Source organism: Rhinichthys klamathensis, unplaced genomic scaffold (genome assembly GCF_029890125.1).
Source record: "Rhinichthys klamathensis goyatoka isolate OS25496 unplaced genomic scaffold, OSU_Roscu_1.1 h1tg000722l_1, whole genome shotgun sequence".
Classification (NCBI taxonomy): Eukaryota; Metazoa; Chordata; class Actinopteri; order Cypriniformes; family Leuciscidae; genus Rhinichthys; species Rhinichthys klamathensis.
The window spans coordinates 697,086-769,174 of record NW_026607137.1 but is presented as its reverse complement, the minus strand read 5'-3'; the positions used below and the strand labels follow the sequence as shown (position 1 = coordinate 769,174).

Below are 72,089 nucleotides of genomic sequence, written 5' to 3'. Positions count from 1 at the left end.
TAACCGCACGCTAGCAACCGAGCGGCGAGTTTTGCCACTGCAAGCACCACTTCACATTTTCTTCTGGAAATGTACATTCTAGTATTGTGATTACTATTCACCAAGACAAAACTTCGGCACGCTACTCCTCCCGCATTTTTTGTCGTAGACCCATGAATGAGGTGTCAAATCGACCGGCTCATTGAGGAGAGGTGTGCTATGACTTTTCTAAGTGATCGGTTGTACGATGTTCGTTCAGCAGCCGATAAATCGGACGAAAAAATTCCCATAGACTTAACATTGGGACAACATTTGTGAGATCATATCTTTTGACTAGAAGGTCACAGAGACTTGGGGTTGGGCTCTTTTGACTCGGCCTATCAAGCAGCCAATAAGTAGTGACATAATAACTTCATATTCCCGCCCTAGCAACCACTTATGCCACCCTAGCAACTATAAAACAACATATTCAAGCCATATCTCAGCTCCAGAAAATAGAGGAAACATGGAGTTTGCCTTTTTTGACTCAGACAGTCAACTAGTCTTTAAATATCATCTCATAAACTGTATAAGCACACCATAGCAACCATTTAGGGTACCCTAGTAACCATACAAACACATGAATAAGCCATATCTCAGCACAAGAACATCGTACAGACGTGTTTGTTGTCTCGTATGCAATAATGTACCACACTCTAGCAACCGAGCGGCGAGTTTTGCCACTGCAAGCACCACTTCACATTTTCTTCTGGAAATGTACATTCTAGTTATTCTTATTCTTCTTATTCTTATTCTTCTGGCCACTTTTTGACGCGCTACTCCTCCCGCAGTTTTTGTCACAGACCCATGAATGAGGTGTCAAAACGTGCGGCCTGTTCGGGAATGGTGTGCTATGACTTTTCTAAGAGATCGGGGGTACGATGTTCGCCCCAGGGGCGAAAAACGGCCCAAAAAAATCCCATAGACTTAACATTGCGAAAAACTTTGACGAGTCGTAGCTCGGAACGAGGATGTCGCAGAAACGTGAAATTTGCCACATTTGAAGAGGCTGACAGACTCTGTAAGAACATACCACACAATGGGGTAAAAGTTGCACCCCTGGGGGGCAGGAGCTGCCCAAAGTTGCCCCATTGACTTACTATGGTGTAGGACGGCCCATGAAATGCATGCGTTTCTCCTACTATGGTAAATTACATAGGGATTTTGTATTGAACATAGCTGTGGGTCACAGTGTCATAGAGACAAGGGGGCGGACTCATTTTACTCAGACAACCAATCAGTCTCTCAGGATCATTGTGAAGCTATCAAGCCACGCCCTAGCAACCATTTAGAGCACCTTAGCAACAACTCCCATAGACTTCCATTGAAAGAGATCGAAGGGATATCTCTGGACTGAATTGTCATAGAAACATGAGGGTGGTCTCGTTTGACTCGGGCCAGCAAACAGCCAATCATGAATCACCTCAACACTTGCTAGCCACGCCCTAGCAACCATTGTCGAGCACCTTAGCAACCAAAATCCAAAAAGGAATATCGTCCATTCTGAATGTCACAGAGGCATGGGAGTTGGTTTATATCATTCATACTGACAAGCAGCCTTTGGAGTTTCATGATTGGCAGCTGCCAAGCCACTCCCTAGCAACCAAACGGAGTACCCTAGCAACCATTTTGCAAGACCTATATCTCTGCATCAGAACATCGTATAGAGATGGGGGTTGGTTTATACATTCACATTGACTTTGGAGCTTCATGATTGGCAGCTGCCAAGCCACTCCCTAGCAACCAAACAGAGTACCCTAGCAACCGTTTTGCAAGACCAATATCTCTGCATCAGAACATCGTATAGAGATGGGGGTTGGCTCTTTTGACTCATGCTAGCAAACAGGACTTGCTACATGCTAAACATGCTAGCTGTGAATAGCTACATGCTAATATTGATTAGCTAAGTGCTAAATCATGCCATGAACATTATAAAAACTCTATAGTAACCAAATGTAAACACTACCAACCACCTAGTAACACCATAGCAACCATCCAGAATACCATAGCAACCACCTAAAACACCCTAGCAACTGCCTAGCAACACCATAGCAACCACCCAGAATACCCTAGCAACCGCCTAGCAACAACCTAGCAACCACCCAGAATACCCTAGCAACCACCTAGCAACCACTCAGAACACCCTAGCAACCGCCTAGCAACACCCTAGCAACCACCCAGAACACCCTAGCAACCACCTAGCAACACCCTAGCAACCACTCACAACACCCTAGCAACCGCCTAGCAACACCCTAGCAACCACCCAAAACACCCTAGCAACCCCCTAGCAACACCCTAGCAACCACCCAGAACACCCTAGCAACCGCCTAGCAACCACCCAGAACACCCTAACAACCGCCTAGCAACACCCTAGCAACACCCTAGCAACCACTCAGAACACCCTAGCAACCGCCTAGCAACACCCTAGCAACCACCCAGAACACCCTAGCAACCGCCTAGCAACACCCTAGCAACCACCCAGAATACCCTAGCAACCACCTAGCAACACCCTAGCAACCACTCAGAACACCCTAGCAACCGCCTAGCAACACCCTAGCAACCACCCAGAACACCCTAGCAACCGCTTAGCAACACCCTAGCAACCACCCAGAATACCATAGCAACCACCTAGCAACACCCTAGCAACCACTCAGAATACCATAGCAACCACCTAGCAACACCCTAGCAACCACTCAGAACAACCTAGCAACCGCCTAACAACACCCTAGCAACCACCCAGAACACCCTAGCAACCGCCTAGCAACGCCCTAGCAACCACCCATAATACCCTAGCAACCCCCTAGTAACACCTTAGCAACCATGCTAGCATCATGCTAGCATCATGCTAATCATGCTAGCATGATGCTAGCAATATGCTAATCATGATAGCATCTACCTAAAACATGTTTGCAACATGCTTATTTTTGCTAGCATCATGCTAACAACATGCTAATCATGCTAGCATGTTGGTAGCATGATGCTAACAACATGCTAATCATGCTAGCATGATGCTAGCATGATGCTAACAACATGCTAATCATGCTAGCATGATGCTAGCAACATGCTAATCATGCTAGCAACATGCTAATCATGCTAGCATCATGCTAGCAACATGCTAATCATGCTAGCATCATGCTAGCAACATGCTAATCATGCTAGCATCATGCTATCAACATGCTAGCAAAATGCTAATCATGCTAACATCATGCTAGCAACATGCTAATCATGCTAGCAACATGCTAATCATGCTAGCAACATGCTAATCACGCTAGCATAATGCTAACAACATGTTAATCATTCTAGCATGATGCTAGCAACATGCTAATCATGCTAGCATCTTGGTAAAAACTAGCTAACCGCACGCTAGCAACCGAGCGGCGAGTTTTGCCACTGCAAGCACCACTTCACATTTTCTTCTGGAAATGTACATTCTAGTTAGTGGTGCTTGCCTATGGCGAAGCAACACTATTGTTATCTCACATACTTATTATTCTTCTTATTATTATTCTTCTGGCCACTTTTTGACGCGCTACTCCTCCCGCAGTTTTTGTCACAGACCCATGAATGAGGTGTCAAAACGTGCGGCCTGTTCGGGAATGGTGTGCTATGACTTTTCTAAGAGATCGGGGGTACGATGGTCGCCCCAGGGGCGAAAAACGGCCCCAAAAAATCCCATAGACTTAACATTGCGAAAAACTTTGACGAGTCGTAGCTCGGAACGAGGATGTCGCAGAAACGTGAAATTTGCCACATTTGAAGAGGCTGACAGGCTCTGTAAGAACATACCACACAATGGGGTAAAAGTTGCACCCCTGAGGGGCAGGAGGGGCCCAAAGTTGCCCCATTGACTTACTATGGTGTAGGACGGCCCATGAAATGCATGTGTTTTTCCTACTATGGTAAATTGCATAGGGATTTTGTATTGAACATAACTCTGGATCACAGTGTCATAGAGACAAAGGGGCGGGCTCATTTTACTCAGACAGCCAATCAGTCTCTCAGGATCATTGTGAAGCTATCAAGCCACGCCCTAGCAACCATTTAGAGCTCCTTAGCAACAAGTTCCATAGACTTCCATTGAAACAGATCAAAGGGATATCTCAGGATATAAGTGTCATAGAAACATGAGGGTGGGCTCGTTTCACTCGGGGCAGCAAACAGCCAATCCTGAATCACCTCAACACTTACTGGCCACGCCCTAGCAACCATTGTCGAGCACCTTAGCAACCAAAATCCAAACAGGGATATCTTCCATTCTGAATGTCACAGAGGCATGGGAGTTGGTTTATATCATTTATACTGACAAGCAGCCTTTGGAGCTTCATGATTGGCAGCTGCCAAGCCACTCCCTAGCAACCAAACAGAGTACCCTAGCAACCATTTTGCAAGACCTATATGTCTGCTTTAAAACATCGTATAGAGATGGGGGTTGGTTTATACATTCACATTCACTTTGGAGCTTCATGATTGGCAGCTGCCAAGCCACTCCCTACCAACCAAACAGAGTACCCTAGCAACCGTTTTGCAAGACCTATATCTCTGTATCAGAACATCGTATAGAGATGGGGGTTGGCTCTTTTGACTCATGCTAGCAAACAGGACTTGCTACATCCTACACATGCTAGCAGTGAATAGCTACATGCTAATATTGATTAGCTAAGTGCTAAATCATGCCAATAAAATGCTACAAACTCAACAGTAACCATCTTTGACAACTACCAACCACCTAGTAACACCATAGCAACCACCCAGATTACCCTAGCAACACCCTAGCAACCAGCAGAACACCCTAGCAACTGCCTAGCAACACCCTAGCAACCACCCTGAACACCCTAGCAACTGCCTAAAAAAGCTAATCATGCTAGCATCTAGCCAAAAACATGCTAGCAACATGCTAATCATGCTAGCATGATGCTAGCAACATGCTAATCATGCTAGCATGATGTTAGCAACATGCTAATCATGCTAGCATGATGCTAGCAATATGCTAATTATGCTAGCAAAATGCTAATCATGCTAGCATGATGCTAGCAACATGCTAATCATGCTAACATGATGTTAGCAACATGCTCATTATGCTAGCATGATGCTAGTAACATGCTAATCATGCTAGCATCATGCTAGCAACATGCTAATCATGCTAGCAACATGCTAATCATGCTACGTTGATGCTAGCAACATGCTAATCATGCTAGCATCTAGCTAAAAACATGTTAGCAACAAGCTAATCATGCTAGCATCTAGCTAAAAAAATGCTAGTAATATGCTAATCATGCTAGCATCTAGCTAAAAAAATGCTAGTAATATGCTAATCATGCTAGCATCTAGCTAAAAAAATGCTAGTAATATGCTAATCATGCTAGCATCTAGCTAAAAAAATGCTAGTAATATGCTAATCATGCTAGCATCTTGGTAAAAACTAGCTAACCGCACGCTAGCAACCGAGCGGCGAGTTTTGCCACTGCAAGCACCACTTCACATTTTCTTCTGGAAATGTACATTCTAGTTAGTGGTGCTTGCCTATGGCGAAGCAACACTATTGTTATCTCACATACTTATTATTCTTCTTCTTCTTCTTATTATTATTATTCTTCTGGCCACTTTTTGACGCGCTACTCCTCCCGCAGTTTTTGTCACAGACCCATGAATGAGGTGTCAAAACGTGCGGCCTGTTCGGGAATGGTGTGCTATGACTTTTCTAAGAGATCGGGGGTACGATGGTCGCCCCAGGGGCGAAAAACGGCCCAAAAAAATCCCATAGACTTAACATTGCGAAAAACTTTGACGAGTCGTAGCTCGGAACGAGGATGTCGCAGAAACGTGAAATTTGCCACATTTGAAGAGGCTGACAGGCTCTGTAAGAACATACCACACAATGGGGTAAAAGTTGCACCCCTGAGGGGCAGGAGGGGCCCAAAGTTGCCCCATTGACTTACTATGGTGTAGGACGGCCCATGAAATGGGCCGTCCTACACCATAGAAACCGCTTTTGTATTGAACATAACTCTGGATCACAGTGTCATAGAGACAAGAGGGCGGGCTCATTTTACTCAGACAACCAATCAGTCTCTCAGGATCATTGTGAAGCTATCAAGCCACGCCCTAGCAACCATTTAGAGCACCTTAGCAACAACTCCCATAGACTTCCATTGAAAGAGATCGAAGGGATATCTCTGGACTGAATTGTCATAGAAACATGAGGGTGGGCTCGTTTGACTCGGGGCAGCAAACAGCCAATCCTGAATCACCTCAACACTTACTGGCCACGCCCTAGCAACCATTGTCGAGCACCTTAGCAACAAAAATCCAAAGAGGAATATCGTCCATTCTGAATGTCACAGAGGCATGGGAGTTGGTTTATATCTTTCATAGTGACAAGAAGCCTTTGGGGTTTCATGATTGGCAGCTGCCAAGCCACTCCCTAGCAACCAAACAGAGTACCCTAGCAACCATTTTGCAAGACCTACATCTCTATATCAGAACATCGTATAGAGATGGGGGGTGGTTTATATCATTCATACTGACAAGCAGCCTTTGGAGTTTCATCATTGGCAGCTGCCAAGCCACTCCCTAGCAACCAAACAGAGTACCCTAGCAACCATTTTGCAAGACCTACATCTCTGCATCAGAACATCGTATAGAGATGGGGGTTGGTTTATATCATTCATACTGACAAGCAGCCTTAGGAGTTTCATCATTGGCAGCTGCCAAGCCACTCCCTAGCAACCAAACAGAGTACCCTAGCAACCAATTTGCAAGACCTACATCTCTGCATCAGAACATCGTATAGAGATGGGGGTTGGGTCTTTTGACTCATGCTAGCACACAGGACTTTCAACATGCTAAACATGCTAGCTGTGAATAGCTACATGCTAATATTGATTAGCTAAGTGCTAAATCATGCCATGAACATTATAAAAACTCTATAGTAACCAAATTTGAACACTACCAACCACCTAGTAACACCATAGCAACCATCCAGAATACCATAGCAACCACCTAAAACACCCTAGCAACCACCCAAAACACCCTAGCAACCGCCTAGCAACACCATAGCAACCACCCAGAATACCCTAGCAACCACCTAACAACACCCTAGCAACCACCCAGAATACCCTAGCAACACCATAGCAACCACTCAGAACACCCTAGCAACCGCCTAGCAACACCCTAGCAACCACCCAGAACACCCTAGCAACTGCCTAGCAACACCCTAGCAACCACCCAGAATACCCTAGCAACACCATAGCAACCACTCAGAACACCCTAGCAAACGCCTAGCAACACCCTAGCAACCACTCAGAACACCCTAGCAACCGCCTAGCAACACCCTAGCAACCACCCAGAACACCCTAGCAACCGCCTAGCAACACCATAGCAACCAGCCAAAAACCCTAGCAACCGCCTAGCAACGCCCTAGCAACCACCCATAATACCCTAGCAACCACCTAGTAACACCTTAGCAACCATGCTAGCATCATGCTAGCAACATGCTAAACATGCTAGCATCATGCTAGCAATATGCTAATCATGCTAGCATCTACCTAAAACATGTTTGCAACATGCTTATTTTTGCAAGCATCATGCTAGCAACATGCTAATCATGCTAGCATGTTGGTAGCATGATGCTAACAACATGCTAATCATGCTAGCATGATGCTAACAACATGCTAATCATGCTAGCATCATTCTAGCAACATGCTAATCATGCTAGCAACATGCTAGCAACATGCTAATCATGCTAGCATCATGCTAGCAACATGCTAATCATGCTAGCAACATGCTATAAACATGCTAATCATGCTAGCATCATGCTAGCAACATGCTAATCATGCTAGCAACATGCTATAAACATGCTAATCATGTTAGCATCATGCTAGCAACATGCTAGCAAAATGCTAATCATGCTAACATCATGCTAGTAAACATGCTAATCATGCTAGTATGTTGGTAGCATGATGCTAACAACATGCTAATCATGCTAGCATGATGCTAACAACATGCTAATCATGCTAGCATCATGCTAGCAACATGCTAATCATCATGCTAGCAACATGCTAATCATCATGCTAGCAACATGCTAATCATGCTAGCAACATGCTATAAACATGCTAATCATGCTAGCATCATGCTAGCAACATGCTAATCATGCTAGCAACATGCTATAAACATGCTAATCATGTTAGCATCATGCTAGCAACATGCTAGCAAAATGCTAATCATGCTAACATCATGCTAGTAAACATGCTAATCATGCTAGTATGTTGGTAGCATGATGCTAACAACATGCTAATCATGCTAGCATGATGCTAACAACATGCTAATCATGCTAGCATCATGCTAGCAACATGCTAATCATCATGCTAGCAACATGCTAATCATCATGCTAGCAACATGCTAATCATGCTAGCATCATGCTAGCAACATGCTAATCATGCTAGCAACATGCTAGCAAAATGCTAATCATGCTAGCATCATGCTAGCAACATGCTAATCATCATGCTAGCAACATGCTAATCATGCTAGCAACATGCTAGCAACATGCTAGAAACATGCTAATCATGCTAGCATTATGCTAGCAACATGCTAATCATGCTAACATTATGCTAGCAACATGCTAGCAAAATGCTAATCATGCTAACATCATGCTAGCAACATGCTAATCATGCTAGCAACATGCTAATAATGCTAGCATAATGCTAACAACATGCTAATCATGCTAGCATGATAATAGCAACATGCTAATCATGCTAGCATCTTGGTAAAAACTAGCTAACCGCACGCTAGCAACCGAGCGGCGAGTTTTGCCACTGCAAGCACCACTTCACATTTTCTTCTGGAAATGTACATTCTAGTTATTCTTATTCTTCTTATTCTTCTTATTCTTCTGGCCACTTTTTGACGCGCTACTCCTCCCGCAGTTTTTGTCACAGACCCATGAATGAGGTGTCAAAACGTGCGGCCTGTTCGGGAATGGTGTGCTATGACTTTTCTAAGGGATCGGGGGTACGATGTTCGCCCCAGGGGCGAAAAACCGGCCGAAAAATCCCATAGACTTAACATTGCGTCAAACTTTGACGAGTCGTAGCTCGGAACGAGGATGTCGCAGAAACGTGTAATTTACCATATTTGAAGAGGCTGACAGGCTCTGTAAGAATATACCACACAATGGGGTAAAAGTTGCACCCCTGTGGGGCAGGAGCTGCCCAAAGTTGCCCCATTGACTTACTATGGTGTAGGACGGCCCATGAAATGGGCCGTCCTACACCATAGAAACTGCTTTTATATTGAACATAACTCTGGATCACAGTGTCGTAGAGACAAGGGGGCGGGCTCATTTTACTCAGACGGCCAATCAGTCTCTCAGGATCATTGTGAAGCTATCTAGCCACGCCCTAGCAACCATTTAGAGCTCCTTAGCAACAAGTTCCATAGACTTCCATTGAAAGAGATCGAAGGGATATCTCTGGACTGAATTGTCATAGAAACATGAGGGTGGTCTCGTTTGACTCGGGGCAGCAAACAGCCAATCATGAATCACCTCAACACTTCCTAGCCACGCCCTAGCAACCATTGTCGAGCACCTTAGCAACCAAAATCCAAAGAGGAATATCGTCCATTCTGAATGTCAAAGAGGCATGGGAGTTGGTTTATATCATTCATACTGACAAGCAGCCTTTGGAGTTTCATGATTGGCAGCTGCCAAGCCACTCCCTAGCAACCAAACAGAGTACCCTAGCAACCATTTTGCAAGACCTACATCTCTCTATCAGAACATCGTAGAGAGATGGGGGTTGATTTATATCATTCATACTGACAAGCAGCCTTTGGAGTTTCATCATTGGCAGCTGCCAAGCCACTCCCTAGCAACCAAACAGAGTACCCTAGCAACCATTTTGCAAGACCTACATCTCTGCATCAGAACATCGTATAGAGATGGGGGTTGGGTCTTTTGACTCATGCTGGCACACAGGACTTTCAACATGCTAAACATGCTAGCTGTGAATAGCTACATGCTAATATTGATTAGCTAAGTGCTAAATCATGCCATGAACATTATAAAAACTCTATAGTAACCAAATGTGAACACTACCAACCACCTAATAACACCATATCAACCATTCAGAATACCATAGCAACCACCTAAAACACCCTAGCAACCACCCAAAAAACCCTAGCAACCGCCTAGCAACACCCTAGCAACCACCCAGAACACCCTAGCAACCGCCTAGCAACACCCTAGCAACCACCCAGAACACCCTAGCAACCGCCTAGCAACCACCCAAAACACCTTAGCAACCACCCAGAATACCCTAGCAACCGCATAGCAACCACCCAGAACACCCTAGCAACCGCCTAGCAACACCCTAGCAACCACCCAGAACACCCTAGCAACCGCCTAGCAACCACCCAGAACACCCTAGCAACCGCCTAGCAACCACCCAAAACACCTTAGCAACCACCCAGAATACCCTAGCAACCGCATAGCAACCACCCAGAACACCCTAGCAACCGCCTAGCAACACCCTAGCAACCACCCAGAACACCCTAGCAACCGCCTAGCAACACCCTAGCAACCAACCAGAACACCCTAGCAACCACCCAGAACACCCTAGCAACCGCCTAGCAACCACCCAAAACACCTTAGCAACCACCCAGAATACCCTAGCAACCGCATAGCAACAACATAGCAACCACCCAGAACCGCCTAGCAACCGCCTAGCAACACCCTAGCAACCACCCAGAACACCCTAGCAACCAACCAGAACACCCTAGCAACCCCCTAGCAACACCCTAGCAACCGCCTAGCAACCACCCAGAATACCCTAGCAACCGCATAGCAACACCATAGCAACCACCCAGAACACCCTAGCAACCGCCTAGCAACGCCCTAGCAACCACCCATAATACCCTAGCAACCACCTAGTAACACCTTAGCAACCATGCTAGCAACATGCTAGCAACATGCTAAACATGCTAGCATGATGCTAGCAATATGCTAATCATGCTAGCATCTAGCTAAAACATGTTTGCAACATGCTTATTTTTGCTAGCATCATGCTAGCAACATGCTAATCATGCTAGCATCATGCTAGCAACATGCTAATCATGCTAGCATGTTGGTAGCATGATGCTAACAACATGCTAATCATGCTAGCATGATGCTAGCATGATGCTAACAACATGCTAATCATGCTAGCATTATGCTAGCAACATGCTAATCATGCTAGCATCATGCTAGCAACATGCTAGCAACATGCTAATCATGCTAGCATCATGCTAATCATGCTAGCATCATGCTAGCATCATGCTAGCAACATGCTAATCATGTTAGCAAAATGCTAATAATGCTAGCATAATGCTAACAACATGTTAATCATGCTAGCATGATACTAGCAACATGCTAATCATGCTAGCATCTTGGTAAAAACTAGCTAACCGCACCCTAGCAACCGAGCGGCGAGTTTTGCCACTGCAAGCACCACTTCACATTTTCTTCTGGAAATGTACATTCTAGTTAGTGGTGCTTGCCAAAGGCAAAGCAACACTAGTGTTATTGTGCATACTTATTATTCTTATTCTAATTTTTATTATTATTATTCTGGACAAAGTTTGACGCGCTACTCCTCCCGCAGTTTTTGTCACAGACCCATGAATGAGGTGTCAAAACGTGCGGCCTGTTCGGGAATGGTGTGCTATGACTTTTCTAAGAGATCGGGTGTACGATGTTCGCACAGCGGACGAAAAAGCGGCCAAAAAAGTCCCATTGACTTAACATTGCGGAATTTTCAGAAATTTAAATCTCAACTGTCATTTTCACACAGACACAAAAGGGCCTGACAGCCCTGCTGTCAGGCAGACCTCTCTCTCTCCCTAGGAGGATTTATTTTATCAAGCAGCCAATAAGTAATGGCCCTAAATCTTCAAAGCCACACCATAGCAACCAGTTACAGCACCCTAGCAACCGTGGGTGATAGGCACGAGGCCGCAGGCCTCGTGCCATACTAAATAACTCTATAAAACTCTATAAAAACTCCAAATAAAAACTCCACAGTAATTATCTGTTAAAAAATACACGCCGACATCACACACCCCTGATTGAGGCGTCAAATTGTGCGGATTATTGAGGAGAGGTGTGGTATGATTTTTCTTAGCGATCAGGGGTACGGTGTTCGCCCCAGGGGCAAATCATTGGGTAAAAAAGTCCCATAGACTTAACATTGGCACAAAATTTTTGAGATCATATCTTTTGACTAGAAGGTCACAGAGACTTGGGGTTGGGCTCTTTTGACTCGGCTTATGAAGCAGCCAATAAGTAGGGACATAACAACTTCATGGCCACGCCCTAGCAACCACTTATGCCACCCTAGCAACCATAAAACTACATTTCTAAGTCATTTTTCAGCTCCAGAAAATGGTAGAAACATGGAGTTTGGCTTTTTTGACTCAGACTGTCAACTAGTCTTTAAATATCATCTCATAAACTGTATAAGCACACCATAGCAACCATATAGGGTACCCTAGTAACCATACAAACACATAAAAAAGCCATATCTCAGCACCAGAACATCGTACAGACGTGTTTGTTGTCTCGTATGCAATAATGTACCACACTCTAGCAACCGAGCGGCGAGTTTTGCCACTGCAAGCACCACTTCACATTTTCTTCTGGAAATGTACATTCTAGTATTGTGATTACTATTCACCTAGACAAAACTTCGGCACGCTACTCCTCCCGCATTTTTTGTCGTAGACCCATGAATGAGGTGTCAAATCGACCGGCTCATTGAGGAGAGGTGTGCTATGACTTTTCTAAGTGATCGGTTGTACGATGTTCGTTCAGCGGGCGATAAATTGGACGAAAAAATTCCCATAGACTTAACATTGGCACAACATTTGTGAGATCATATCTTTTGACTAGAAGGTCATAGAGACTTGGGGTTGGGCTCTTTTGACTCGGCCAATCGAGCAGCCAATAAGTAGGGGCATAACAACTTCATGGCCACGCCCTAGCAACCACTTATGTCACCATAGCAACCATAAAACTACATTTCCAAGCCATATTTCAGCTCCAGAAAATAATAGAAACATGGAGTTTGGATTTTTTTACTTAGACTGTCAACTAGTCTTTAAATATCATCTCATAAACTGTATAAGCACACCATAGCAACCATATAGAGTACCCTAGTAACCACCTGAACACATGAATAAGCCATATCTCTGCACCAGAAAATCGTACAGACATGGTTGTTGGCTTGTATGCAATCATGTACAACACTCTAGCAACCGAGCGGCGAGTTTTGCCACTGCAAGCACCACTTCACATTTTCTTCTGGAAATGTACATTCTAGTTAGTGGTGCTTGCCTATGGCAAAGCAACACTAGTGTTATTGTGCATACTTATTATTCTTCTTCTTATTATTCTTATTCTTCCGGCCACTTTTTGACGCGCTACTCCTCCCGCAGTTTTTGTCACAGACCCACGAATGAGGCGTCAAAACGTGCGGCCTGTTCGGGAATGGTGTGCTATGACTTTTATAAGGGATCGGGGGTACGATGTTCGCCCCAGGGGCGAAAAACCGGCCGAAAAATCCCATAGACTTAACATTGCGTCAAACTTTGACGAGTCGTAGCTCGGAACGAGGATTTCGCAGAAACGTGAAATTTACCACATTTGAAGAGGCTGACAGGCTCTGTAAGAACATACCACACAATGGGGTAAAAGTTGCACCCCTGAGGGGCAGGAGGGGCCCAAAGTTGCCCCATTGACTTACTATGGTGTAGGACGGCCCATGAAATGGGCCGTCCTACACCATAGAAACCGCTTTTATATTGAACATAACTCTGGATCACAGTGTCGTAGAGACAAAGGGGCGGGCTCATTTTACTCAGACGGCCAATCAGTCTCTCAGGATCATTGTGAAGCTATCTAGCCACGCCCTAGCAACCATTTAGAGCTCCTTAGCAACAAGTTCCATAGACTTCCATTGAAACAGATCAAAGGGATATCTCAGGATATAAGTGTCATAGAAACATGAGGGTGGGCTCGTTTCACTCGGGCCATCAAACAGCCAATCCTGAATCACCTCAACACTTACTGGCCACGCCTTAGCAACCATTGTCGAGCACCTTAGCAACCAAAATCCAAACAGGGATATCTTCCATTCTGAATGTCACAGAGGCATGGGAGTTGGTTTATATCATTTATACTGACAAGCAGCCTTTGGAGTTTCATGATTGGCAGCTGCCAAGCCACTCCCTAGCAACCAAACAGAGTACCCTAGCAACCATTTTGCAAGACCTATATCTCTGCATCAAAACATCGTATAGAGATGGGGGTTGGTTTATACATTCACATTCACTTTGGAGCTTCATGATTGGCAGCTGCCAAGCCACTCCCTAGCAACCAAACAGAGTACCCTAGCAACCGTTTTGCAAGACCTATATCTCTGCATCAGAACATCGTATAGAGATGGGGGTTGGCTCTTTTGACTCATGCTAGCAAACAGGACTTGCTACATGCTACACATGCTAGCAGTGAATAGCTACATGCTAATATTGATTAGCTAAGTGCTAAATCATGCCAATAAAATGCTACAAAGTCAACAGTAACCATCTTTGACAACTACCAACCACCTAGTAACACCATAGCAACCACCCAGATTACCCTAGCAACACCCTAGCAACTGCCTAGCAAAGCCCTAGCAACCACCCAGAACACCCTAGCAACCGCCTAGCAACCACCCATGACACCCTAACAACCGCCTAGCAACACCGTAGCAACCACCCAGAATACCCTAGCAACCGCCTAGCAACACCCTAGCAACCACCCAGAATACCCTAGCAACCACCTAGCAACACCCTAGCAACCACTCAGAACACCCTAGCAACCGCCTAGCAACACCCTAGCAACCACCCAGAACACCCTAGCAACCGCCTAGCAACACCCTAGCAACCACTCAGAACACCCTAGCAACCGCCTAGCAACACCCTAGCAACCACCTAGTAACACCTTAGCAACCATGCTAGCATCATGCTAGCAACATGCTAAACATCCTAGCATGATGCTAGCAATATGCCAATCATGCTAGCATCTACCTAAAACATGTTTGCAACATGCTTATTTTTGCTAGCATCATGCTAGCAACATGCTAATCATGCTAGCATGTTGGTAGCATGATGCTAACAACATGCTAATCATTCTAGCATCATGCTAGCAACATGCTAATCATGCTAGCAACATGCTAGCAACATGCTAATCATGCTAGCATCATGCTAGCAACATGCTAGCAAAATGCTAATCATGCTAACAACATGCTAATCATGCTAGCAACATGCTAATAATGCTAGCATAATGCTAACAACATGCTAATCATGCTAGCATGATACTAGCATCATGCTAGCAACATGCTAATCATGCTAGCATCATGCTAGCAACATGCTAATCATGCTAGCATCATGCTAGCAACATGCTAATCATGCTAGCATCATGCTAATCATGCTAGCATGATGCTAGCAACATGCTAATCATGCTAGCAACATGCTAATAATGCTAACATAATGCTAACAACATGCTAATCATGCTAGCATGATACTAGCAACATGCTAATCATGTTAGCATCTTGGTAAAAACTAGCTAACCGCACCCTAGCAACCGAGCGGCGAGTTTTGCCACTGCAAGCACCACTTCACATTTTCTTCTGGAAATGTACATTCTAGTTAGTGGTGCTTGCCAAAGGCAAAGCAACACTAGTGTTATTGTGCATACTTATTATTCTTATTCTAATTTTTATTATTATTATTCTGGACAAAGTTTGACGCGCTACTCCTCCCGCAGTTTTTGTCACAGACCCATGAATGAGGTGTCAAAACGTGCGGCCTGTTCGGGAATGGTGTGCTATGACTTTTCTAAGAGATCGGGTGTACGATGTTCGCACAGCGGACGAAAAAGCGGCCAAAAAAGTCCCATTGACTTAACATTGCGGAATTTTCAGAAATTTAATTCTCAACTGTCATTTTCACACAGACACAAAAGGGCCTGACAGCCCTGCTGTCAGGCAGACCTCTCTCTCTCCCTAGGAGGATTTATTTTATCAAGCAGCCAATAAGTAATGGCCCTAAATCTTCAAAGCCACACCATAGCAACCAGTTACAGCACCCTAGCAACCGTGGGTGATAGGCACGAGGCCGCAGGCCTCGTGCCATACTAAATAACTCTATAAAACTCTATAAAAACTCCAAATAAAAACTCCACAGTAATTATCTGTTAAAAAATACACGCCGACATCACACACCCCTGATTGAGGCGTCAAATTGTGCGGATTATTGAGGAGAGGTGTGGTATGATTTTTCTTAGCGATCAGGGGTACGGTGTTCGCCCCAGGGGCAAATCATTGGGTAAAAAAGTCCCATAGACTTAACATTGGCACAAAATTTTTGAGATCATATCTTTTGACTAGAAGGTCACAGAGACTTGGGGTTGGGCTCTTTTGACTCGGCTTATGAAGCAGCCAATAAGTAGGGACATAACAACTTCATGGCCACGCCCTAGCAACCACTTATGCCACCCTAGCAACCATAAAACTACATTTCTAAGTCATTTTTCAGCTCCAGAAAATGGTAGAAACATGGAGTTTGGCTTTTTTGACTCAGACTGTCAACTAGTCTTTAAATATCATCTCATAAACTGTATAAGCACACCATAGCAACCATATAGGGTACCCTAGTAACCATACAAACACATAAAAAAGCCATATCTCAGCACCAGAACATCGTACAGACGTGTTTGTTGTCTCGTATGCAATAATGTACCACACTCTAGCAACCGAGCGGCGAGTTTTGCCACTGCAAGCACCACTTCACATTTTCTTCTGGAAATGTACATTCTAGTATTGTGATTACTATTCACCTAGACAAAACTTCGGCACGCTACTCCTCCCGCATTTTTTGTCGTAGACCCATGAATGAGGTGTCAAATCGACCGGCTCATTGAGGAGAGGTGTGCTATGACTTTTCTAAGTGATCGGTTGTACGATGTTCGTTCAGCGGGCGATAAATTGGACGAAAAAATTCCCATAGACTTAACATTGGCACAACATTTGTGAGATCATATCTTTTGACTAGAAGGTCATAGAGACTTGGGGTTGGGCTCTTTTGACTCGGCCAATCGAGCAGCCAATAAGTAGGGGCATAACAACTTCATGGCCACGCCCTAGCAACCACTTATGTCACCATAGCAACCATAAAACTACATTTCCAAGCCATATTTCAGCTCCAGAAAATAATAGAAACATGGAGTTTGGATTTTTTTACTTAGACTGTCAACTAGTCTTTAAATATCATCTCATAAACTGTATAAGCACACCATAGCAACCATATAGAGTACCCTAGTAACCACCTGAACACATGAATAAGCCATATCTCTGCACCAGAAAATCGTACAGACATGGTTGTTGGCTTGTATGCAATCATGTACAACACTCTAGCAACCGAGCGGCGAGTTTTGCCACTGCAAGCACCACTTCACATTTTCTTCTGGAAATGTACATTCTAGTGTTGTGATTACTATTCACCTAGACAAAACTTCGGCACGCTACTCCTCCCGCACCTTTTGTCGTAGACCCATGAATGAGGTGTCAAATCGACCGGTTCATTGAGGAGAGGTGTGCTATGTCTTTTCTAAGCGATCGGTTGTACGATGATCGTCCGGCGGGCGATAAATTGGACGAAAAAAGTCCCATAGACTTAACATTGGCACAAAATTTGTTATATCATATCTTTTGACCAGAAGGTCATAGAGACTTGGGGTTGGGCTCTTTTGACTCGGCCTATCAAGAAGCCAATAAGTAGTAATATAATAACTTCATAGCCGTGCCCTAGCAACCACTTAGGGCACCCTAGCAACCATAAAACTACATTTCCAAGCCATATTTCAGCTCCAGAAAATAGTAGAAACATGGAGTTTGGCTTTTTTGACTTAGACTGTCAACTAGTCTTTAAATATCATCTCATAAACTGTATAAGCACACCATAGCAACCATATAGGGTACCCTAGTAACCATACAAACACATGAATATGCCATATCTCAGCTCCACAATATCATACAGACATGGTTGTTGGCTCGTATGCAATCATTTACCACACTCTAGCAACCGAGCGGCGAGTTTTGCCACTGCAAGCACCACTTCACATTTTCTTCTGGAAATGTACATTCTAGTTAGTGGTGCTTGCTGAAAGCAAGGCAACACTATTACTATTGCTTTTTCAAAAAGTTTGACGCGCTACTCCTCCCGCAGCTTTTGTCACAGACCCACGAATGAGGCATGAAAACGTGCGGCCTATTGAGGAGAGGTGTGCTATGACTTTTAAAAGCGATCGGGGGTACGGTGTTCGCCCCAGGGGCGAACAAACTTCCAAAAAATCCCATAGACTTAACATTGCGACAAACTTTGACGACTCATAGCTCCGAACGAGGATTTCACAGAAACGTGTGATTTGCCATATTTGAAGAGGCTGACAAGCTCTGTAAGAAAATACCTCACAATGGGGTAAAAGTTGCACCCCTGGGGGGCAGGAGGGGCCCAAATTTTCCCCATTGACCCCCATTGGTGGTTTATTATTATTCTTCTTATTATTATTCTTCCGCCCACTTTTTGACGCGCTACTCCTCCCGCAGTTTTTGTCACAGACCCATGAATGAGGTGTCAAAACGTGCGGCCTGTTCGGGAATGGTGTGCTATGACTTTTATAAGCGATCGGGGGTACGATGGTCGCCCCAGGGGCGAAAAACCGGCCGAAAAATCCCATAGACTTAACATTGCGTCAAACTTTGACGAGTCGTAGCTCGAAACGAGGATTTCGCAGAAACCTGTGATTTACCACATTTGAAGAGGCTGACAGGCTCTGTAAGAAAATACCACAAAATGGGGTAAAAGTTGCACCCCTGGCGGGCAGGAGCTGCCCAAATTTTTCCCATTGAAAATTTTCTAGTAGAGCATTTACTATTTCGGGAAAAAATTTTGGCGCACTCCTCCGCCTGCAGCTTTTGTCACAGACCCATGAATGAGGCATCAAATCGTGCAGCCTATTGAGGAGAAGTGTCCTATATGTTTTCTAAGAGATCGGGGGTACGGTGTTCGCCCCAGGGGCGAACAAACTTCCAAAAAATCCCATAGACTTAACATTGCGACAAACTTTGACGACTCATAGCTCCGAACGAGGATTTCACAGAAACATGTGATTTGCCACATTTGAAGAGGCTGACAGGCTCTGTAAGAGCATACCTCACAATGGGGTAAAAGTTGCACCCCTGGGGTGCAGGAGCTGCCCAAAGTTTCCCCATTGACTTACAATGGTGTGGGACGGCCCATGAAATGCATGCGTTTTTCCTACTATGGTAAATTGCATAGGGATTTTGTATTGAACATAGCTCTGGATCACTGTGTGATAGAGACAAGGGGGCGGGCTCATTTTACTCAGACGACCAATCAGTCTCTCAGGGCAATTGTAAATCTATTAAGCCACGCCCTAGCAACCATTTAGACCACCTTAGCAACAACTCCCATAGACTTCCATTGAAAGAGATTGAAGGGATATCTCTGGACTGAATTGTCATAGAAACACAAGGGTGGTCTCGTTTGACTTGGGGCAGCAAACAGCCAATCATGAATCACCTCAACACTTCCTAGCCACGCCCTACCAACCATTGTCGAGCACCTTAGCAACCAAAATCCAAAGAGGAATGTCGTCTATTCTGAATGTCACAGAGGCATGGGAGTTGGTTTATATCTTTCATAGTGACAAGAAGCCTTTGGAGTTTCATGATTGGCAGCTGCCAAGCCACTCCCTAGCAACCAAACAGAGTACCCTAGCAACCGTTTTGCAAAACCAATATCTCTGCATCAGAACATCGTATTGAGATGGGGGTTGGCTCTTTTGACTTATGCTAGCAAACAGGACTTGCTACATGCTACACATTCTAGCAGTGAATAGCTACATGCTAATATTGATTAGCTAAGTGCTAAATCATGCCAATAAAATGCTACAAACTCAATAGTAACCATCTTTGACAACAACCAACCACCTAGTAACACCATAGCAACCACCCAGATTACCCTAGCAACACCCTAGCAACCGCCTAGCAACGCCCTAGCAACCACCCAGAACACCCTAGCAACCACCCAGAATACCCTAGCAACGACCTAGAAAAACCCTAGCAACCACCCATAACACCCTAGCAACCACCCAGAATACCCTAGCAACCGCCTAGCAACCACCCAGAACACCCTAGCAACTGCCTTGCATCATCATAGCAAACTCCAAGAACACCCTAGCAACCGAGCGGCGAGTTTTGCCACTGCAAGCACCACTTCACATTTTCTTCTGGAAATGTACATTCTAGTATTGTGATTACTATGCACCTGGACAAAACTTCGGCACGCTACTCCTCCCGCACCTTTTCTCGTAGACCCATGAATGAGGTGTCAAATCGACCGGTTCATTGAGGAGAGGTGTGCTATGTCTTTTCTAAGCGATCGGTTGTACGCTGATCATCTGGCGGGCGATAAATCGGCCGAAAAAAGTCCCATAGACTTAACATTGGCACAACATTTGTGAGATCATATCTTTTGACCAGAAGGTCATGGAGACTTGGGATTGGGCTCTTTTGACTCGGCCTATCAAGAAGCCAATAAGTAGTGATATAATAACTTCATAGCCGTGCCCTAGCAACCACTTAGGGCACCCTAGCAACCATAAAACTACATTTCCAAGCCATATTTCAGCTCCAGAAAATAGTAGAAACATGGAGTTTGGCTTTTTTGACTTAGACTGTCAACTAGTCTTTAAATATCATCTCATAAACTGTATAAGCACTCCATAGCAACCATATAGAATACCCTAGTAACCACCTGAACACATGAATAAGCCATATCTCAGCACCAGAACATCGTACAGATGTATTTTTTGTCTCGTATGCAATCATGTACCACACCCTATCAACCGAGCGGCGAGTTTTGCCACTGCAAGCACCACTTCACATTTTCTTCTGGAAATGTACATTCTAGTGTTGTGATTACTATTCACCTAGACAAAACTTCGGCACGCTACTCCTCCTGCACCTTTTGTCGTAGACCCATGAGTGAGGTGTCAAATCGACCGGTTCATTGAGGAGAGGTGTGCTATGTCTTTTCTAAGTGATCGGTTGTACGATGTTCGTCCGGCGGGCGATAAATCGGCCAAAAAAAGTCCCATAGACTTAACATTGGCACAAAATTTGTGAGATCATATCTTTTGACCAGAAGGTCATAGAGACTTGTTGTTGGGCTCTTTTGACTCGCCCTATCAAGCTGCCAATAAGTAGTGATATAATAACTTCATATTCACGCCCTAGCAACCACTTAGGGCAGCCTAGCAACCATAAAACAACATATTCAAGCCATATCTCAGCTCCAGAAAATAGTAGAAACATGGAGTTTGCCTTTTTTGACTCAGACTGTCAACTAGTCTTTAAATATTATCTCATAAACTGTATAAGCACACCATAGCAACCATATAGGGTACCCTAGTAACCATACAAACACATGAATAAGCCATGTCTCAGCACCAGAACATCGTACAGGCGTGGTTGTTGGCTCGTATGCAAAAATGTACCACACTCTAGCAACCGAGCGGCGAGTTTTGCCACTGCAAGCACCACTTCACATTTTCTTCTGGAAATGTACATTCTAGTTAGTGGTGCTTGCCAAAGGCAAAGCAACACTAGTGTTATTGTGCATACTTATTATTATTCTTATTATTCTGGACACTTTTTGACGCGCTACTCCTCCCGCAGTTTTTGTCACAGACCCATGAGTGAGGTGTCAAAACGTGCGGCCTGTTCGGGAATGGTGTGCTATGACTTTTCTAAGAGATCGGGTGTACGATGTTCGCACAGTGGACGAAAAAGCGGCCAAAAAAGTCCCATTGACTTAACATTGCGGAATTTTCAGAAATTTAAATCTCAACTGTCATTTTCACACAGACACAAAAGGGCCTGACAGCCCTGCTGTCAGGCAGACCTCTCTCTCTCCCTAGGAGGATTTATTTTATCAAGCAGCCAATAAGTAATGGCCCTAAATCTTCAAAGCCACACCATAGCAACCAGTTACAGCACCCTAGCAACCGTGGGTGATAGGCACGAGGCCGCAGGCCTCGTGCCATACTAAATAACTCTATAAAACTCTATAAAAACTCCAAATAAAAACTCCACAGTAATTATCTGTTAAAAAATACACGCCGACATCACACACCCCTGATTGAGGCGTCAAATTGTGCGGATTATTGAGGAGAGGTGTGGTATGATTTTTCTTAGCGATCAGGGGTACGGTGTTCGCCCCAGGGGCAAATCATTGGGTAAAAAAGTCCCATAGACTTAACATTGGCACAAAATTTGTGAGATCATATCTTTTGACTAGAAGGTCACAGAGACTTGGGGTTGGGCTCTTTTGACTCGGCTTATGAAGCAGCCAATAAGTAGGGACATAACAACTTCATGGCCACGCCCTAGCAACCACTTATGCCACCCTAGCAACCATAAAACTACATTTCTAAGTCATTTTTCAGCTCCAGAAAATGGTAGAAACATGGAGTTTGGCTTTTTTGACTCAGACTGTCAACTAGTCTTTAAATATCATCTCATAAACTGTATAAGCACACCATAGCAACCATTTAGAGTACCCTAGTAACCACCTGAACACACGAATAAGCCATATCTCAGCACCAGAACATCGTACAGACATGGTTGTTGGCTCGTTTGCAATAATGTACCACACTCTAGCAACCGAGCGGCGAGTTTTGCCACTGCAAGCACCACTTCACATTTTCTTCTGGAAATGTACATTCTAGTATTGTGATTACTATTCACCTAGACAAAACTTCGGCACGCTACTCCTCCCGCACCTTTTGTCGTAGACCCATGAATGAGATGTCAAATCGACCGGTTGATTGAGGAGAGGTGTGCTATGACTTTTCTAAGCGATCGGTTGTACGATGTTCGTTCGGCGGGCGATAAATTGGCCGAAAAAAGTCCCATAGACTTAACATTGGCACAAAATTTGTGAGATCATATCTTTTCACCAGAAGGTCATAGAGACTTGAGGTTGGGCTCTTTTGACTCGGCCTATCAAGAAGCCAATAAGTAGTGACATAATAACTTCATAGCCGTGCCCTAGCAACCACTTAGGGCACCCTAACAACCATAAAACTAAATTTCCAAGCCATATTTCAGCTCCTGAAAATAGTAGAAACATGGAGTTTGGCTTTTTTGACTTAGACTGTCAACTAGTCTTTAAATATCATCTCATAAACTGTATAAGCACACCATAGCAACCATATAGAGTACCCTAGTAACCACCTGAACACATGAATAAGCCATATCTCAGCACCAGAACATCGTACAGACATGTTTGTTGTCTCGTATGCAATAATGTACCACACCCTAGCAACCGAGCGGCGAGTTTTGCCACTGCAAGCACCACTTCACATTTTCTTCTGGAAATGTACATTCTAGTTAACTAAATTATTGTATAATTAAGTTAAAATTTACAACAATACCACAGCAGTATAATCCCAAACTTTTGCTGTGTTCTCTTCATTTTAGTGACGACTGCTTCTCAAATCTCGGAGTTCAACGCGGGATTTGCAAAACGCTTGCTCTTGAAAGATGGGTCAGTACCCAGTTTATTTGGACTAACTTGCTCCTCAGAATCACAACCTGTAAGTATGACTAATTGTTGATGTATATATTTTCTACCGGTTGTTCAAAATACTTGTGTTTTATATTGTGTAAGTTTGTGTTTTATATTGTGTAAGTTTGTGTAAGTAATAACTTGCGTTATTACTGTCTTACTGAAATACTTCTGCTAATCAGCTGTGGGCCCACTATTACCTAAAACTGCATCTATTAATGCAGATTGTCTGTCATTCTTACTACTTTGAGTAAAGATAAACGATGGAGCAAGATTTATTTTACAAACATTTATGTTACATCAGTCATTCACGTTCGTGCAGGGCGAACATACGCACCGTTATTGATACAGATCCTCCATGTGCATCGCAATTAATTAGAAATATACACATCGATTAATTCAACTTTGATACCAATCTTTAATTTGAAAGTCACGTGTCTAGTATCTGTAAAATCGCATTTTTCCATCTAAAAAATATATCTAAATTACGCCATATGCTCTCATTGACAAATGCGGAACAATTAGTTCATGCGTTCATGACCTCAAGGCTATATTATTGTAATGCTCTACTGGGTGGTTGCCCTGCACGCTTAATAAACAAACTACAGCTAGTTCAAAACGCAGCAGCTCGAGTTCTTACCAGAACCAGGAAGTATGACCATATTAGCCCGGTTCTATCAACACTGCATTGGCTGCCTATTAAACATCGTATACATTTTAAAATATTGCTGATTACTTACAAAGCACTAAATGGTTTAGCTCCCCAGTACTTAAGCGAGCTCTTAACGCATTATAGTCCTTCACGTCTATTGTGATCTCAAATTTTCGGCCAGTTGATAATACCTAGAATATCAAAATCGACTGCTGGTGGTAGATCCTTTTCCTATTTAGCACCAAAACTTTGGAACAGTCTTCCTACCATTGTCCGGGAAGCAGACACACTCTGTCAGTTCAAAGCTAGACTAAAAAAACATCTCTTTGACCTAGCATTCACATAATACATTATCGACTTCTATAATTCAATGTTAGGCTGCATAGATTAGGTCAGCCGGAACCGGGAACACTTCCCTTAAACCCTGATGTACTCGTTACATCATAAGAAGAATGGCATCTACGCTAATTTTAGTGTCTTTGTTTATCCCAAGGTTTTCCCGCAGCCTGCCGGATGCAGGCCGTTTCCAGATCTGACGAAGGACCTTCGCCTGGACCCGATGACAACGCAGTGCTGAAGTGCCAACTAGCCTCTCCCTATGGAGGATCCCTATACCACTCTACAGATAAAGCGTTGTGGAAATTTCGGTTCACGTACCAACCCCGAAGTGATAAAATAAAATTCTGTATCAAAATTTAAAGGCAAGACAAGTAGTTTGTTTAGGCATGGTTTGTAGGGAATTACAAACCTGCGCACATATATTCAAACGCACATAAACTATAGAATCAATTCTTATGCGCATGTGAATGCCATCAGTGTTTATCACAGGTTCGCGTTTAAAGTCTGTTTAGAGAGAACGGTGTCGTCTTGGCGGCCCCTAATTTAATAACAAATTATTATTTCGACAAAAGTGAATCAATCAAAACTAACTTTAGCTGGAAAATAACATTATTCAAGAACCGCTATAAAACCAAACCAATCTCTGTTACCTTAAATTATATGTTTATCTCTGTAAAGCTGCTTTGAAACAATCTACATTGTTAAAAGCGCTATATAAATGAGGATATTAATTCGATTCTTAGCATTTTAAATCGATTATTGACCGAAATAAACGATTCACGATTCAAAAATACATGTTTCAAGATCGGTGCATATGCATCGTCAGGATTTGTGTTTTTGAGGTTTGCGCAGAGATAACAGATAATCGTTTGCACCTTCGAACCCATTTCAGGGAGTGCATTCTCGAGACACCAGGCACTATTTTGTGCTGATGGGCGGCCAGAGTGCGTTAAGAGTTTTTCTGTTAGAACGGTGTCGTATTAGCACCTAAGTTAATAACTAATGATCTTCGCAACGGAAGTGAATCAATCAAAACTAACTTTAGCTGGACAATAACTTTATCCTAATGCTGTTGTAAAGCCTAAACAATCTGTTACGGTAATTTCTATTATAACTGTAAAGCTGCTTTGAAACAACCCATACTGTTAAAAGCGCTTTATAAATGAAGGTGACTTGACCTTGTAATCGATGCATCGAGAAAACGAGTGAATTGTTACACCCCTACTTAAGACGAATGCTGAACATAGATTAGTTAGCTTGATTCCTGCACGTACAATACATGCATTGCATGGAACATCCAGGTTATAATACGTATAGGTCATAGCAACATACATAGGTACCTCATAGCCCACCTGGCATGGGTTTTCCGCAAAGGTTATTACTGTGTTTGGGAGAAACCACAAACGATGACGGATTCCTTGTCTGTGCTTTTTACACCGAGATTGTGTAAAACAGCAATGCGCATAGAAATAACCCACGAGGGTAACCATTCGCGCAGAAAGGCAGCAGTGTCTGTGCCTGTAACAACAGACTGCGAATAGACGAGCCAACGTGAACACCACTTAGCAGGGGCGTCAACAACTGTCGTAATAGTCACATGATCTATTTGACACCACCCACAATGTCAGTTCACGTTGTAGATATAATAATAGATACAATAATATAAAGGCCACATCGCAATGCGAATGAAGAAACCAAAAATCACAGAACTGACCAGAATGCCCAGCACGAGATGATCATGCAGAAGGGCAAGAGGTGATCAGCCTTCTTGTGCTACTCGAAATTCTCATTGACAGTACATTCTGTCTGACGACTATAAATATTTAAAGGCGTCATGCCATTATAGCGGTATACTTGAAACAGAGAGGGCCACTGATAGGGACTATCTGACTATAAGGAGATATAATTGAGGCCCACGAAACTCATTATATGATATTTTTGCCATATCGCCCACCCCTACTACAGCTGTAGCGCCTTAGAAATAATAGAACACAGAAGGGTGTGTCGTGAATGCATCAGTTTGTATATGAGCAGCTATTAGTGCGAGCAGAGGCACTGCACATCTGTGTAAACGACCTCGTTGAGACACGCGCCAGAGAGGGGTGAAGCCTTTCTCCTTTCTGATATCCTATGGCTGCTCAGCCATCTTCCCCTGCACAGACAGAACATGGGGTCCGAATAGTGAATTTCCAGGTTGTAAAACCTAGCAAAAGCGTTTTGTGACGACCAGCCCGTCGCAAAAACAATATCTGTCTTCTGACCATGACAGACCGCTGCACTGAGACAGGGAGCTGTTTCTTTCTCGTGAGTGCCGGGAATTCGTCTTCTGACCACGACAGACCGCTGCAATGAGACAAGGGCTGCTTATCGTTTGAATGAGGAATTGAAGTGATTTGTGCTTTATACATGGCAGATCGCCGCTCTAGGCGGGGAGCTTGCATGTATACAGATACAGGTCCATGCTTAGAACCTTAGCTACAGTCTCAGCGCTCGGCTCGCAACTCTACCACGGGGGAAGAGCGTGAAAGGCCGGGCTTAAATCCTTTTGAAGGGTTGGGTGAGAGGAACGCGACGCTTAGTCGGCATGAGCTCATCACAGGAGTTCATAAGGTCCACCGCTGGTATAGAGGGCAGACGGACTGAGGGATGCCCAGGCAGAAACACCGCGACACGGGAGGCATCTGAAAGAATTTGTCATACTCATCAGAACGCTGTGGGGGGAAGCGGCAATTCAGGCACTATATTTCGCCCACAAGATTTCATAAGGCTTCAGTAGATTCGAGGAAGGAGGGGATAACCCCAAAGCGCCATCTTCAATGACGCAGTGTCGAGAGACCGACACGAAAGGGAACAATGAATTAGTCATTCATTCAAGCCATAAGTCACCTAATCACGTGTTTATATTAATAAGCCACAAATACGGTAATTATAATGTACCTTAATTTGCCTATATAAAATACATAGCCTAATAATAGCCACTCAAGTTCACCGAGACGGAGACAGCAGAAAGCGCATCCTATTTGTTTTCTTTATTTACGAAAGCACAATTTTACTGTTATTGTGAGTTTAAAAGTACACCCTTGCACCCTTTACAGTTTGCATTACCAAAAATTACAGAGTATTTTAAGTTAAAGAAAGTGATCACTCCGGCACCTGTACGTCATGCAGTAAGCGCGCTCTCCACACAAACACTTGGATATGCGCCCTAATAATAGCGCACATTTATCTAGGTTAACATTAGAGTGAGGGAACTTGTAAAGTTGCTGCTACTTACATGTTTCAAGTGATAAACCATATTTCAGTCAATGAATCATAGGCAAATGTTTGGATTTCCTGCCGTTAACGATCTGTCCGTTACAGCCTGCGTGACTTCGCCACTTCCTATGATTATTTTCATCCTGCGACTAACAGACTAATAAAATTTTGGTCGACCAAGCCTCTTCTATTCATTTACTCGACTATTAGGGGGCAGACCAAAGCAAAACAGCTTTCAATAATAAAATTTCCTCCATTTACAGGTAAATTTTAAAATTAGCATTATTAATTGTCTTACACCATTGGCACAACTGCTTAAAGTACTTAAATGTTTTATAAAAGACCAATGAAATTACTTTACAGGCCATTTTCTTTCTTGTATTGACATGTTGAGTCAAGTCAAGTCACCTTCATTTATATAGCGCTTTTAACAACCTAGATTCTTTCAAAGCAGCGATAATAGGAAATTAAAGTAACAGAGATTGTTTTGGCTTTACAGCAGCTCTAGAATAAAGTTATTGTCCAGCTAAAGTTGTGGGACAAATCTGTAGCCATTAAAGAAAAAGTATTTAGTTTCATATTTATGTTTAAATAATAAATAATTTAATCTATGTTGATTATATGAAAAGTGAACAGCATGAGTAAGATAGGACCATAAGATGCACAATATATCAGGAGACATATGGAGTGGGTCAGACATGATTTTGACCACTTTATTAAGTTTTGTCTTGTAGAAAGCCTTTCTTTAAAGTGAATTTCGTTTGTATAAATTGTATCTTAATTTTAATCAATGTGTCATCAACCAATAGCCTGGATTTATTAAATAAGCAAATATAGCAGACAATATAATCAGGACATGGAGGCGCTGGCGCGATCATTTGCTTTGCACGTGAACTGGAGCTCGTCTCATAAATAGGGTTGGGAACCGAAAATCTGTGTTTTTGAAAAATACCTGAACCATGCGAAATTCCTAAGTTATTTATGTTCCGAAAACGGTTCTGGTGCGATCTGTGGGCGAAGTTCTGGGAGCTTATCCTTTAATAGCGATGTCTCACCTCATGAATATTAAAATAGTAATGAATGCACTGAAAAGCTCTTGCGCTACTCATATACGTTTTGCGTCAGGTATCAACACACAGAGAGAGTATAAGACAGTACAGCTGCACGATTAATCTTAAATCCCAATCTCGATTCAAACACCCACGCGATCTTATTCCTAAATGACAAAAATCTGTTTGCGCTGTCGCTGACCCAGAGAGAGCAGTTGTCATGAAACCGCTTACTTTGAGTCTTTTCAACCACACAGTATCGAGTGTTACAAATATTCAAATGATCACAGAAGTATTGAGATAAAAGTTTACAGTTCGAGTATAAACACTAATGTCTACGGTAGCAACCAAAATAGAGTAAATAACCTTTTGAAAGTCGCTTCAAATAACGAGTATCGATTACATCTGATGCTTCAAAACATTCATAAAGACGACTGTTAAAGCTGCAGTCCGTAACCTTTTTGTGTTCAGAATTTACTAAATGTATATAATGAGTGAGTACATCATAAATGGCTTTTTTCAAACCGTGTTTTTGTCTTATCCTGAATCACTACGTTAAGCCTGTAATAAGCATTTATACTCTGACTACTTTACACCGGTCGAGTCGGCACCGCTGCAGAGAAGCCCAGTACCTGTGTGACTCGTCATAGATGTAAACAGAGAGGAGTAGCTCCGGCTACAATGTTCTTCCACAAGACGCATGCAGTTCTATTTATTAACCGCGAAAGAAGTGAAGTCTTTATGAATCAATCATTCAAACCGATTTTAAAAATAATCTGTTTCACCTGTCTGGATCTTACATGTGTGTTCAAGCATATTCTACCCCTTCTGAGAGGGTATTCTCCACTGCTGGAGATACAATAAACTATGGAGGGATTATTGGGTCAGATCGAAAACTAAAAGTCTAAAACTAAAAGTCTAAGTCGAAAACTAAAAGTCTAAGTCGAAAATGAATTTGGTATTTAGGATTGGGCATTTGGTATTTAGGATTGGACATTTGGTATTTAGGATAGGGCATTTCGTATTTAGGATTGGGCATTTGGTCATTTAGCCATTTAGGATTTGGCATTTAGGGATTTAGGATTGGGCATTTAATCATTTAGCCATTTAGGATTTGGCATTTAGGGATTTAGGATTGGGCATTTAATCATTTAGGATTGGGCATTTGATGATTGAGGATTGAGGAGTGTATGCAAATAAGGAGGCGTGGCCCAAATACTGGAGGCTGGGTTTGAAATGGCTGGTGCGCAGATGCACCTTATGGACAGCAGAGGGAGCTCCAGTGCTAAGGAGCACACTAATGAAACCAAACAGAGCGAGTGAGCAGGTCTGGAGCGAGGACTGTACTTTACTAATGTGATAACTTCAACTTAATGACAGCGTTGTATAGGGGTACTGGAACGGTACATGTATTCCTATTAATCCGAAACGGGGAGGCGCGGGCGCGATCGAACTGGGTGTGTGTGTGTGTGTGTGATTTTGGTTGGGTGACAGTTGTAGGTTACAGTTTGACAAGATTTTAGAGTGTGACAAAAGCACAATGTTGTATTTTATTGCGAGTGTACTGTACACAAATATACACACTTTGCAGTTTGAACTTTGCGCACACACTCCAACATTGCAATCTTGACGTCGCAGCCTGTTTATTATGCTGCGTTCACACCAAACGCGAATAGAGCGAAATGTATCGCTATGAGTTTTATTTATTTAATAAATTCGTGCACCGAACCGTGATGCCTGTAGGCTACCGTTTCGGTTCAATAGGAATACATGTACAGTTCCAGTACCCCTATACAACGCTGTCATTAAGTTGAAGTTATCACATTATAAAGTACAGTCCTCGCTCCAGACCTGCTCACTCGCTCTGTTTGGTTTCATTAGTGTGCTCCTTAGCACTGGAGCTCCCTCTGCTGTCCATAAGGTGCATCTGCGCACCAGCCATTTCAAACCCAGCCTCCAGTATTTGGGCCACGCCTCCTTATTTGCATACACTCCTCAATCCTCAAATGCCCAATCCTAAATGGCTAAATGATTAAATGCCCAATCCTAAATCCTAAATGGCTAAATGACCAAATGCCCAATCCTAAATATGAAATGCCCAATCCTAAATACCAAATGCCCAATCATAAATACCAAATTCATTTTCGACTTAGACTTTTAGTTTTCGACTTAGACTTTTAGTTTCAAACTTAGACTTTTGGTTTTCGTTTAAGACTTTTAGTTTTAGACTTTTAGTTTTCAATCTGACCCAATAATTCCTCCATAATAAGCTAGGGGAGGTCCCAAATTCTCCTAGAGAATGCAGAAATGTTTTATTTTCCTTAGAGATGTTCCGATACCCTTTTTCCCTTCCCGATACCTGGACTCAGGGTATCGGCCGATACCGAGTTCTGATCCGATACCTGGGTGTGTATCTATACAGCTGCAATTCATACTAGCACTGTATGAATTGATAGAATTATTTTATGGTGTGCTTCAGACTTATCCCTTAATAAAACATGAACAAATACAGTGAACTAGAGTATTTTTATTATCTGACATACATTTCACAGCAATATATTATTTATTTTTCTTAAGTGAAAAAGAACTTAAAATGCAGTCACACATCTAATTCTTTAAACTGAAAAAGATATTTTAGATTTACAATATAACTGTATAAAAAAGTGCAACAAATAAATCTAGGAATCTAAAAAATTATATATGAATAATATAAGAAAATAACCTCTTTATAACTTAAAGTCCAGAAACAATTTTGTTAAATACACGGCATTTCAGTTGACAGCGGCTGGTCATCCAGAACAATAAACTCGATAATTTTGTCGGTTATATTTATCGCTCGTTGGCTGTCTTTTGAAAACGTTTCTCTTCGTTTGAATGAAGCTTCCAGAGATTGTTGATTCTGGCGCGGCTCATCCTTCTCTGCCCTTGCCTTTGTGTTCTGCGGGTCGGGGTGACGCGTCTTCAAATGCTTTATTAAGTCTCGAAGCTGCTAATCTTGTGCCACCCCTCGAAATTGCAGTATAGCATATGAGACATATCGCAGTTTTACTGGCTGGTTGGTCCAGTCTTAAATACTGCCAAACAGCGGACATACTGCTAGCGCGCGCTTTCTTCTTCGCTGCTCTAAACAGTGGTTACTTGTGGCAACAGCACAACTTCCTGTGTTGTCACAAGCAGCTACTGTTTAGAGCAGCAAAGAAGAATTGATCTCCAATTTGCAGCGTTAAGCAAAGCTAGCATGCATAACTAGTTGTTTAAGAAAAGGGCATCGGATCGGTACATGGGTAGAAGTACTCGCCGATACCGATGCCAGAATTTTTATTGGTATCGTCGGCATTTCCGATACTAGTATCGGAACAACTCTAATTTTCCTGCAAAAATTGCTAAATAATATGTTGAATTTGTTGACATTACCAGTCTGTTAAACTCATTTGACAAGTATAAGAGAAAACAACACAAAAAGGATTTTGCATTTTTCCTTTCATACTATTTTTTATTAGTCGTTTTAATCATTTTTATTGAATGGGAACAAGAACCGAAACCGGAAAATTTCTTACAATTCCCAAACCTACTCCAAAATAATGAACCGAAACTCAGCGTATAGGCTACTTGCCTCACAGACATGAGATATATATCCATAGAAAGCTTGAAATGTCTACCTTTAAACAAAACAATTCAAAACGAAAAGAAACAGACTACTCTCTGCTTATTACTCTCTGCCGTAAATGTGCATTTCTCTCTATAGGCGTGTTCACTACTGCGAAGATGGTGAGTCAGCATCGTCAACTTCATCTTTGCAGCCGACACTGACACAGAAAACACTAGTTTATTAATAAACAATTAAAATGTCTGCTTTTCTATATTTGACATATTCATAATCATTAGCCTACTTTTGCCGGTTCTTTGTGGCAAGGTTTAAGCGTGCGCTTGAGTGCGGAATAGGCTAATTACGTAATGGCTCCTTATATTATATTATATATTTAAGTAATTAAATAAATATAAATATGCGATTAGTCGACTAATGGTTTAAATGAGCAACTACTAGTCGACTAGAAAAAACTTTAGTCGGGGGCAGCCCTACTTATTTAATATATTTTCGAACCAGCATGTCACAAAGTGCAGAAAGGCGCTCTCTGCTCTGCAGGAAATATTACCACTCCACTCACATGCTTTGGTGTGAAACAATGTGTTCTTCGGTTGTCAGAGTTTATTGACAGCTTTTAGGTGCGTTATTGGCTGTGTCACCCTCTGGTTACATGAACCACAACATCAGCAACGAAAACATGGGGATTTTATTTTTTAGACAATGAACGCACAACCTATTTGATATTCTGTAATTAAATCAACTAATTAAATATTCGAAAATCGTGATTCATCCCTACCAAACACAAGTCAAAACTTCAACGTAGCCTACTCATTGAACAGTTTTCACATTTTGAGGCCTTTAATTAATATTCCATTCAAAGACACAACATTGAATGGTTAATCAGTGTGGTGATACCAGTCAATGTATTTTCTTTTCTTTTTCATTTCCATCCAAGTATACTCACCATTCATCTGGCTTCAACTGCAGTTGGATTTGATAAATATTACTGCTCTTGAGAGTAACCTGTCCCACACCATTCACTTCAAAAGGGATAAATGTCACTGCATTTCCAACCATATCTAAAAAAAAAGAGAGACATTTTTAAAAAATCAACAAGAAAGATAAAATATCCAACAGGTTAATTCCGGGCTGTGTCTCACCTTTAATGACAACGTCTTTGTACCGACAGTCTCCGGTCTTATTCACTTTGGGAATAATAGTTCTTACTCCAACACACCAGCGTCCTGCAGTTTCATGCTCCTCAACCACAACATCAGCGTGAAGAAACACATAAATATCAGTCATCTCAATATTGGTCCCCAGAAGACAAGATAAAACCTGATTTAATTCCGCAGTGTCCACGTCCCTGTACTCTGTCTCTGTTACGCCACACAGTCTCTTGTTTACTACATGTGGTTTCTTGATCCAGACGTCAGCAGCGGACCACAGGCTCTCTGCGCTGCGCGTATCTGTCATGTTTATTTCAGAAGGCTTCCGACCTCAATAACATACATAAAAACCGCGCACAACATTACTAGAGTAACGTTACTGTCCATTCAAACCACGTCGTCGTCGTCGTCTTCTTCTTCTTCTTCTTCTTCTTCTTCTTCTTCTTCGGTGTTTATTGGCGCTTGGCAACCTAACTTCTTGGTTCATTACCACCACCGAATGGACTGGAGTGTGGATCAGGGTATGGTGGATATGCGGGATGAAAATAAAACATAAAAAAACAAGCAAAACAAATATACAACATAGAAAAATAAAACAAAACAAATAGACAAAAAAAATAATCAAAACGACTATATTCCTTTACTTAATTTAGCCTAATTTTTTTTATAAACTTAATAATATCAATCATCATATATCTTAGCTGTTTTAGACCTGATAAAGAAAAGGCAATGGAAGAGTTTTTTTTTCTCCTGTATCCTGCAGCCAATCACTAACGGACGAAAATAAAATATTATTTATTAATCAATAATAGCCATTGTAAAAGTATAAGTAGCCTATTTGTGTGAGGAAATATAACATATTTTGTTAAAACAATTACACAGCGCATGAGAACGGTTCCAAGTCTATTTGATGCATATTAAAGGCTCTCAGCCAATCAGATTCAAGATATATTTACAAGCATGTATATTACTTTTACAATTCTTTGTAAATCAAAAATCAAATTTTTTTATTAATAATAAAACTAGCCTGTACTTTGTAAAGCTCACAATGATAGGCTATTAAAGTCTTGATGTCTTTTCTTTACTGTATTGCCTGGTTTCAGTCAGTTACGTTTTTTATTAGTAAATTTGCATTACAATGATTACAAAAATATGTATACTATTTTATAGAATATTTATTATAATATTTAGAAATAGCTTTTATTTTGCTCTCTGCTAACGTATTATTTCCGTTGCGGGCAGATTTTGAACTTTCACCCCGCCTCTTGTTCTTCCTCTTCCGCCTGCAGCGATAGAAGGTATGGTGGATTGCCTTTGCGCTTAAAATATGATTCAAATATCCATCGTCATCTGCTGTTTCTGAAGATAAAATATGTGATATTTAGAGTTATATGTGTAGTTCACAGTCTAATCGAAGAGACCATTGCCATATTAAGTCAATTAATAGTCTCAATAACGGAATTTTGTTACTTGTGTTTACACGGTGAAGTTATCATTCACGTTCCGTATAAACACGAACGCATCAGACTACGATTTTACATTTGATACGGTCTTTACAACAGTAGTGAAAGTGTGACACGGTTATAATCTTTGATTTCGTTTACGCATATTTGACAGGTGTTTGTACATTTTAAGTTTATACTCTAAATTATGCTTATTCCGGTATTAAGCCTACACTCCACACAGGCTTTGCCATCTTTTATACAGACATAAAGACAGACATCTTGTAATTTTTTTCAGGTCAAGATGGTGCAGCGCCTGACTTACCGCCGTAGGCTTTCCTACAACACTGCTTCAAACAAGACTAGACTGTGAGTGTGATTCCTGCATTGATTCAAATAATCTTCACCGGGCACCGATGTTCCCATAATAGAGTGTCTTGTGTAAACATATTCCCATATAATAGAGTGTCTTGTGTAAAAGCTGTACGTAATGACTACATCATGTCACTCAGGTCCCGTACTCCAGGTAATCGCATTGTATACCTGTATACCAAGAAGACTGGCAAGGCACCCAAGTCAGCATGTGGAATCTGCCCCGGTAGACTACGTGGTGTAAGTGATGTTCTGTGTACAGTTTTTTGTGTGCATGCCATGTTCAGTGATGTAAATAATGTTTGAGAATAGAGACCTTTGGATGAACATCTCTGGGGGAATCTAAAAGAGCCGTGTTGAATTTTCAGCTCTGTTGTAGAGACATTTTTTGGGAGGGGGGTCTTGAGGTATTAAGCATGGTATAACAATGTTAAAGGAATGTGTAGTGTAATATCTGTTGGAATAGTCAACTAATGTAGAGAAATCAATTTGTACAAAACAGCTGATTCATTCAGCAATGAAACAAATTACTTTGTTATAAGTCTTTATGAATGGCTCATTAACTCACCCAAATCGTTGGGGGAAAAAATTAGGATTAGTTCAGGAACGAAACACCACTAAGAAGCGGAGAAGTCTAACAGTTCTGCTTTTAGAACTTTTTCATTGGCGAAAACACCAATATTGACAATGTTATTTCTATAATATTATTTAAAGCTGCAGTCCGTAGCTTTTTTTGGGTTAAAAATTATCCAAAATACATATTTGAGAAAATACATAACCAGCCAGTGTTCAAAACTATCTGCTTGCCTTAGCTCGATTCAAAGCGGTAAGCTAAATAATGTTTTTAATTCCAGTGGTAATGGTGGATTTCCGCGTGAGGTTCGAGCATGTCTTTGCGTCATTACGTCAAATCTGTACACATAGAGTAGGCATGTCACGGTACCAAAATTCCAGTAGTCGGTACCGATACCATTAAAATTTTATGGTTCTCGGTACCAATTTCGGTACCACAGCAAAATCAGTTTGAACTATTTTTCCAATTTAACTATTTGAAAAAAAATATTCAATTCAATGACTTTATTATTTATGACAGTAAATGTATGAAAGCATTGAAAGCTACATGCTCATTAAACGAAAATATTGATGATATTGAGAAATATTGCTTATAAAAAAAATCAAGCGAGAAATAAGCAACCTTCTATGCACACATTATTATTAGTAGTAGTAGTATTTTTAATTAATGGAGACGTAGTTAAATCTATTGTACAGTAGCCTAATATAATTATTTCTGTCAATTTCTTTAAGTTAAACCGAACTTTTATTTTGACGGGTTGCCGTGAAGACCTTTGAGTTTCTGTGCGTGTATGATGGCGATAGTTTTTCTCAAATGAAACGGTAAAATGCTCATGAAGTGACTCTTGGAGATGAATTGAATCATGAATCATGTCATCATATCGTGAGGCAGCAGAGACTGGAAACAGTGCGAGCGTCACTCGTGCTTCAGTGTGTGTGTGAGGTAACGTTAAATGAAACCGCGCGTCTGCGCCGTTCATTCACACAGAGACAAGCAGAACATGCAGGGTTAATATTTAAATAGTCTTTTTGCAGTTGAATATACACAGACGCCACATCAGCAGCGCCGCCGGTCGCCATGTCTCAGCGCTTTCATGAAGAGAACTTCACGCCCTTCGTGCATGCATGCGCATCCAGAACCGGGTTTGACAGGGTACTCGGTACCACCGGTACTTGGTACCGTGACGTTTAAAATTGTTTAGTACCGACTTGGTACCGAAGTACCGAGTATTTTGACAACACTATAAAGGAGTCTCGGCTAGTAGGCTATAATGCGTGTGAGGATGTTGGAGGTGGAGATTTATAGCCTTTTCTCACAGCACTTGATATAATTAAACTTATCAATTTGATGGCGGATCCAGAAAGGTTCAAACGACAATCACCAGTGACAACAGATTCACCCGCTGTAAAATGCAAAAGACTTCGTTCGGACTTCGGAGTGGCTACAGAAAGAAGAGACTGCAACCGGCCCATGCGAAAACAAGGATACATATCGGAAGGACAATACATGTAGTCACGCAAGGCTTGCTTATGTTGTTAACATTAACAATTTGAGAGCAAAGTATAATTTGCACGGTTTTGCGTGATATGATAACTTATAAGCGATTTTTAGATTTAATCAGCGCGATTTACTGCAATGTCAGAACCAGAACAAAGGTGGATGTTTCTTACTAGTTCAGATGACATTTTCCGGTGAAAATTCTTATGTTGGTCATACTTCCAAAAAGAATAATCTGTGATTCTGAATGCCAGTATCCACACGGGCGCGGTGACTGACAGCCTCAGTCTCCTCAAACATTGTGTTCATCCACGCTGTGCCGTGTCGAGGGTGTTGAACTACAACTCACGTAAAGTTGATAATTCCGCGAATGACTGCAATTGCAGATTTCGAACAGAGATGGCGAAAAAGAGGGAGAACGCCGGACTGCAGCTTTAATAATAACTTGCAGTTTATTGAACTGTTGTATGAAATCAATCATGTTTGCAATCTGCTGATATTCGGAAAATCGGCACTCTTGCTCATGTCATTAAGTTATATAATGTCATAAATGTTTTAAAGTCCCTGTAAAGTCAAAATTAAGTATGTGTTCTGAGTTTGTCACACCACAGAAAAATGTGTTATTAGCCACCCAGCCAAATTTGAATGATAAAAAAAGCCGCCAAGTACATAAAATAAGCTATCAAAATGTTGAAAAAATGAGCATTATTCTCTGCTCTCAAACGCTGGGGGCGTGTCCACTGGCTGCGCTGAAACCACGCCCACTCGAGGGAAAGCTGCCGACGCTGATATTAGGTGATACTGCTTTCAGGACGGGGAGATGAAGGCCGAGGCGGGAGATAGTCGGTTCGGCCCCATTCACACAGCGGATTATCAGTGAATCCCAGTTGTCTCCGACGAAAGTTTATAAAACTATCCCGTGTAAAATGATCACTACAGAGGCGGGTGTTGGCGGTGATCCTCAGCTCTCGCATCAAGGTTGGCTCTTCACAAAATTAATCCACCTCTTCTTGATGTGATCGTTTTTAGGAAATTTAAATAAAGACACCGATCTGTTTTGTACATGACCGCATCCAGGTAGTAGCCTACGCATTTCTGTGTCGAAGGCATAGCTAGCAAGCAAACTGTAAGCTGTAGTAACTAATAATACTGACAGTAACTCGCGATTGAGCGCCAAACTTATGCGAATGTGCTCTATTGTTAGGGGAGGAGCCAGCCTCAGTGGCCTCAGTGCGTCATCAAGTAGGGGCGTGTCCAGGAGCTCAAGGGCTCCAGTGCGTCATCGAGCCCCGTTTTAGCCCCGCCCAAAAAATCTGGAAAATAGCAATGGTGAAAAACTGTTTAACGGTCTTAACTCCACAATTCAGTAATTCACAGTTCACAGTCTTTGTAATATGTTTTAGCAATACATTTCTAACATTTATAATGGGTTTAGAATTTTTTTTTAGAATTGCCTTTACAGGGACTTTAAAAACAAGAACTCATACAGGCGATTTTATTTTGTCCCCATATCTTGTATTAAAACACATAATGTGATTTTTAACATAAGGATTGACATAATTGGTAAGGACTGATTGCAAATGCTGCCATGTTGTTGAATCTCAATGATGGTACTAGAAACTAACTTGGATAAAATTGGATATCAGAATGAAATCAAAGATCAATGAAGAGTAGAACACCAGATCTGGGGACCAAGCATGACACATACACAGAAGTGCAGTTCACTCAAAGTCAGCTTTATTGTGCTCGTGCCATTTTAAAATTAATGTTACACTCCTATGGCCAACTTTATTAAATTAAAATAAAATACCTAAATAATGCAAACAAGTCATTAAATAACATTGGGCTGCATATAAAGAAACAAAATGCATGTGCCATGGATAAAATGTAATAGCCTCTGCACGGACAGTAAGGAAATTATTTTAATCAAACCATATTGTTGATGAAAATAATACGAGAACAAAAAAGCATCAATGTTTTTTTTATATTACAGTAATAGTAAACATCTTTAATATTAGGCTTACTGTTTCAAATTGCATCATTGCTGTGTGAGCTGCGCGCTGAAGAGAACGAACGTTAAACTGAATCGCTTTGCTAGAAGGTAAATGAGCTCAACGGTTGCTGAAGAATGCAACTAAACCCAAAGAATTTACAACTTTTTTTATTACAATAGTGTAAACAATTATAATATGACAGTCCCAATCATAGCTTTTAATGTATTGCATTTCTGTTTGCTTAAAGGGTTAGTTCACCCAAAAATGAAAATTCTGTCAGTAATTACTCACCCTCATGTTGTTCCAACCCCGTAAGACTTTCGTTCATCTTCGGAACACAAATTAAGATATTTTTGATGAAATCTGAGAGCTGGATCACTCCTCCATAGGCTTCTTAAGGGATCGAAACTGGCCGGCCCAAAAGTTATGAAAGACATCGTTAAAATAGTCCAAGTGGCTCAATCTTAAGTTTATCAAGCGACGAGAATACTTTTTGTGCGCAAAAAAACAAACAAAAAGAACGACTTTATTCAACTACTCTGTAAGACCGTGATATTTCACGTAGTGAAACTACGCAAAGCTTCTAGGTTGTACGTCACGCATCACACACATGACCAGCGTCGGCCAATAGTGAGCCTACGTGTGACGTGCAACCTAGAAGCTTTGCGTAGTTTCACTAGTGAAATATCATGGCCTTACAGAATAGTTGAATAAAGTTGTTCTTTTTGTTTGTTTTTTGCGCACAAAGTATTCTCGTCGCTTGATAAACTTAAGATTGAGCCACTGTAGTCACTCGGACTATTTTAACGATGTCTTTCATAACTTTTGGGCCGGCCAGTTTCGATCCCTTAAGAAGCCTATGGAGGAGTGATCCAGCTCTCAGATTTCATCAAAAATATCTTAATTTGTGTTCCGAAGATGAACGAAAGTCTTACGGGGTTGGAACAACATGAGGGTGAGTAATTACTGACAGAATTTTCATTTTTGGGTGAACTAACCCTTTAAGCTGAAAATAACTAGCACCGGGAAACTAAAGAACTTTTCTAGCGGGTGAACTCAAAACTTTAGATTAATTGGATATTTATATTACATAAACTCAATATTACGACTTACATCTGCACAAAATGACATGAATGCACAAGTGTACTTGACTGCTGGTCAGTATGTGTAGCCTGACCCCTGTTCTGGACACGCTATTCCCACAACCACACGCTGAAATGGCAACTAATCCCAGGGAATTCACAATGTTTTAATACAATAGTTCTCATTATAATGGCATGTATATGACAGTCCCAATTATTGTTATAAATGTGCAACGTTTGAGCTGCGCACGCTAAAGATAGATGATCACCTGTACAATGAAGCGCTTTACTGCATCGTTCATGAACTCAACCAAACGCATCCTGTAATAGATTCTTATATAAAGATATGATGTTGAAAAGTGATGATTGAGCTGCTAATTTAAGTTGTTACCCTTTTTGCCCGAGCTGCTAATTTAAAAGTCCGTTTCTCCTGAAACTGCAGCAAGAACAACATGCAACTTCTCATTGCTTGCAAAATAAACTGGAATCAGACGAACTGAAGTGTTGGAAAACACACATTACCATATTATTTTTCCACACCTTATTTCCAAAGGGAGTGCCATTCAAAAATAATTGTTTTACGTAATCCTTTAAGTGTTTAAATGAGCGTTTTAGCAAAAATAGTGTAACTGCCAAACATTAGGGATGTGACAGTGAGGACATTTTCCCACCGGTCAATCGGCATGTCGCTAATTCAAAAGCGAAAGTAAAATGCGCAAGAGCATTCATAACGGTGCAGAGCAAGCATTTAATTAATTCCTTTGGAAGTTGAGCTTCTATAGGAATGAACTGAAAACGCTAGCTCTGCTCTGTGCCGGATACGCAGGGCTATGAATGCCTGTGCCAATTTAGAATTGGCACCAATTCGGGTGGCAAAATTGTGGGTTCATTATTATTCTTAATGAAAAACACAACTAGAAAAACATAACTAATCCTTTGCATTTCCCTTTGAATCCAAATCTTATGCCATCATCTTGTCAGTCAGCTCCTCACTCTGGTGATAAATGAAATCTGACTCCTGCTGATCTGCTGAGCATACACATTCAGTTTTTAATTGTAGTGTCTGTTCTCTAACTAAACTAAATTAAATTACTATAAATAATCAAAATGATGGTGGGGAGCGGTGCTGCGGTGGGTAAGTGATGTAACCGGTGCTGCGGCTGAACACCGGTATCACTGACTATCGCAGCAAGCCTACCATACATACAACATTACTTGTTGTACTACCATATTAATGATACAAGTATTAGGAAAAATTAGTATCACACTACTGCTGTTGTACCAACCTTAATAACTACATCAGATTTGATTACCAAATAGGTCAGTTAAAGGTGCTGTTAAACTTGACTCATCTGAATACGTGATTGAAACCATGTTCTAATGTTTTTCCCTCAATAGATCCGTGCTGTGAGGCCCCAGGTTCTCATGAGACTCTCAAAAACCAAGAAGCACGTCAGCCGAGCTTACGGTGGTTCCATGTGTGCCAAGTGTGTACGAGACAGGTAACAAACTGAGATCATTGCGTTATTTGTAAACAAGTAGATTGGGACGGGCGATTAATAAAGGGATAGCTCATCTTATAAAAATATAGTTAATCTAATAATGTTTTGTCTCATGACAATACAGATTTGTTTGAGTGTTCTAAAACACAAAAGTAGATGTCTAAAAGAACTGTAATGATTGCCCTTTTCCATGTTATTTAAAATTGGGACAGAAGATTTTTAAAGGTTCAAAAAGGATGCAAATGCACATGTTATTGCCAAATCATGTCATTTAAGATTTGGTTGTACAGTACAGAACCAATGAAATCTGTGTTTGTATTTCATTGGCTCTGTACTGTACTCTGCAAAAATTAGTTGAATGGATTCTAATCCTCTGTTGGAAAACATTATATGAAAACAACATGAGTAAATGATGACAGTGTTTTGGTGAACCGTTAATTTAGGCATGCTCTAATTAAACTCTTGAGTTAAATGCATTCTATGAGCACATGACCCACATCCATCTGCATCACTTTTCAGGATCAAGCGAGCTTTCCTCATTGAGGAGCAGAAGATCGTCGTCAAAGTACTGAAGGCACAGGCACAGAGCCAGAAGTCTAAGTAGATGTCGATTTGTATTCTTTAAATAAAAGATTTGGAAATCACTGTTTTGTGTATTTGTTTTCCTGTGCTGATGGAATGCCCTTTATTCTAGCAGAAAATTAAGTTAATATATGCTGAGCAAATTGATATTTTAGTTAAATTGCATGGCATGCTATGGAAGCTTCTGTTATGGAATAAAAAAAGATATTGGTGACTTCTTGCAATTCTGACTCTTTTCCCTCACAATTGCAGGTAATGATGTCCAATTATATGAGGGGGGAAATGTGGGATGAAAAGTCGCAATTACCTTTATTTTTTTATTCAGTGGCAGAAACGCTTCCATAGCAAGCTAACAGTTTAGATAAAAGTGTTTGTACATGCTTGCAAACGTGTGTGCTGCCTATATATATATATACACACAAAGGAAACTGGGCTAATGAAATTTTAGATTATTGTATCTAAAGAGTTTGTCTTGTTAATAAACCCCATTGAAGGGCACAGGGTAGATTAAAACTAACAGCAAGCAGTGCTCACAAATACATTGCTGTACAGAAAATTTCCTGTGGTGCAAAGCTGAATTTTCAGCATCATTACTTCAGTCTTCAGTGTCACATGATCCTTCAGAAATTCTAATCTAATTTGATGCTCAAAAAATATTTATCAATGTTGAAAACAGTTGTGGACAACAACAAAAATTCTGGTTTCTTTGATGAATAGAAAGCTCCATTTAATTTATATTTATATATATATTTTTCAAATAAATACAGCCTTGGTGAGCATAAGAGACTTAAAAACATTTAAAAAAATCTTACTGATCCCAAATTTTTGAGTGGCAGTGTATATAAAAATTTAGTAAAGTTTATACATGTCTGAAAATATATTCTGTCAAAAGAACAATTGTAGGTATCTTAAATTGTATTTGCCTAGGCCCTAGCCCAAAAAAAAAAAAAGTTTAAATTTAATTTGTCAAATCTAATTTAAAGATAGGTATCTGAAAGGTATATGGTTATCTCAAATGGATTTCTGTCTACAGTATTATGGCAATCCGTTTAAGCATTTAAAGCTCTACTAGTCATAATTTAGTTCTGATTAGTGAAAATACGAATTCTAGGGGCCATACTTTTAAAACGTCTAAAAAATGCTTTTAAGAATAGGCTAAAGCTTTGAATGAGTATAAAAAAAAATCTCAGTAAACAAGAATTGTTTAAGATATGAGCTATGTATAAAGAGCTAAAAGCAAATTTTAGCAAAGTCTAAAGCTGCATCTGGAAATTCATACTTCCCTACTATATAGTAGACGAAAAGCAGTATGTCCAAATTCACAGTACTGATAAAAGAGTAAAAGTCCTCGGATGACCTACTACTTCCAGCGAGATACTGGTGTGCATGATACTATATTATAGAACATACTTTTTTAGTAGCCCTGAAGTAATTACTCAAATTCAAATTAAGTGCCTACTCAAGAGAGTATGCGTGTGACGATGTCATAAGTTACCCTTGATTGCGGTTTGTTTCTCATTGTTTGGTTAAATATGAGTTTGGCAACTTTTTTCTAGTCTAAGGTGCACATTAGACAGATGACAAAAGACACCAACAGTTTTATTTCTTTATTTAGAATTTACATCAACTATAATAGTTTATATCCCCATTTTCAAAACTTACTTTCTGGGTTCATGCCTGCAGCATGGGTTGTGGGGGTGGGAGTTTTAGAGGAAGTGCGGCCTTCCTGTTCCTCATTTTATGCCATCCCAAGGAATTCTGGGTAGTGTAGGCATCGTCCATTTCCTAGTGTGAGCAGGGGGGTCATTGTTTTATTGTTTATTTTGAGTGTTTATAGTATGTTTAAATGTATTGTTTATTATTTGTATTTCTTTCCTTGTAAAATGTATTTTGAATATTATTTTCATTTAAGTTTATTTATGTATTATGTATGTGTACATATAATTTAAATTCCCTATTATTATGAAATGGTTGAACCTTTCAGTATAAAATGATTTATTTTGTCTGTTCGAGTCAATTCTGGTGAGGGACCTCCGTGAAGAGGGCCACCTTTTGTGTCTTTGTTTATGTTATTTTTTATTTGTTATTCTTTTTCTGAAGTCAATAAAAATGTGAATTGAATGCAAGCAGTTTCTCATGCCTTTGCTCTGGTCATGTCCCCACAATGATTTGAACATGAGTTCCATCAATGGCTCCAACAACTCCAGGGAAGCTTGCAATCCTAATTAAATTGGCTTGCTTTTGCCACATGGTTTGAAGATTCGTTTGGAAGTCAATGAACTGCTGTAGTAGACAAAAGTGCTGATTCTGTTGAAGTAAATTTCCTGAGAGCTTTTTTTCTATGCATTTTTTTTTAAATTAAATTAAATTAAACCTGTAGCTAATGTAATATTTTTTTGTAAAAACGTAATAATATCTTGAGCTCATAATGTAATAACGATTTTCCAATGTTTCATTTTACATAATGTAATAGGTTATTGTATGAGAAATTGATTACATAATGAACACACTGCAGCTTATAATGTAATCACAGTTTATAAGGTAATACCAGCACATAATGTATAAGTGAAACAATGTTTACAATATAATAATTATCTTTCAATGTAATACATTTTAGCACAAAATGTCATGAAAATGTCTATTATGTTAAGACAGTGTCTTAAGTTCTAGTATGACCCACTAGCTATTAGTCAGGCGAAGTCAGTCTTACTTTTTTCGGTATCAAATTAGGCTAATCTACGTTTTTTTATATGGTTAAAAAAAAAAAACCTATGAACAGTCTTAATGAAAAAAAAAAATGGATTTGTAAGACTAGTCTTAGTGGTTTATGCAACCGGTTTCATGCCCAGCCCAGGCCTTAGATTAAGTCAGGATTAAGCCTTAGTTTAATTTGGGCATTTAACTAGCTTTTATAAATGTCCCTTTGAAAAAAAAAAAAACCTTACTGGTGTGCATTCTGAGACATAACAATAGCACTGACATATTTTAAGATATGATGGTGCAAGTTGCTTTTAGTTAAAACATCTCAAACATGCATTTTAATCTGGGACTAGGCTTTTGCCTTGTCTGTGAAACAACAGTTTAATAAAAAAAATTGTGATTGACATGCTCCGTTATTTTGAGTCACTTTAACTCAGAAATATACATTTTAAGATTTATGCACTAAATTTAAAAAAAGTAAACATTCTACTTTCTGTTATTGCAATTGTAAGTTTTTAATCATTGCTGAGATAGTGATTTAAATGGTTGTCATAAAAACTACAAAAATGTAAAATGTATTAATAATTTTAGCTATTGTCACATATTGTCACACACTGCTGGTCAGTAAACACTAGGAGATTCACTTAAGAAGTCTTTAATTTACATCCAAAATCTTACAAGAACAGCTGAGATTTATTTTTAATCAGTCAATTCTGGCGAATACTGGCGTGAACATTACAGATGAGCTTGGTGATTCGTTAATTTTTTCAGTGGCATTGCATGTAGGTTGTAATTTCACATTAAAGGTGCAACATTTCTGTTTTTTTATTTAATTTTATTTATCTTTCTTTTTACATCACAAAACCTAACTGTTTTAATTTAATTTAATTTAATTTAATTTAATTACAATTGCAGTAATATGGTTAGGGAATTATTTGCTTTTATGAAGGTAAAAAATGGCCAGGGGAGTAAATATCACAAATATGCATATTTAAATATGTAAATAAGCTGATATGACACTTATTATTATTTTTTAAATAATTCACTTATTATTAAATAATTGTTATTATTAAATGTTTATGAAATAATATATCACCATTAGTAACATCAGTCTGTTCACTTTGCAGACGGAGCATGAAGAGATGACCCCCCCCCCCCCCAACACATTTAAATGTTAATATGAGAATATTTGTTGTTGTTTTTTTAAGTTATGATTATCATAAATTTTAAACGCTACATGAAATTTTCAACTTTTTGATCAGTTTTCTTTTTAAAGTGTGCAGTTATATAATTCACATACCTTTGCAGGGCATGATGGTGATATTTGTTTAATAGAGGAGACAGTGGAGTATGTTTTGATGGTATGTAGGCTAATCCAAAATTAAATGAAAAATGAAAGAGAAAGGAAGAATCAAGAACTAAATTAGAAGAATTCACAATAAGTAATATAGTAAATTATGGTCAAAATGCGGGGAAACAAATTAATGCAATCATGAGATTTATTAGGATTAGTGGATAAAAAAAAATAGGATATATGGATTACGTGAGAAATATTGAATTCATTCTCTTTACACACACATAGGTGGCGGTATGCACCAATGAAGTTGGTTTGCAACCCACTATAGTAGAAGAAGAATCAATCTCACTCATGTAACTCTTACGTGAGTGACTCTCAGTAAAGTCACTGAGAGTTTCTGTCAAGTACGTTATGCATCATAGGGAGCCCGACTTTATTTTGTGTCACGAAGCTATGAGTAGTTAAAACTGTGCCGCTTTGTGTGAAATCTGCACTGGACCCATGTCCAAGAGGTAACTGCTGTTCATTATTTTTTTTTCTTCAATCTTAGATTGTTGATTTCACACTTAAAATGATTCAAGAGTTTTTACTGCTGCTGAAATAGAAATGTCTTATTATTATAATTATTGTTATTATTATGTTGGCTTGATAAAGCTTTTTTAAATAATAGTGTACACAACTATACACATTCTGAAAGAAAAACGGTTGTACTGTAGGCTATATCATGCATACAGTATAACCCTCATCATTTTGTATAAATTGTGCTATTAGACATGGAAATGACAGTTTAATAATATTTAATTGGAATTTTTTATTTTATTATTAAGAGACATTGTGCTTTATATTCCAAAACATTACAATCTTTCCAAACTATTTAACAGTGTAGGTACTGATGAACACAGGATTGATATTACCCTGAGCCATAAATTACATGTAAAATGCTATATATGATATACCATCAGACAGTTACATGTATAGTTTAGAATAATAGTTGCTGAATAGTAATGGCACTTTTGATATTCATTTAATCGTTTATGACTGTTACTGAGATGACCAATTTTATATACTATATATATACACCGGTATATATATGTATTATCGATCGTTGCATATCTAGTCAGATATTGTGACCTTACCTCAAGTGAGTTGCCCTACCCCTTTCCACTATGGAAGTAAATAATAAATAAAATAGTACATAATGCCAAATGTTTTTTGAAACTGAAATGTTTTTAATTGAAATATTAATATTTGAACAGGCTTTTTTGTTTTAAAAAAAAATTGGCATTATTTACTATTTTATTTATTATTTACTTCCATAGTGGAAAAGGGTAGGGCAACTCACTTGTGGTAAGGTCACAATATCAAGACTTTTTTTCAAGTAGCGCAATTCAACAGGCTTTTTTGTTTCAAAAACATTTGGCATTATTTTACTTCCATATTCTACCTCGTCCTTCATCATAGCAGAATTTGCATGGTTTCTGTATTACAAGCTGAAGGACGGAGGAGTGAGAAACTGAGGAAGCATCAAAATGAGGTTTTGAAAGTCACCCATTGAAATCTTACTGACGGTACCTTGCGACAGAAAAATAGATATCTCTGATCACAAGTTTAGTAGATGATGTTTAATTTTAATTGATTCTTTCTTTTGTTTTGACTGTATATTAAGGATTTGGTAGCTCTTTTTTACGATGGCCAAAACACTGGCACTGAGGCTGCATTTGCTGAGACATTTGGATGACCAAATCCTTCCTTCACTGAAAGCATGCACTGGTAAGCGTCTGGTTTCTCCCTGTCTTCGAACCTTCGCTGGCTGCTTTCCTACACGTTCCAACCTCAGTCCAAGGCGTATATGCACCACAGAACGAGACCCACTTTTCCTTGTTGCTGGAACCATTCGCCCTTACCAGGAGCTCCTCACCAGTGGAAGTGGTCTGTCATTGTTGCACCACCTTACTTCTGATGAGGACCACACCTTTATGAAACGACTCTCCTCCTGTGCTTCATCTCAGCAAGTTCTACTTCTTTTGCAATCTTACCCTGTCCTCTCAGCTGCAGCAGCAGCATCTATACTTCACAGACTGGCTGACTTGGAGCAGGATGCCACATGTGGTCTTCGGAAACCAGAGATACTGCTATCAGATTTGGCCCTTAATAAACTTTGTCAAAGACTGGAACATGATTCAGCCGGATTAGAGGATGAAGTGTTGGTTAGAGCTCTCCTGGGCTGTACACGTCTCTACCTTGACCCTCAGAGCCGCCTAGTGCAGAGGCTAGTGTTCGAATGCCAGAAGAGATTGGATTTGGAACAGTTAAGTGTTGAAGCGCTATGTGGGATATCAAGGGCTTTCTTTGCATTGGAAGGGCCTGACGGTTGGATGGTAAAACGGGCTATAAATCAGCTCCAAAATAAAGAACCAGCTCAATGGAATATGGCAGAGCTAGTTGCTGTTTACTGCATGCTAGCAAATAGTTTGGGTGAAGATGGACACTACCTGGAGCTTCTAAATGAAATGAATGCGCAGGCACTTCGACAGGCGCAACGAATGGACCCAGTGGCAGTTAGTAAGATTCTAGGTGCTTTAGTCACATTGAGACAGAATCAAGCATTACCACTTGTAATTGCGCTTTGCAAGCAAGCTGTTCATCATGTGCAAAACTTTGCAGATGCAGAACTGACTGTGGTGTTGTCAGCACTTATGCACTATGGACACAGCGACCACTTTCTTGTGGAAGCTCTTGAGCGTCATGTGCCCAAGGTTGCCTTCACCGCTCATGCAGAAACCGTAACCAAGGTGATGCAGTATTTCCAGAGACGGCGCATTCTTTCTCCACCAGTTTTTAACACTGTGGCTGAGAGTTTTGTGTATCGCGCAGAGGAGTACTCGACGTGGCAGGTGTCACAACAGATAGCTGCCCTGGGAGATTTGGGATATCTGCCACCTGACGCTGGGAGATTGTTCGGAAAGGTGGAGTCTGTTTTGCATGCCCGGTTTTCACAATTTCAGCCCAGAGCCCTTCTAGACCTACTGTATGCCTGTACACTTCTACAGAGGTACCCACTTAACTTCGTCTCAAAAGTCTTCAGCCCTTACTTCATGCAGCAGCTACAGGGTAAGAAGCATTGAAGAAGCATGTTCTATACAGTACTTGGGATCAATTTTCGGGAATATTCATTTAAATGATTTAACACTTGATCATTAACATGCTTCTGTGCTTACTTTTTTGAATAATATATATTCCATCTCTGCACTTTCTAAGGGGAGGGCAATGGGTTGGATCCCATAGTTCTTGCAAAGCTGACTCAACTCTACATGACTGTAAAGCTGGAGTGTCCATTTTATGATGTGAGTAAAACTGTATTTTTCTATCTCACACCAAACATGATGCAAAAAAGCTGAGCAAATCACTAACAAATGGTCCTTTCACACCAAGAGCGAAATTCATCTCTGACAGGATAAAAGAATGTAACTTTTATTTCAGTACAATAGAGGGCACAAATCGAATCACCTTTTAGTTAGGGGTGGGGAAAAATTAAATTCTTAAGACAAACGATAACTGGTTACCATGATCACTATGATGATTTTTAAATGATTGATACAATAAATGAAGTAACTGTCTTTCTGCTGAAGTACCGGTATGTCCGACTCTGTGCTGTGCACTTCAAAAAATGCTTTTCTCACTCAGTATTTTTGTCTTGTTTTCAATCCAAATATCTAAAAATTCTTAAATCAAGACTTTACTAAAGTAGTAAAATGCCGTTTTTGCTTATAACAAGAAAAATTATCTGCCAATGGGGTAAGAAAATGATTCTTGTTTCTGTTTGAATTATTATTTTTCTTACCCCATTGGCAGATAATTTTGCTTGTTTTAAGCAACAACCCTCTTCATTTTGATTTATTACCCCAGAAAACAAGACATAATATCTTATGGCATTTTACTCATCAAGTAAATTCATCATGATTTTTAGATATTTGGACTGGAAACAATACACATTTTTGTGGTTCCCCTGATGTTCCACAGTGGTTGGTTCAGATATTCCACAGTGGTTGGTTGGTTCTGATGTTCCACAGTGGTTGGTTCTGATGTTCCACAGTGGTTGGTTCTGATGTTCCACAGTGGTTGGTTCTGATGTTCCACAGTGGTTGGTTCTGATGTTCCACAGTGGTTGGTTCAGATGTTCCACAGTGGTTGGTTCAGATGTTCCACAGTGGTTGGTTCTGATGTTCCACAGTGGTTGGTTCAGATGTTCCACAGTGGTTGGTTCAGATGTTCCACAGTGGTTGGTTCAGATGTTCCACAGTGGTTGGTTCAGATGTTCCACAATGGTTGGTTCATATGTTCCACAGTGGTTGGTTCTGATGTTCCACAGTGGTTGGTTCTGATGTTCCACAGTGGTTGGTTCAGATATTCCACAGTGGTTGGTTGGTTCAGATGTTCCACAGTGGTTGGTTGGTTGGTTCTGATGTTCCACAGTGGTTGGTTCTTATGTTCCACAGTGGTTGGTTCAGATGTTCCACAGTGGTTGGTTGGTTGGTTCTGATGTTCCACAGTGGTTGGTTCTGATGTTCCACAGTGGTTGGTTCAGATATTCCACAGTGGTTGGTTGGTTCAGATATTCCACAGTGGTTGGTTGGTTCAGATGTTCCACAGTGGTTGGTTGGTTGGTTCTGATGTTCCACAGTGGTTGGTTCTTATGTTCCACAGTGGTTGGTTCAGATGTTCCACAGTGGTTGGTTGGTTGGTTCTGATGTTCCACAGTGGTTGGTTCTGATGTTCCACAGTGGTTGGTTCAGATATTCCACAGTGGTTGGTTGGTTCAGATATTCCACAGTGGTTGGTTGGTTCAGATGTTCCACAGTGGTTGGTTGGTTGGTTCTGATGTTCCACAGTGGTTGGTTCTTATGTTCCACAGTGGTTGGTTCTGATGTTCCACTGTGGTTGGTTCAGATGTTCCACAGTGGTTGGTTGGTTGGTTCTGATGTTCCACAGTGGTTGGTTCTGATGTTCCACAGTGGTTGGTTCAGATATTCCACAGTGGTTGGTTGGTTCAGATGTTCCACAGTGGTTGGTTGGTTGGTTCTGATGTTCCACAGTGGTTGGTTCTTATGTTCCACAGTGGTTGGTTCAGATGTTCCACTGTGGTTGGTTCAGATGTTCCACTGTGGTTGGTTCAGATGTTCCACAGTGGTTGGTTCTGATGTTCCACAGTGGTTGGTTCTGATGTTCCACAGTGGTTGGTTCTGATGTTCCACAGTGGTTGGTTCAGATGTTCCACAGTGGTTGGTTCAGATGTTCCACTGTGGTTGGTTCAGATGTTCCACAGTGGTTGGTTCAGATGTTCCACTGTGGTTGGTTCAGATGTTCCACTGTGGTTGGTTCAGATGTTCCACTGTGGTTGGTTCAGATGTTCCACAGTGGTTGGTTCTGATGTTCCACAGTGGTTGGTTCTGATGTTCCACAGTGGTTGGTTCTGATGTTCCACAGTGGTTGGTTCTGATGTTCCACAGTGGTTGGTTCAGATGTTCCACAGTGGTTGGTTCTGATGTTCCACAGTGGTTGGTTCTGATGTTCCACAGTGGTTGGTTCAGATATTCCACAGTGGTTGGTTGGTTCAGATGTTCCACAGTGGTTGGTTGGTTGGTTCTGATGTTCCACAGTGGTTGGTTCTTATGTTCCACAGTGGTTGGTTCAGATGTTCCACAGTGGTTGGTTGGTTGGTTCTGATGTTCCACAGTGGTTGGTTCTGATGTTCCACAGTGGTTGGTTCAGATATTCCACAGTGGTTGGTTGGTTCAGATATTCCACAGTGGTTGGTTGGTTCAGATGTTCCACAGTGGTTGGTTGGTTGGTTCTGATGTTCCACAGTGGTTGGTTCTTATGTTCCACAGTGGTTGGTTCAGATGTTCCACAGTGGTTGGTTGGTTGGTTCTGATGTTCCACTGTGGTTGGTTCAGATGTTCCATCGTGGTTGGTTCAGATGTTCCACCGTGGTTGGTTCTGATGTTCCACAGTGGTTGGTTCTGATGTTCCACAGTGGTTGGTTCTGATGTTCCACAGTGGTTGGTTCTGATGTTCCACAGTGGTTGGTTCTGATGTTCCACTGTGGTTGGTTCAGATGTTCCACTGTGGTTGGTTCAGATGTTCCACCGTGGTTGGTTCTGATGTTCCACAGTGGTTGGTTCTGATGTTCCACAGTGGTTGGTTCAGATGTTCCACTGTGGTTGGTTCAGATGTTCCACTGTGGTTGGTTCAGATGTTCCACAGTGGTTGGTTCAGATGTTCCACAGTGGTTGGTTCTGATGTTCCACAGTGGTTGGTTCTGATGTTCCACAGTGGTTGGTTCAGATATTCCACAGTGGTTGGTTGGTTCAGATGTTCCACAGTGGTTGGTTGGTTGGTTCTGATGTTCCACAGTGGTTGGTTCTTATGTTCCACAGTGGTTGGTTCTGATGTTCCACTGTGGTTGGTTCAGATGTTCCACTGTGGTTGGTTCAGATGTTCCACCGTGGTTGGTTCTGATGTTCCACAGTGGTTGGTTCTGATGTTCCACAGTGGTTGGTTCTGATGTTCCACAGTGGTTGGTTCAGATGTTCCACTGTGGTTGGTTCAGATGTTCCACTGTGGTTGGTTCAGATGTTCCACAGTGGTTGGTTCTGATGTTCCACAGTGGTTGGTTCTGATGTTCCACAGTGGTTGGTTCTGATGTTCCACAGTGGTTGGTTCAGATGTTCCACTGTGGTTGGTTCAGATGTTCCACAATGGTTGGTTCATATGTTCCACAGTGGTTGGTTCAGATGTTCCACAGTGGTTGGTTCAGATGTTCCACAGTGGTTGGTTCTGATGTTCCACAGTGGTTGGTACAGCTGTGCTGGGTGTCTGCTGAAGTGAGACATAGTGAACTCTGTGACATGAGGTCTTCTCTGAGGCCCTCTCTGAGTTGTACACCACAGGCTGTTAAACATATCTTAATTAAAAACATTTTTTCAGAAATACACTATTGTGAAGTTGTTGTCAAAATGGCCAAAGTATCATTAAAGATGGATGAACCGAGTATAAATATTTCACTCAGCAGATCAAAAGGAAAACATTTATTAAAATATTGTGCTTTCTCAGTTGCTGCCCGAAAGTTGTGGAATGGTTTACCCATGTCTATCAGATCCTCTACCTCTATAGACCTGTTTAAAGCCTGTCTTAAGGCGTATTTGTTTAGATGCATTTATATTATTAATTTATTCTCCTTTTCTTAATTTATCTTTCTTTTATTTCTTTTTTATCTCTTTTTTTATTTGTATTTTATCTTATCCCTTTGAAATGTACCGCACTTTGGTACACTGTGTTTTGTAAGTTGCTTTATAAATACATTTTGATTTGATATTAGAAGAATGATGTGGAAAGGATATGAAATGGCAGACATATTGGGACTCATGTCAAACAGGTCAGCATTATAAAAGGAGCATAAAGAAAAGTATCATCATTCACAACTTAAGTAGGCCTAAGGAAGTAAGTCATGTTCACATAACTACGAACAGGGCATTCAAACCTAAACCACACATTATAGGGAAATATAACATTGGTTTATGTGATATTTGTTTAATAGAGGAGACAGTGGAGTATGTTTTGATGGTATGTAGGCTAATGCAAAATGAAAGGGAAAGGAAGAATCAAGAACTGCAATCTTTAGGATAAGAAGAATTCACAATAAGTAATATACTAAATGATGGTCAAAATGCGGGGAAACAAATTAATGCAATCATGAGATTTATTAGGATTAGTGGATAAAAAAATAGGATATATGGATTACGTGAGGAATATTGAATTCATTCTCTTTACACACACATAGGTGGCGGTATGCACCAATGAAGTTGGTTCGCAACCCACTATAGTAGAAGAAGAATCAATCTCACTCATGTACCTCTTACGTGAGTGACTCTCAGTAAAGTCACTGAGAGTTTCTGTCAAGTACGTAATGCATCATAGGGAGTCCGACTTTATTTTGTGTCACGAAGCTATGAGTAGTTAAAACTGTGCCGCTTTGTGTGAAATCTGCTAAAATACTACATAAGAAAAGCATTTTTTGCAGTGTAAGCCGATCCAAAATATTTTCTTTAAAGTCACCCTGTGTTGAAAATCATGCTTTTAATGTTGTTTATATGACTATGTGGTGTTTTTAATATGCTTTAAGACAAAACATGTACAAATTCATAAGTCAACACCATTGCTGAGTATTTTCTCTTTAAAACTGCGGTGAACCAAAGACAGTCTCAAAAACGCAGTTTGAAATCGCTGGTGTTTCTGACGTCACAAACTACCTTTTAACCGTCAACATGCCGGCGAGCTTTAAATCAGGTAGATTTAGCAATATAGCGTGTTTATGATGTATATTTTCGATGTTATGATGAACTATATGCCTTTCTCCACTGACGTTCTTCTGAGTTGTTCAAAGCGTTTCTAAATGATTGTTAGAAGGCAGCTGTGTGACTCTGAGATGGCGAACGGGAACATGGTTTGTGTAACATTAGCAACACATTATTAGCTGTTTGATAAGCAAAAGCCGAATCATATTTAATCACATCATGTTTCCGACGTTGTAAAGAGCCATACCATTGTGCAGCTTTTACCTCAGTAAGTTGGCCGAGTGAATCTGTGAGCTGGTGTGAGTGAGTGGGGCCGGGGCTAATTAGCATATTCATATACAGTAATAAATGAAGCAATGGAGTAGAGTTACATTCAAGCTATTTTAAGGTGAAATTTTCATAGAATGTTTTTGCATTTCACTGTGCTTTCTTTTTTCTTCTTCTTCTTTTTAAAAAAAAGAAATCAACATCCTGGACGTTGAGAGCCAAAATGTATAAAATGTTAAATGCATAAATACTTTTAAAGTTGCAATACATTGTGCAATTCAATGTCATTACCTTGATAGCTAAATATTGTTGTAAGGTATGGAAAGTAATATCCTTTTATGGGATATTCCTTTTATGGAAAGCTTGTATTCATTTTGAAGAATTAAATCCTTTTGTGTGAATGAGACAAGTAAAGTGCGTCTGTTGCAGAAATCCTCATCAGGTAATAAAAACACAACTGTTCATTGTTAGTTCATGTTAGCTCAGATCTATTAAATAATATTACCCCAGTTTCACAGACAAGGCTTAAGTACCAGACTAAAATGCATTTTTGAGCTGTTTTAACAGAAAACAACTTGCACTGACAGATCTTAAAATATGTCAGTGCCATTGTTTTGTCTCAAGATGCACACCAGTAATGTGTTTTTCTAAGGCACGTTAATAAAAGCTATGCAAATTGAACTAAGGCCTATTACTGGCTTAATCTAACCCCAGAGCCCAGACCATTAACATATACAACTTTTGATTTTAATAATGTATTAATAAATGTTCAAATTAACATTTGACTAAGATTAATAGAAGTATTATTTATTGTTAATTCATGCTAACTAATGTAGTTAACTAATGTTAACAAAAGGAACCTTAAAGTGTTACCTATCTATGCTATAAATACTTCAGAAATAAGATGATCTTTATCTTATTTTTCTGGATCTTGTGAGTGATCTAGTGTGGGTGGCCCAATCTGTCAACTATGTGCTCAACATTATTTTCCGGTTATCACTGTAAAGCTGACAATGACCTTCTTCTAGAGCTGCTGTACAGCCAAAGCAATCTTTGTTGCATTAATTTCCTGTTATTACTGTAAAGCTGCTTTGAAACAATCTGTATTGTAAAAAGCGCTATATAAATAAAGGTGACTTGACTTGACTGTTTCCATAGAAACTAGATTTGATGTCATTAAAATATCATTGTAAGTCTTTTTCAGTGTTGTGGTAAGGACTCAAATATGTGGGACATGTCCGTTTAGATGAAAAAAAAAAAACATATAAATATATATATATATATATATATATATATATATATATATATATATATATACACTCACCGGCCACTTTATTAGGTACACCTGTCCAACTGCTCGTTAACACTTAATTTCTAAGCAGCCAATCACATGGCGGCAACTCAGTGTATTTAGGCATGTAGACATGGTCAAGACAATCTCCTGCAGTTCAAACCGAGCATCAGTATGGGGAAGAAAGTTGATTTGAGTGACTTTGAACGTGGCATGATTGTTGGTGCCAGAAGGGCTGGTCTGAGTATTTCAGAAACTGCTAATCTACTGGGATGTTCACGCACAACCATCTCTAGGGTTTACAGAGAATGGTCCGAAAAAGAAAAAAAATCCAGTGAGCGGCAGTTCTGTGGGCGGAAATGCCTTGTTGATGCCAGAGGTCAGAGGAGAATGGCCAGACTGGTTCGAGCTGATAGAAGGGCAACAGTGACTGAAATAACCACTCGTTACAACCGAGGTATGCAGCAAAGCATTTGTGAAGCCACAACACGCACAACCTTGAGGCGGATGGGCTACAACAGCAGAAGACTCCACCGGGTACCACTCATCTCCACTACAAATAGGAAAAAGAGGCTACAATTTGCAAGAGCTCACCAAAATTGAACAGTTGAAGACTGGAAAAATGTTGCCTGGTCTGATGAGTCTCGATTTCTGTTGAGACATTCAGATGTTAGAGTCAGAATTTGGCGTAAACAGAATGAGAACATGGAACCATCATGCCTTGTTACCACTGTGCAGGCTGGTGGTGGTGGTGTAATGGTGTGGGGGATGTTTTCCTGGCACACTTTAGGCCCCTTAGTGCCAATTGGGCATCGTTTAAATGCCACGGCCTACCTGAGCATTGTTTCTGACCATGTCCATCCCTTTATGGCCACCATGTACCCATCCTCTGATGGCTACTTCCACCATGTCACAAAGCTCTAATCATTTCAAATTGGTTTCTTGAACATGACAATGAGTTCACTGTACTAAAATGGCCTCCACAGTCACCAGATCTCAACCCAATAGAGCATCTTTGGGATGTGGTGGAACGGGAGATTCGCATCATGGATGTGCAGCCGACAAATCTGCGGCAACTGTGTGATGCCATCATGTCAATATGGACCAAACTCCCTGAGGAATGATTCCAGCACCTTGTTGAATCTATGCCACGAAGAATTGAGGCAGTTCTGAAGGCAAAAGGGGGTCCAACCCGTTACTAGCATGGGGTACCTAATAAAGTGGCCGGTGAGTGTATATATATATATATATATATATATATATATACCGGTGTGTATATATATATATATATATATATATATATATATATATACTGTATATATAAATGGTCAGTAATCAACAACAAAAAATAATTTTAAGTTGGTTTAAAGTAATATATATAAAACAAATTCAGTTGAAATAATGTCAAAGTGTTGACACATAAATTCAGCTAATTCTATCACAATGATACCACAGTTGTGGGACATGAACAAAAATGGTGGTTGGACCTATAAATACTTCATAATTATAATCAGTAATTATTTTTTATGTCAAGGTGTGTAATGACTCAATGTATAATGAAATATAATGATTTATATTTACCAAACACCCATTTATGTTGCTTATTTAATTCATAACCAACCATGCTCATTTCCTACACTTACATCCAGGGTCCACGACTTTCACCAAAGTTTCGTGTGAAGTCATTTTTGGCTTCTGGACAGTCTTTGGAAACTCACGTGGAACCTCAATTCTACAATGCTGTGAAGTCTGGCCTAGTGGATCTGCTGGGAGCTCGATCTTACTTTGCTTCCAGAGTACTTACACCATACTGCTATACGCTAGGTAAAGATTATACACCTGGTCGAGTGTGACCCTGAAAATTGTACAGCTGTCAACGTCTTACACTAACACATTTCTGTGGTTGCGTATATGCCAATATTTTCTTGTTTATTTATCTGCAGACATTGAGATAAAACTAGATGAAGAAGGGTATGTCCTGCCTGCCTGTCATTCAGAAGAAATCCATAAGAGGTAATGCATGTCCTGCTCTTTGCAAAACCCAGGCACTGATGTTTAGTGGTCTGTACGATCACATGCATATTCTGAGCTCAACATTAATTTGTGTATTATCAGAATTGCTCTCTGTATTGATGGGTCAAAGCGCTTTGCAGCTAATGCAGAGAAACTACTAGGCAAGGAAGCCATCAAGCAGCGTCATCTGAGGATTCTGGGATATGAAGTTGTTCAGGTAAAACCAACATAATTTCTCTTGCCTTTTTATTTACAGGCTGTCTGTTTCACTAAAATGTTAGTTAGCTTGCCTTCATAAGTGGAAAACTTTGATTTGATTTTAACCCCTTACTCGTCAAAGATCACCAGTGATCCCAGATTATCGCTGTTCTACCTTTATTACTCATTTAAACATCACACACTTGCCTTATCTGGTCAAACTCAGCATCATTAGAAAGATTAAAGACTCCAGCTTCGATATTTGACCACTGTTTATGATTAAACTGGTTTGCAGTGACATTAATTTCTTAATTTATGCCAGGAGTGCAAAATAATAAATAAATCTGTAACGTTCGTTATTTTGAATAGAAATCATCACTCATAAAGCATTCATTCACGTCTTTTCCGGTTTATTCGTGTTCACATACATGCAATATACAGCATCCGCCAGGGCTTTTAGTCCAATGGTGCGCATATTTGGAGAAATAATGATTAATTATCGGATGTTTGTAAAATATTTCGTCGATGCAGAATAATATTTCTATTCCGTTTTTCACTGAAATATGCGATTGAAGAGTTCAAAACAGCGAACACTGCGAGCTCTGTGTCTCTTTTTCCTGAATTGCGTCAGTGTGTGATATCAGCGCGATCTCATTCGCTGTACAGCTGTCAATCATCTCACGTGTTCCAACGTGATCATAAACCAGCCCTCCTGTATGACGCAGTTCCTTTGTTTACTTCCTCATTCTAACCTCCGTCGTAACAAAGCAAAAATAACGTCTCTTCACCCTAATCAAGAAACTAATAAATGCACGTTTTTAATATATATGGTTTGTTTGTGATTTCGTGTTATTTTGGCGTATTTATATAGGCATATGAATGCTTCCAGTATGCTTGCTAGGTAAGATAGCCCATAGCTTCAAAAAAAATGCTAGATATAACATATTTCAAAATCTTTTTTTGACTTGAAACCATTTTAAACCGCGACCGGAATATGATACAAATACTCGATTGTGTTTTAAAGTGAGCTTTAAGTAAAAGTGTAATATTAATCAATTAAATTGTGTCATGTAGCTTGATGCTACTTGTTGTGCTAATGCACCTGCAGCAGCAGGAGCTTTTTATTCCATAATATATATATATATATTTTTTAAATAATTCACATATTCACGTTGGTAGTGATTTTTAAGATCATAGGTGGATTATTCATGTATAGTGGGATGACAGAGGTGTAAGTTAGATGGCCAAGCATAATGCCAGAATAAAGGCTATAATGGCTGAATTCAAACAAAAGAATAAGGACAAAAGAATGATGAAGATTAAGTCTCATACCGGCAGAGGTGTGAAATGTTCGCCGATTTACATCAATAGACCATGAATGGGCCAGTTCGCCTCGCCAGACATTAGTCAATGACTGTAAATCGGTGTTTACAGGGCAATAAAATATTTGATATGCATCTTATCAGCCTTCTCTAAAACTTATCCAAAATCTCCACTGACATGGTTTTATGATAGGCTTTATAGAACACATAATTTTAGAGATATCATCCTCAGATTTGAAATGAAGCATGACCACAATTGTGGCTACGCTTTAGTTGTGGTTATAAGTTGCAATCCTACATTCACATACTATTTTAATACATTTAATAAATATATTATTAATATTTGTTGTTTTTGTTTTTATGTTTGAGCTTATTTCAATATTAATAACAGTCTGTTTAATTTTGTGTCTTGAACTGGAAACTCTCAAAGGTTGGCTTTCTAAATATATGTGTGTTATGTGTCCATTCAGAATGACTTATGAGCAGAAACCTTTTTATTTTGGGTATGTCATGAATGCATCACTTGCCAAAATTGGGGCTGACTAGTAAGGGGTTAAAGGAACGTTCATCCCATAATGAAACTTTGGTCATTTACCCTATTTACTCATGATATTCTTTCTTCTATAAAACACAAGATACAGTTCTGGTCATAACTTTACATGCACCTTGCAGAATCTGCAAGTACGCAGAAGCACACTAGGCAGCAAATAAGTAGTTTTAACAAAATAAAAGGGATCATAAAATTGCCTTTTTAGTGCTACCCTGAATAAGCTTTCTCACAGATGTTTAGAGACAGATTTTCGTTATCTGGATAATCTTGCACATTCTTTGGTTTTCCAGGATCTTCTGCATATTTGAACCTTTCCAGCAGAGACTATATGATTTTTAGATCCACATTTTAATACTTAGGACAATTACAAAAGGGCACAAACAATCATTGATGCATACTTTTTTGAACTTTTACTTTATTTATTTGATCTTTTTATTTTCATTTAGCAATGCCCTTCAGAAGCTACATATAATCCCAGAACAATTTCCCAGAAGACAAAATGAGGACAGTTTACTCTTCTTGAGCTTCAGTGAATGATTGCACTGTTTGTAATTGCTGTGTATGAATTTTACTCAGTGTGAAACTACAGCCACTGTTAAATAGGGTTCTAGTATGCAGAAGAAACCAAAAAATGGTCTCATGAACAACTATCTCAAAACATCATTATCGTGGATCATCCAGGTAAGGAAACAAAGTATTAAGAATCAAGCATAAACAGGATCATTTTGTGTAAATTCAATTATTTCTTCTTGGACTATATGTAAACTTGTGTGAAATTGCTTATTCAAAGAAGCAATTTTAATGATCCCTCTTATTTTGTTAATTAACATTTTTCAGATTGTGCAAGGTGTATGTAAACTTACAAATGTACTGTGGTTTGACAATGAAATAGAAGCACCTGGTTTTAGACCAAAATAATTTATCAGTATGGTGTAGGACCTCCTTTTGCGGCCAATACAGCATCAATTCATCTTGGGAGTGACAGATACAAGTCCTGCACAATGGCCAGAGGGATTTTGAGCCATTCCAGAACAGTGGACAGGTCACTATGTGATGCTGGTGGAGGAAAACTTTTTCTGACTCGCTCCTGCAAAATTGCCCTTGCTGTGTGTATTGGAGCATTGTCATGCTGATACACGGCACCTGGTTCAGGGTACAATGTTTGAACCATTAGGTGCACATGGTCCTCCAGAAGGGTTTGGTAGTCCTTAGCAGTGACAGTCAAGCTCATCAAGCTCAGTGGGGAATGCCATGATATGATATTGAAGCCCAAACCATCACTGATCCACCCCGTGCTTCACTCTGGGCAGCAGCAGTCCAGGTGTTAAGGCAAATGTTCTTGACCCTTAAGAAACTTTACTTAATGCAGTCACATAACAAATCTGCTTCACAGGTAAAATTGTAATATTTGCTAATTAGAACATTGAAATACAAATGTTAAAGCCTGTACAAATACTAGAAATCGTGAAATAATGTAACAAACAGTACACATTTCATTTATCTTAACTTTAATGTCGTTTCGGTCACTTGGCTGTTAACTTATGAAGTTCCAGAAATTCCAGAAAGTTTTTTGTCAGGTGTGTGATGTTCTTTTTTAATTTGAAGTCATTACATTTGCTGTCGTCCCTTTTCCAATGACCACAAGAATCTCAGAATCTCAATCTCATGTAATCTCAGACAACTTAATCCAGATATTTTCATCAAATCCGCAAATTCGTTTGAAGAACAAAATTAGCCAGAGATCAGTTATCACGATTAGAAGATATGGCATCTGTCAAACCATCTCAGATGTATTAAGCAAGGTATGAAGAATGGACCCAAGGTCACAGATGAGCCAGCAAGATGCGCACCAACAATTTGTCTTCTTTTTAACTCTGTCCATTATGTTGTGGATGGCAATATTTTATGTACAGCTGTGCTTTTGCTCTGCTAATTCAAACCTCTCACTCTGCTCTTACTAATGGAATGTAAAATCAGTGATTTTCAGCCACCAGGCCGCGCATATGAGTGAAACCTCCAACACTATAACAACCAGTGTTTGTTTCATTGTCCAACCCCTGTATTTAAAAAATGTATCTTGCTTTTTAACATTCGATGGGATACAAAAGTTTCAAGCTCTGAACAAGGATAATAAGGGTAGTGTAAAAGCAATCCATTCAACTCCAGTGGTTTAATCCGAGCCTTCTGAGGTCATACAAATTTATAACACCATGAGGGCGAGTAAAATGAATTTTTGTTAACTATACCTTTAAACCCTAATCGTATATTCTTAATTGGGCTTAACTTGCACTAGTTTGGTTTTATGTCCTACAATGGTCTTTTTTTTTTCAATGGTCTCTAGGTTCCATACTATGAGTTTGAAAAACTCAAGAATAAAGAGCAGGTTGTGGAATATCTGCACAAGAAGATATTTCCTAACAGCTACAGACTCAGCTGGTGACATCTGGATCACTAAATGCATATTGAATTCCTATTTCGAAAAGCAGTAGATTTATTAGGTATATAAATGTTTACTTTTGTGTACTTAATGTTTGATTTATGTAAATTCCCATAATAAAAGGATTTTTGTCTACGGTAAGATTTTGTCTATGGTATTATTGTTTCTCACTAAATGAAACGGGCATATTCTTTCCTGAGTCAGTTCCCATTTCTATTTTCTCTGTTCTCACACTGACATGGTTTTGATTCATTACCAGTGTTGAACCACTGGCATTGCAGAATTGCACAAAACAACAGACTGCACATTCAACCCTCAAACATTGTCATATAATAATTTCTTTATATTTGCTTTGAATAAGAAAGTGTATTGCCGTACAAAGTATCAACTCCTTTAGAAAATAAATCGTAGCAATAGAATCTACACAGAAGAAAATACCACATACATAAAAAAAAAATAACCCCAATGATTAATGGTGAAAGCTATCATGGATTGATTCTTTATGGAGCATTAAAAGGTTATAATCTTGTGTAGATCCAGATGATGTGTCGAGATATTTGTCCAAGTCATTTGAGGGTTTAGAATTTTGTAACTTTGTTCCATTATGTAGCTGGAATTTGAGGTAGGCCAAACTCGTCCACCAGTACTCCATCCTGTGTGCAAACAGCAGAATACGCAAATCAATTAAAAATAATTTCTTCATTGTGGAGACATCCACTGTTATACTTAAAAAAAATAAAAAAAAGTATTTCATTCTAAACACTGGATTTTTATTTACCTGTTATTTTGCTTATTACTGAAATAATAAATGTGTTGTAATGTAATGTGTTGCCATTTCATACAAACTTTATATTTTGCAAAATACATATTTAATTGTATTATGCGGTATTTTTTTATCAAATTTTCTGTAATAAGTTGCCACTGTTTGGCAATTAATAATAAAATTATAATCCATGAAAGAGACTTGAAACAATCTTTGCCAGTGCATTTATCAATTGTGTACCTTTTGTTTATTACTGAAATGGGAAGTATATTTCACAGCACTTTTCAGATGATAAAAATGTGACATTCCAGAACATAAAGTATATATATATATAAAGTGTTTTAGTGTTTTGTGGCTCTTTAAGCGTGTATACCCGGTTAGCGGTTCTGTCTCCTGGCACTCCCTCTGGTATAGCTGGAGCAGAAGAAGCCTCGTCCAGATAGGAATTGTCATCGTCCATAAGGAGTTCGTCACCAAGTGCATCCAGTTCTTATGGTACAAACAAATACTCACAGATGTAAAACCAACATTATTATGTTTTATAGTGAACAAAGTAAATATATTTTTATTAGAAAGAGACCAAAAATCATTACAGATCAAACATTTAAATGCTAAATGAGCAAACTACCTCAATGCCTGTTTTAACTAACCTGCCTCCAGGTCATCTTCATCGATGTCTGGTGTCCCGTAGCTGCGACTAAGAGCTTCTTGTATTTCACTAGCATCTTCCATCATGTCCTCCATCTGGTCTTGGAGATCCTGCAGCATGAACAGCAAAACTTTTTTTATATGCGCATTAAATTTTTTAATCAGGACATACAATTACTATTTTACTTTGGTGAAGGGACAAAAGGAATCTTACCTCTATCTGATCAATTTTAATATTCTTGTATGCTTTTTTCATTTCTTTGGCACCAACTTTCATTGCATCCACCTATTTAAAAAAAAAAATCATGCATACATACAAAAAGGTAGGCTTGCAAAACATAAAAGGAAATAAGTTGTTAAATTTTTATGTTTTATTTGTATTCTTATGGATGCATTCTTACAGTGGTCTTGGTGTCCTTTAGTGTCTGGATGGTGTAGTTTGCTTGTTCCATGTTAAATGACTGCTGCGTCAACTGATCTCTCTGCCCTTCATACCTGGAAATACAACAATTTCCCTCAGTGTCTAAGTTTCAAATGCACCACAACTAACATTCATAGCAGTCAGATTGAAACGGATTTCCATTTTATGTGATTTTTTTGCCGTTCACACTTGCTTAATCTGATCGTATTTCAATCAGATATGAACAAAAATCGGATTTGGACTGGCAGTCTGAACAAAGCCTTTAAAGCGAGGTGGAAAAGGGGGAAAAACTCCAGCGTCCCCCCAAAGGTGATACCAGTAGGAACCAGGTGGAACCTTAACTGATGCGAAAATTTCCTCACCGTCACATCCCTATTTTGGATAAATAATTATGATACAGACCAATTAGGTTTTCTTTGTGGGAAGCGAAAATGGGTGATGCAGTGGTTTCGCTCATACTTAACTAATAGGAGATTATGCGGTCCGCCTGGGACATTTCTCCTCTGGAATTCTGGTGTTCCCCAGGGCTCAATTCTCGGCCGTGTACTATTTTCTCTTTATATGCTTCCTTTGGGATATATTTTAAACAGGTATGGAGTGTCCTTTCACCTTTATGCTGACGACACCTACATTTATCTGGATGTATCTGGTTTAGTTTGTTTAAAACAAACAAACTAAATTTAACACACAAATACAAAACTACCAGAACAGAATCTCTACAAATGCTCAACTTTGATTCAACAGTAACCACAATTTCAACTTTCTAGAGCAGGGGTCGGCAACCCTTTTGTAATGAAGTTTCACAATGACCTGTTGTATGTTTTAATTATTTTAGTTCTGTTGGAAGTCTATTCCAATCATGTGTTCCTCTAAAAACAAATAACTAGCCAAAGGTACTTTTTTCCTCAATGGTATATTACAATCACCTATTATACCAGCTCTTGTGTACAGTCCTGTTATTTGATATATATATATATAATCCTTAAAAACTGATAGAGCAAAACCATTTAAAATCTTGAAAACAAGTACTAAATCAGCAAATTTAATAAAATGTTTCCCAACTCTAAAGAGAATTCTTAGTTAAAACACTATAATGATGGGAGCTATTTGGCTTTTTATCTAAAAGAGCTCGTTTATTAATAATTTAAACTGGTTTAAGAATAGATTTTCATGTTTGGATTTCATAAATAACACTGCTTCTTCTTTAGTCAAGCTATTTCTAATAAATCTAAAATTAGCTCAATTAAATTAAACTATGTTAACAACTTTCTTCACATGTTTTTTTAAAAGAAAGCTGAGAATCTATTATTATTCCTAAGTATTTAAGCTACCTCAAGCTTCTTCCCTTTACATCAGTACATGCCAAAACCCGTAAGCCTTTCGTCTATCTTTGGAACTTTTTGATGAAATCTGAGAGCTTTCTGTCCCTTCATGACAGCTATGCAACTACCACTTTGACGCTTCAAACAGATCGTAAAACTAATCCATATTAATTGAGTGATTTAGTCAAAAATTTATGACTACAAAGTGGTAGTTGCGTAGTGGTCTATGGAGGGACAGAAAACTCCCAGATTTCATTAAAAAAGACCTTACCGGTAATTTGAGTTCAGAAGATGACAAAGTCTTACGAGTTTGGAACGACATGAGGGTAAGCAATTAATGACAGAATTTTCACTTTTGGTTGAACTAACCTTTTAAAAGATTCCTTATCCTGTGGCTCCCTCAAGTGGACAACGTTAATATTACAGCTTTAATTTTTCTGTTGAAATGGCTGATAGTTTAGAATTTGCTGTTTGAGTTGCTCAAGCATGTGACCATCACCTAGGTAAGTGCTAACACATGATAACAGAACCTAGTTTCATATCACAATCATTTCTGAAGCTTTTATCACAGAATTGAATTAAGATACAAAACTTAAGTGTTGTCCTCCCAACTTTTTTCTTATAACCAAAATAACTTATTTTAAAACATGTATAAAGTAAACAAACGTTTCAAACATATTCAATTGCAAAAGAACTGTAAAGAACAATATTTAACACTTTTCAAAGAGGTCCTGTTAGTTAACATTTGTTAATGCATTAACTAACAATGAGCAATACATTTGTTACAATAGTTGTTATTCTTTGAACATATAGTTAATACGTAAAAATACAACTGTCCATTCTTAATTAATTTTAGCTCAGGTCCAGACCTAAACAACATTAACTGAATAACTTTTGGTTTTAATGTATTAGTAAATGTTGAAATTAACTTTACCTCAAGTTAATATTAGAAGTATTTTTTATTGTTACTTCATGTTAACTAATGGTTAACAAATGGAACCTTATTGTAAAGTGCTACTTAACAATAATAAGGAATAAGAATATTTTCAATCAAAATTTAGGGCATGTTTTAGTCCTGATTAAAAAGTAAAAATGTTTAAGTGTAAAGAAATGTTTGAAAACAAATAGCCTATTAAGTATTTAAGTGGATGACAACAGGATGAGTACAAGGGCACTTACATTCTCTTCTGTTTGAGGACTCGCATGGCTTTCTGTTTCACCATGTTCTAGAAAAGAAGCAGAGAAAATAGACTATGATTTCTTTCAATGTCCTGCGTGCACTGTCAGGGCAGATCTTCATACACTGAGTGGTGTGTGACGCTTTGTTGACAACACATGGCTGAACGTTGATTTTTGGTTGTTTTTTTTAAGTAAAGAAATATTTCTTAAGTAAGATAATTGTCATCAGACATTTGCAGATATTCCAAACTAGCATATAAAAACATCACACCAGGTCTAAACAATGCCAAACACCATTGGTGCTTGTTTCTCAGAAAATTGTGACACCTGGTTTGAATACGTGCAAGTATGAATGGAATTTGAGCTATAGAAAAATTAATGATTTTTAGCAAATAACATCTGAAATTTCCATCAGTTCCTCACACTAAGTGCATATATATATATATATATATATATATATATATATATATATATATATATATATATATAGCAACAAAATCACGTGGCTTCAAAATACTTGATCTATAGCATAGAAGTTATATGGAGATTTTTTATATGCAAGTAAATGAAACAGTAAAGGAATTGTTCACTCAATTTTATTCTATCTATACAGAAATCTATAATTCCACTCGGGTAACGTTAAAGTCTAAGTCGAATTTTACCTTTGATGGGCCATCCCTCATTTTCTTCATCTGATCTTTGTATTTCATCAGTTCAGCATCAAGTCTGGCTATCTTCTTGTCAACGGACTCTGCTCGCGAGTCGACCTAGAATTTAGCAAGCCAAAGAAAGACATCATATAGTATATAACATACATGTATAAATAATTAACTCAGAAAATGAGAAGATACCAGCCATAATGTTAAATATAGAAAAACATGGCATCCAGTGATAGGTAAGAAACCAGCAGGACTGGTTCACACACACAACGTCAACACAAGACTTTTGCCAACACAACTTTCAGAATAAATGTTGTGTATTCAAAAACACCAACCATGTCAACAACTATAAAAACAACATCAGAAATGGATCATGTGATGTTTACCTATTATGGACAGCGTCTGTTTTACAACATGACACAGCAAAACATATTTCAATCACTCAAAACAAATAACATATTTAAATGTACAGGCTAATAATATGAAGAAATACAATTCAGAGAAAGATTTAAGCAAAAATGAAGCCATTTCAGCGTTCAGGACAAAGTTCTTTTGTTTCTTAGTCTCAAAAGTTAAACAGAACAAACACATACACCTGATATACAGTCCGTGAGGTTCGGTGGTGGTCCTTTTGGTTTCCCTCGTCCGAAGATACGATTCATCTCGACACTATTTTAAACAAACAAGCTAAATAAAAAAAGAAGAAAACAGTATATCTTGCTTCGCCCGACAACAAAACGCACCCAAGGAACCCGGAAGTACTGACGTGATCATTACGTCAAGGGGTGTGTTAAAGTATTATGCCTCTTTAGCGACATTCTTTTATTATTATAATTATTATTAATGCCACAAACAATAATCATACAATTAGAAATATTCAATTCAAAAATAAAAATATAATAAACCATAGAAAGAGTACAATATAATAATAAATAATAATAATATAGCCTATATACAATCATATAAGTGCCTAGCCCTTTATCTATTTATTATGTGTTTTTAGTCAACAATAGGGGAATACAGTACAGATTCATAAATAACACTTGAGTCCTTAAAACACTTAAATAAAAAATGTTGCATCTTGCATCAAAAATCAAGTATCTTTTTCTAACACTTAATCTCATTAGCGACCGTTTCTATGGGCCCGATACGTGAGGTCCTCGCCATGGTCCTCACCCGATCGAAGGTGTGTCTGTGACACCGCATTCTCCACAGGATGGAGGAGGATCGACGTTCTTTTACTGTCTATTGCGTCAACGTCGCCGCCATATTGGACCGGGCAACGTGCCATAACTCTCAGAGGTGGACTGAATAAAAGGTGCATGGCTAGTTTGGTATTCTATGTTGTACATAGGCGTAATTTGCGGTTGGGACATGTTGTCTCCGCCACTTTTTGCCAGGGTCGATATTGTCCCCACTTAGGGGTGTACACGAATAGTCGAATATTCGATCTGTATAGCCTATTTATCGTAAAACAAAAATACTATATTACTGCATTGCTGCTGGCCGTAAATGCAGTGATATCCATTTACAGTCTTAGTTTAGATAAATCCCAAGCACTAAAACTTGCTGTTATAATTAAATGCACTGGGTGGCGCTGTGGAGTGTGTTTAAGTTTATTGTATTTGATCACATAATGTCGTCGTCTGCCTCACGAAGTTTTGAATTACTTAGATGAAATGATCTTACAAAATGGAATTTCTTTTGATCAAATTAATGAATGAAACTGAATTATCATCATAATATCACCACCACAATGAGAAATCATACCAGCATCCACATTCAGAAAAATTCAGTCGCAAGCTTAAAGAATAAGTTGTGGGGCATTCAGAACATCCCCTATTCCAGCAATACAGGTAGAAATGGCAGAAATACCTCTGGATGTTAGGAGGTTAAAATTTAAAAATGACATAACTGGAGCACACTAAATGGACACACAGAGAGAAAGGTCCTAGAAAAATGCTGGGAACATGGAAAAGAATAAATAGTTTTGGGTGGAATGTAAAAAAAAAGAAGCCCAAAACATAGAAATAAAAAATATAAATATTAGTCCCACAGTGGTAATACCATCAATACCGGGTTTTGGGCTTTTACTTCAAATGTAGATCTAACGTTGCAAAACAAGATGCAAACAAAGGAAATAACCAAATTAAAATCTTTTTGATGAAATCAGAGAGCTTTCTGACCCCACATAGACAGCAACGTCGTTACCACTTTCAAGGCCCAGAAAGGTAGTAAAGACATAGTTAAAATAGTCCATGTGATTACAGTGGTTCAACATTAATGTTATGAAGTGACTATACAATGTGATATTTAAAGGGACAATGTGTACTTTTTTAGGTATTTTATTATCTAAAATCAATATTTTTATTCATAAATATGTCCTCAATGGTGTACAAATACCTCTGCCAATTATCTGACTTATCCTCGTAAACGAAGAATTTATTAGCTTTATATACATGGGACGGGTAGGTCCACGGAGGGTTCCATGTAGTTCCGCCATCTTGAAAAACTATAATAGCAGAGAGGGACAAAAAGTACTAGGCCAACGCGCTTTCGTTCAGAGCCAGCATCACGTAACTGAAAGCAGCAGAAACGGAGGAGCAGAGCAGTGAGAGGCGCTTGTCACTGCCCCGGCAAGTTTAAAAGGCTGCATTGCACTGTTATTTTTAATGGCGGACCATACATATGCTGAGCCACAGGAGAAGTAATCCTCGTCACCAAAAAAGTCCAAAATAGAACGTAGAAGGAAACGTGACCGGAGATTACAAAAAACAAGAGTTAATGTCGGGATAGCTTTTTCCAGGTGGAAAGAGCTAATGCAGGAGAAAGATTTCAAAAGAGATGCACATACTTCAGAAAATATAACAAATAAAGAAGGCATAACTACTAATTACAATAGTTCATGTTTTTCACAGTCAGTAATTCATACTGTAACATTCGTTTGTTCGTTGTGTCAAGTTGCAGTTTGTTTGAAATAACAAACCAGTTCACCCGAAGGAAAACCCGACGAAGTGCTATTAGAAGACATCCTGTCATAGCTTTTTGGTACATAACAGCTAGCATAGATGCAACACGCATTTGAAAAAGCAAGGCGCTGGAGAGCACAATTCGTTTGAATGCAAAATACAATTTCACCGCTAGATGGGAGAAATTCCTACACAATGTCCCTTTAAAGACTTCTTGCCAGCTTGAATCAAAACATTTAACACCTGTGTGGTGAACCGCACATTCCAGGGCCCAGTTTATGGCCGGGCCCCTCTCTGTCCGTAATAGTGGACAACGGTTGGTTACATTTTGATTGGATCTTGGTAGACTCACACAAACAAACTGTCCAACACCATCAGATTAAGATGCTAGGACAGACACTTCTTAGAGGCAAGAAGACGACCTCTGGTACCAAGCCCAGGAAAGACAGGACTTCTCATTAGGGATTTTCGCATCGGAGGAACCTTTACATAGTTCCTAGAACTATTGGCGGAAGTACCCCGATTTTGGCACGTTCGCACCGCAGGAACTAGGAACGATTTTAGTTCTAGGAACTCCTTTTGGAGGAACTAATTTAGCTCCTACTTCAGAGTAGGGTTAATAACCAGCATTATAGGAACTATCCGTGACGTTAGTACGCTGTACGCGTACGCTGATTGGCTGAACGCACGCGAAACACCATCATTTTTAAAAAGGCTGTGTAAACAGATTATAGCCTATATATTTACTCCAGAAACGAACTCTATGAACATGGAAAACAGTGATAGATTGGCCTCTTAACCTAGCCTGGTTAAAACCAGACCATTCTCAGTTGTAACTGAGTTATGGTCTGGCAAAGCT

General features: G+C 39.6%; 4 protein-coding genes across 4 annotated transcripts; 2 read left to right on the top strand and 2 right to left on the bottom strand.

Moving 5' to 3' along the window:
- Positions 1–33,570: 33,570 nt before the first annotated feature.
- Positions 33,571–34,115, bottom strand: trmt44 (tRNA methyltransferase 44 homolog). Its single transcript, XM_056242325.1, has 2 exons — positions 33,787–34,115; positions 33,571–33,705 (listed from the first exon to the last, which is right to left on the bottom strand). Exons 1-2 carry the CDS (start codon positions 34,100–34,102, stop codon positions 33,587–33,589), a joined length of 435 nt encoding a protein of 144 aa, XP_056098300.1. The 5' UTR covers positions 34,103–34,115; the 3' UTR covers positions 33,571–33,586.
- A 1,341-nt stretch (positions 34,116–35,456) lies between these two features.
- On the top strand, positions 35,457–42,902 carry rpl34 (ribosomal protein L34). The gene is made up of 4 exons (XM_056242332.1): positions 35,457–35,606; positions 35,750–35,849; positions 42,155–42,258; positions 42,778–42,902. Exons 1-4 carry the CDS (start codon positions 35,542–35,544, stop codon positions 42,860–42,862), a joined length of 354 nt encoding a protein of 117 aa, XP_056098307.1. The 5' UTR covers positions 35,457–35,541; the 3' UTR covers positions 42,863–42,902.
- A 4,264-nt stretch (positions 42,903–47,166) lies between these two features.
- fastkd3 (FAST kinase domains 3) lies at positions 47,167–63,365 on the top strand. Its single transcript, XM_056242322.1, has 7 exons — positions 47,167–47,358; positions 48,514–49,948; positions 50,096–50,181; positions 58,399–58,573; positions 58,693–58,762; positions 58,865–58,979; positions 63,174–63,365. Exons 2-7 carry the CDS (start codon positions 48,526–48,528, stop codon positions 63,270–63,272), a joined length of 1,968 nt encoding a protein of 655 aa, XP_056098297.1. The 5' UTR covers positions 47,167–47,358; positions 48,514–48,525; the 3' UTR covers positions 63,273–63,365.
- A 224-nt stretch (positions 63,366–63,589) lies between these two features.
- chmp5b (charged multivesicular body protein 5b) lies at positions 63,590–68,993 on the bottom strand. The gene is made up of 8 exons (XM_056242331.1): positions 68,855–68,993; positions 68,265–68,369; positions 67,603–67,649; positions 65,082–65,175; positions 64,895–64,966; positions 64,683–64,791; positions 64,406–64,521; positions 63,590–63,922 (listed from the first exon to the last, which is right to left on the bottom strand). Exons 1-8 carry the CDS (start codon positions 68,921–68,923, stop codon positions 63,872–63,874), a joined length of 663 nt encoding a protein of 220 aa, XP_056098306.1. The 5' UTR covers positions 68,924–68,993; the 3' UTR covers positions 63,590–63,871.
- Positions 68,994–72,089: the final 3,096 nt, after the last annotated feature.

Bases quoted from the DNA above. Each gene is read 5' to 3' on its own strand.
- fastkd3 (XM_056242322.1), top strand. From the start codon at position 48,526: ATGGCCAAAACACTGGCACTGAGGCTGCATTTGCTGAGACATTTGGAT. The intron at 49,949-50,095 runs GTAAGAAGCATT...GCACTTTCTAAG, and splicing joins CTTCATGCAGCAGCTACAGG to GGGAGGGCAATGGGTTGGAT. The intron at 50,182-58,398 runs GTGAGTAAAACT...ACTTACATCCAG, and splicing joins TGGAGTGTCCATTTTATGAT to GGTCCACGACTTTCACCAAA.
- trmt44 (XM_056242325.1), bottom strand. From the start codon at position 34,102: ATGACAGATACGCGCAGCGCAGAGAGCCTGTGGTCCGCTGCTGACGTC. The intron at 33,706-33,786 runs GTGAGACACAGC...CTTTTTTTTTAG, and splicing joins CAAAGACGTTGTCATTAAAG to ATATGGTTGGAAATGCAGTG.
- chmp5b (XM_056242331.1), bottom strand. From the start codon at position 68,923: ATGAATCGTATCTTCGGACGAGGGAAACCAAAAGGACCACCACCGAAC. The intron at 67,650-68,264 runs GTAAAATTCGAC...CTTCTTTTCTAG, and splicing joins TGAGGGATGGCCCATCAAAG to AACATGGTGAAACAGAAAGC. The intron at 65,176-67,602 runs GTAAGTGCCCTT...TTGTATTTCCAG, and splicing joins GTCCTCAAACAGAAGAGAAT to GTATGAAGGGCAGAGAGATC.
- rpl34 (XM_056242332.1), top strand. From the start codon at position 35,542: ATGGTGCAGCGCCTGACTTACCGCCGTAGGCTTTCCTACAACACTGCT. The intron at 35,607-35,749 runs GTGAGTGTGATT...CATGTCACTCAG, and splicing joins GCTTCAAACAAGACTAGACT to GTCCCGTACTCCAGGTAATC. The intron at 42,259-42,777 runs GTAACAAACTGA...ATCACTTTTCAG, and splicing joins GCCAAGTGTGTACGAGACAG to GATCAAGCGAGCTTTCCTCA.